The sequence below is a fragment of the Homalodisca vitripennis genome, chromosome X (genome assembly GCF_021130785.1).
Source record: "Homalodisca vitripennis isolate AUS2020 chromosome X, UT_GWSS_2.1, whole genome shotgun sequence".
NCBI lineage: Eukaryota > Metazoa > Arthropoda > Insecta > Hemiptera > Cicadellidae > Homalodisca > Homalodisca vitripennis.
The window spans coordinates 136,908,662-136,970,208 of NC_060215.1; the positions used below are offsets into that span (position 1 = coordinate 136,908,662).

The following is a 61,547-nucleotide window of genomic DNA, read 5'->3' on the forward strand; positions in this document are numbered from 1 at the left end:
TGCAGAGGAACTAGTACCCTGTAAGCTATTGTCAACCCAGTTTTTTGGACAATTTTACCAGGGCTCGTGGCCTGCCATATTTGTACGGGGGCAGGTGGCGGTACATGGCGGGAACCGGCTGAATATCTTTTCTGGGGCCTGCCAAAGGTGAGTTCGCCCGTGACAAATGTTGAAGTGTATTTTTGTTTTTTGCAAAACACTGGTTGGGAAAAACCTGCTAAAGAGGGTTCCCACTAGGGTTGCCGGATTTCCCCAGAGATTACCGGATTTTGAGGATAAAAATATAGCTCTTGAGAAGTTCCAAAAAAACTAAAAATACTCTCCATTGTAATTTTTCTATGAATATACTATATAAGCAAAATGTAGTGTTTGAAATCGTATTTGATAACGAAAATTATTTATGTTTGCAGCTTTATTACATGATGTAAAAGTTGCCAAAGCAAAATCTTCTCTACCTTTACACTTTAAAGTTTGTTATTATTACTCTTTGGCTCTGTTTTGAGAGGAAACATAAGTTTTCACCTATAAGAGATTATTGTGACGAGTAAAACAAACAGAATTGAGGGCCAAACAAACTGAACCGAGATATCTGTTTTGGTATTTTTCTGTCATCTGTACTGCAAGAATAAGAGGATGCGGCAGCCCCAAGTTGTTTATGATGGCAATTTAGGTTACATTTTATGGCTTAATGTTTGTAGAATAAATGTTTAATATGAATTAATTTTGACCGAGATGGAGGTTAAAATAAAAAAATGTAAAAAGAAAACAGAGTATTCAGTTGTATTAGTTCTTGAGGATAGCTTTTCTAATTTGCATCTGTAGAATGGGTGTTTTTTGTTGAAAGTAAAGATGTTCAATAAACTACAAGAAGCTTGTATGTACCATTAAGAATATTTAAATAAATGGCTTGAGGATAAAGCCTTTTGCTCTGTAAAAAGTCTTTTAGCCTGTAATACTAATATCTTAAGATTTTAAATTAGTGTAATACCTGTTTATTTATTGGTTATTGTTTTTATAATAATTCATTTATTAACATTTTAATCTAAAAAGATTGTTTTTATTGTTGTTAAATTTTTGTGCTTTTGTTGTTAATTTTTCATATTTTATAATGATGTAACGATTAATTTAAAGAGATATATGGAATGCATTTTTGAATATTGACTAATTTCCTATATAGATTTAACACACTAGGAAAACATGTATTTCACAATATAGGGTAAGCGATTCCTTCACTTAAAAGATGACTTTGTTGATTGCATTATTCATAGTTTAAATAAACTTTCTGAATTCTTGTCTGCTCAATGGGCAAAAGAAATAAATACACCAACAGTAGAGTCAATTAAAAGCAACACACATCTCAAATATAGCTCACATTATGTTGTTGCAGAGAGTTCTACAAATATCTTTAGTGAAATAGATTTATTTCAAAAAATAGTCTACAAATAAATTCACTTTGTATTAATCAATCATCTCAGGCTCTAGCAGAGGGCCAATCCTCTAATATGAGTGTTATGTACTGTAAGATCAAAGTAATAAATGTGATCTATCCTTATTAATACCATCAGTGAGCTAAATGGCAATGTTTATAAATAGAAAATTTTGTTTATAGATTTATAGTATGCTAATTTTAAAAATTAAAATATTTGCTGGTAGCTGATAAATTGATTGAACATAGTCGATAAACAATTATTTTTTTATTCAAAATCTTATTTCTACACTTGCTATTTACTGGCTTCTCCTCTTCTTTATCACAACCTATATTCAAAGTTTGGTATCTGTAGCTTTACTCATTCTTGAGATAATAATTATTTTGTTAAAAAGTAGAAAAAGTCAATGGTTAAATGACATATTCTTGACCTATGTTTATAGGATTTAAAAAATGATCAATACTAGCCACAGAAGATTTTTGACGCCCATTTCTGAACACAGACAAATAACCGTGCAGTTTATTGTTGATTGAATATTGCATTGTTGTTTAACTTTACTACTGTTACTTTTAGTATTATATTTTATATGTTTATATTTCATTTATTTCAGTGTGTTTATTTAGTTTTAGGCCAATTCAGTTTGAGTTTCACTAGTAATCTTAAATAAATGTTCAATTCTTGAACAACTTAAAAAATCAAGTTTTAAATATTCCACATTTAATTGATTACTGAGATAAATTAATGAAATTTGGTGCGGTTGCTTACTTTCAACTGCACATTTGTACAAAGTGATCATATTTCTTTGCAAATAGCTTTCATAAATAAAATTTCAAAAAATGATTGAACACAGATTTTGGGCATATCATTTTTAACATAAATATTGCAAGAATAAATATTAGTACTGTTTAATACATTCCATGCTGAATAAAAAAAGGTTTAAGCTTGTAAATTGGTTGAAAATTTATTTTTTCCATAAATATCTGCAAAATGGGCAAAATATTGCTGAGATTGTTAAGCAAATGCATTGTAGTAAATGACCTGGATTTTGAGGAGATGTTGCAAAAAATGGCCTGTAAAGGTAGTAGGACATTGCTATTATCTACTAATTTAACCATTTTGAACTTTTGATGTAGCCAACATACCTATTAAAACTTAGATCCTTTATTCATTTCCACCATTGATAAAATTCTTAAATTTAACACATCAAAACAGTTGAATTTGGGTCACTCTGTGCCATTTTATAGTAAGTCACAGTGTATGAAGTTAAACTTTCTTACATCCAATCAGTCCTTTCAACTATCACAACTTCAATCCAATTATCAAATCTACTACAAGGTTTGGGTGACATGGTAGTAATAAAGGCCGTAACGTTGACTATGTAATCAGTTGATTTCTACAGAGTCAGGGGCGACTTAGTGCATCGAATTGCAGACAGCGTGGGCAGCTCCAAGTGATGATCAACAATTACCAGTATATTACAAGACGAATTGAATTGAATTCAAATTGAATTTCCACAGGCTAAACAGGAACATAAGAAAGATCTGGTGTAAAATATAATTTCTCCTTTATTCCAATTAATGGTGGAAACATTGGATGGTAACTACATTATAATGAGAAAAATTATTGGTGTCAAAGTTATCATTGACAACTGGAAGGTAAAACTAAAAACTCAAACTAAAGGAGAATTACATCTATCAAGCTAACTGTGTTCAAAAATCTAGCATAATCAAAATTTCATTACCGCGTTCACATATATAAAACAACACCACTGTTAAAATATTTTCATTAGCTATCTCAATTTTTTTACAACATGGTCTAAATTACTTTTTTACATAATTTTATGAATATAACAAAAATTATACATTGTTATGCTACAAATAGTATCAATACTAAACATAATTAAGCAGGTATCAATGTATTTCAGTCCCAATAAAATAAACATGTTTATAATATTGTAGTTAGCACTTTGGACTTGATTTGGTATTTAAACGTCTGTAGTTTATTAAGTAAGGTCTAAACATGAAACTGTTATGTTATGAATATTTTTAATACATATGGTTAAATTTAATTAGCATAATGTTGTAATATTTGTTAAAAATTCAGTTCCTTTACAGCACAAACTCTGTAATGTGAGAAAAACAAAAGAACAAAAAAGGACAATAGACAACAAAACCAAGAATAGTAATATAATAATACTAGTAAAAAAAGTGCAAAACTCCCTGTGAAGTAATAACCCCATATTTATTTTATAAATGATACACCACTTGGACTATGGTAGAATTTATATTTTCAAAATACAACCCATCTCCTAAAATATCTTATACAAATATATTCTAGAATTCCACTTGGTTATAGCATTTCTCTTAAATCTATTAAGTGAAAAATAGTTAATTTAATGTATGACAAACAGTCTAGCTTAATTGGTTACTCAATACTACTGTGTACAGATGGTTGTTTCCACACTGAATATAATACTGATGGAGCTTTTTTGTAACAAATTATAATGATTTGCAAGTAGGAGATGGTGTTGATATAACTTATCTATTAACCTGCAATGCTTTATAATGGTATCATGGTAATCATGTTGTCAACAACTTAAAAATACAAAACATAAATCTGAATAGTGAAAACATACATTTAAAGGCTTTGCAGCATAGTCTATAATGTACTTAGATAACAAGGTCGCTGTTTAGCCCAAATCACAGAATTAAGTATCCAGAACAAAACAAAATAAAAACTCAAAACACATTTGTGTATTTAAATGATATCGGTTAAGTGCTTTTTGCTTAAACCATTGAAATTGTGACATTGATGCCGAGGTTTCCGGTATCAGCGAAGAGCTGGGCAATGGTGGTATCAAACACGAGACAGTCCGAGTTCAAAATGGCAGAGGACACACCTTCATGGATGCTTCTGGGAGTGGCCTCCCAAGTAAGTCGCCTGCGATGGCCGTTCAGTTCAAGCCTGCAACATCACCAAAGATGATAATGACAATTATACTATTACTATAACAATTATTGACCACATATATTTGTTTAACATATGGATTTAAATTATTGGAAATATGTTGCGTATAGGTGACATCAGTACTGTATGAGTCATTGAGGACAAAAAAGTTGGCTTCTATGACAAAGACACTTTGACAAATTTTTTATTTGTAGCTGGATGCAACAGTGAGTTGTAGTATTTCTTGTCACAATTCTGGAAGTTATTACACAACCGGTTTCTTCTAATACATTTTTTTAAATGGAAGTCTACTAATTGTACTAAAATGTCAAATTAGTACATTTCTAAAAGAAAATACCACATGTCCCAAAAGTTTCCCCCTTCATTAGTTTTTTAACATGTTGACGTGGTGCTCTGAAGTGGCCAGCTCGCTCACCTGATCTTACATTTTTTTATCTAGGGAATTTTTTAAATAGTGAAGTGTTCGAGACCAGACCATATAATGAGTTAAGAATGGGGATTGAAAACGCTTGCCAATTAATGTCTCAGAAATGATGGAAAACACAAGGCAAACCTTCAATTGCAAGCTTTATTTCTGTCAAGAAGTCAATGGAAGCATGAATTCAAAAAAGGGTAGGATAAGATTTTTATTTTAAACACTTCATTTATTTTAATGTTAATAAATAATCAACTTCACATTTTTTAACTAACGTATTAATGTTTAGCGTATGAACTTTGACAGGCTGCCATTTTGTACTGGATAGATAATAAAACTCTGGTCTACGGCATTGTTTTTCTAATATAAAGGCCTTTATGATGAGATGGTGTATTGCAGGTAAAATTTTTAACTTGCTCCAACAATCCCCTATGTAGGGTTGAAAATGTAAATACTCTTATATCTCATCATTGATCCCCACATGGATATTTGTTGATATATTTATTTTCAAAAGTTAATAGGGGTATGGGGTTGGACTTTTAGCCACGTAGAATGATGAATATTTTGTTTAAGTGATGTTATTAGTTAATTTGTGTTTTACAACATTTACAAAATCAGGTTCTGAAGTATCGTAGCACTGATAATTCTTATAAATATTATATTATTGTTCTTAAACATAGAGAAAACCCACATCTTTATATAAACTGGCATTTCATCTATAATTTACATTTGATAAAAACATGAGCAAGGACAAATAAAGTCCATCAATCTGCAAGACCACCCTGAGAGCAGGTAACATTTAAAGGTTCTAATCTTAATGTATTGAGATCTGTACAAGCTACTCAACCTATGCTGTGTCACCTCATAACATTAACCAACATAAAAGATAATTCAAAGAAATCTTTGAATTATCTTAAGTTTCACTTTGTTGCATAAACTCAAAAAGAGTTGTCTTATTTAATTTACTCCTTATGCACAGCCCATCTTGTTCTTTTATGAAACATTACACAGAAAATCTTGTACAATCTACATTGATACACAACTCTCTCATAGAAATGGACCATTTTTGTGAAAAAATAAACTAAAAATTGTTTATTCATATTTGATGAATACATAAAACACACAGCAGTCTGTTCTGATGACTGAAAACTACAGTTTTCTCTGAAAAGAAAAACAGTGTAGAATTAAATTGTCAGTGAAACTTGTAGACCAATAATACAATTGAACAAAATGGTACAATATTGAAAACGGATTTCACATTTGGATCTTAAAGGTAAGACCTCATCACAGGTCATTGGTTCCCACAGAAATGACAAACTGTGCTTCCATGATCCTAGAAATCTGCTGGAACAGAATGCGATGACTGACAAACAGACTTTAATTAAATTCTTTGAGTACGTAAGTTGGTAGAGATTTTTATGATATTAGAAAGCCAATGTAAGTTCCATACTTTGTTTACAGTTCATTATTGAACATGGATGATTTGATAGGGTAACAGGATTACTGAGATTTACCATTGCTATGTTTTACAACGAGTTTTTTGTGTAATGTTTACTTTTTTGTATTAACCTTATTTTATACGAGTTTTACACTTGAACAAGGGGGTAGACACCCGTTCTCGAAAAGTAGTGTTTCTGTTGTTATAACATATAAAAGGACCAAATGTCCTTGATATGCGTTCAATAATTCCTCCTCACGAAATATGGAAATGGATTGATTCAAAATACCCACTCCCACTTTCTAAAACTACATCAAAATGTGAGTTTGTTGCTGACTTTAAATAAGTCATTAATTGATAACATTTTAATATTGAAGAAACACAACTAGAAGTTCTGATTCTTACACCATTTTATTTTTTTATATAAAAATAATAAAACATTACAATTCATATTTGATCTAAAAACAAAAGCTCATACACACGCCACAATTTATGTAATATATTCATTACAAGATTATAAACTTTATCATATAAAACAACTTGAAATGGAATATTTTCACGGACACTGGATATAATTCTAACCACAAACCAGGTTTTTCAGTTAGTTCCAATAAAATTTTGTTGGTTCTAGCTACTTTTGATTAATGGTTTAAATTCTATAAATATTAGTATATATTAGTTTTTAGAGAACTGGCTACATCTATAATGGCCAGAAAAACAGAAAAGTGTGTAAATAAAATTTAGATCTTGCATAACAATATTAACTTGGTGTAGTTTGTAAAAAATATTGTTATTCGGTTTTTCATTTGATGGATCAAAATCAACATATATTATGCTTTTGTTTGTGTTTGATGCTATATAACGTGCTTTAGTTAATAGAGATATTCAGTTTCAGTAAGCAAAAAATAGTTATTACAGATTAATTTAATAACAACATAAGAAAACGTGTGTGACTAAAAAGCAGGAGTTCTTATCATTTGGTAACTTTCAATTAGCAAATTATTGTTGGCATAAAGTCAAATCAGCAATTTAGAACAGTATGATTAATTGAAACTGAGTCGATTTACGTGGATTTATAGCCATAACGTGCTCCTCAGCTTCCAGTTACTCAGTAAGCGTGTAAACAATGGGTATTGTGTAGGTACTAACCATATCAGTGACTCACAGCTTCATACTAGTTAATGTTCTATTTCGCTGGAAAGACCGGATATATGATTTTTCCACACTCAGGCACCATAATAGCAGAAAACGGGTTTTGATGTTTTTGTCAAACCACGATACTTAGCATTATGATGAGTCTTATCTAAATAAAACAAACCTACTTTGATGGGCTTTGAATTGTATTTGCTAAATTAAAGCAAAATCCTTTAAATTCTACTTTTAAGATTTTGATCCAAATATTTATAACTAAATTTATAAATAAAAAAAAAACAGACAGTATTTTTAAATACATCAAACATTTTATAAAATGTAGTACAGGAATCATGTTTAGTTAGAATAAGTATGAAAAATACAGGAATTAATGCCTTGGATGGAGGACCAGCGTTCCAAGTGAGGAAATGAAGAGACTCTGGCAGTAGCAGCTAGATTAGAAGTGACAAGTGAGAATGATATATATCCGTGACAGTGAGTGAAACAGATTTAGCCAATTAATTATAGTTGGAAGTGACAGTTAGTCTGAGGGCCTCCCATTTAACCAGACACATTCAGTCTACCCTACGTACAGTATGTCTGACACATAATGTTGGTACTCCCACTACCACATACGAATGTACAACATTTTAACAAAAAGGAAATCTCTACCGGGATCTAATGATAGCTTAGAATATGATTTTGGCATTATATATCTCCTTTACATTACACTATTTCCACTCTAAACTTTTAGAAAGTACAGTTTGGGGTGTCATCTGGGTTTCATTTGTCAAGAAATATTAATAGCACAAAAGAAAGCAGTAAGGGTAATAAATGGGTTACACAGGCTGGCCCATTGTGAGCAAATATTTATAGACTTAGAAATATTTACTTTTATTCATTGTGCATTTTTCAGTGCCTTATTTATTTAAGATCAAAAGTTGATAAAGTTTGTACAAAGAGTTTCATACATTCCCATAATACTAGGTCTGCATTCTTAATTAACTTACCACATAATAGACAAATACATTAAACAAACCCAATATTTACATCCCCTTAATGAATAAAATACCTGATAAAAGTAAAGAAACTAGAGCAAAATGGCTTTAGAGCTTGCTTAACAAAATTTTTATTGAAAAATCCTTTTTATAAAGTAGAGGAGTTTTTATCAAAGAGATTTTGTACATTAAAAAAGCTTACTTATAAGTGTATGTTTAACAAAATGTAGGCAAATGTCACAATGTTTAATTTGTAGTAGTTTCTAATTTTTGTTATTCATTGTTGTTTATTGATTATTCAAAATCTCTTGATTTATTGTTTGTTGTTTATTTATATTATAAATTATTTTTTGAATTATGTTGAATGTTGATTCTGTTGATTTTATAAATTTGACATGTTGTGAGCAATATTTATAAGCCTATATTCCATATATTTGATAAACTTATATTGATCTTGACTAGCCTATGTATTTCTGTGCAATATCTTGTGGCAAAATAAATATTCTATTCTATTCATAGTTTCAATTGCAATGTACGAATTCTAAACAGAAAATCCAAACTTCTGGAGAGAGTAAGTTTTTACACCCTCATATGCTAGGCTTTCATGATAATTTCTTGGCCTTGTCCGACCTCAGTCATCCCTGGTATGATAAGTAGAGACGCTACCCACTTAGTCACAAGAGACTGCAAGAGTTTTAAATGCATTTTAAAGAGTTTTTATGCACATATTGTCTAAGGGATATCATGAATTATAAATGGTAAAAGTTTATTAAAAATCTCCAGAGAACAGAGGTATTGTAACATTATTGCTTTTGGACTAAAGTAAGACTTTCTACATCCTAATTATTTATTACGTTTTAGAAAATCTTACAAATTAAGGGATATTAAAAACAGATATTTTAAAATATAAATCCATGAATTTTATTTACTGACAACCAGAGTTACTGTTTGGTTTTGGCACCATACAGACACATACAGACAGTCACATTCCAAAGTTTATCCTTTTGTTTGTTCTACCTCCCCTCAAACATACACATACTCATTTTCCTATAGAACTAATCTTTTTGTACGAAGTTGATCTTTTTATTTTCAAATAATAGTCCACTTGAATTTGTAACGTATATATTTGGTTTGAGTTTATTTCTAGGAATGAAAATCTTTAATGTCACAAACTGGTTGTTGCAAGATATTTGCTATAGTCCAGAAATATTGTGATTACGTTTTCCATTCTACACGAGATATTAATTTGTTATACAATACCAAAGTAAGCAATAATTTTAAAACACAAGAGTATTAATTATTTAGAAGATGACTGTAGGTAAGATAAAATTCATCAATGCGTTGAATGGATAAATATTAAATACTTAAGAAACTAAACCAGCAGTGAATGCAAATTAACAAGTGACAGAATGTGGGTATGCGTTGCCAGCAGAAAACAATGCAGAGTTGAATGCCATACTAAACAGGGTGCATATATCATGTGTCCACATTTGTATGCACTGGACTGTATGTGTTAACCATTACACATACTCCGACTACTTTTTACCAAAAATTGCAGTGCACATAACTATATTATATTTTTGAAACTAAAAATTTACTATTGTTTGGGACACAAACGTAGCTTAGGCGCTTTTATTTTAATGACAAGATTGTTATTATAAAAATTCATACAAAAGTCACCGAATAATTAGAAGATTTTTCATTTTAAGTTGAAATAGTTGAAGCTGTAACATGTCAATTGGTAAATCATATATATATATACCTGTATATACTTTAAAAACTGTTTAAATTGCACTACAACCACAAAATTACTTGCCCAAATTAATTTAGGACCTTAATTTTTGTATCAACTCATTCGATAATAGTTTGATATAATTTTATTCATTTTGTGTTAAATGAGTAGCAAAATGCATCACAATCAATATGTGCACACCATAACAATGAAATATACACCAAATAAATATGTACGTTTACTGGTGTCAAAACAAATACCGCAAAATTCAAGCAGCAATATATAAGACTGAAAGATTTCCTGAAGCAAAACACACATGTCAAGCAAAAACTTTTATTTTACTTATTTGTTAGTAAGAAATAGCCGCTAGACTAGGCAGTCTATACTAGAACATACATGTGTTTTCACAAATAACAAAGCCGGTCAAGCTAATCCTAGTTTCAGTAATTCCTCAAGTTTAAATTGCATGGTAAAATTTAATCGCATTTAGTCTTTTTAAAACGCACGCAGGAATCCAGAAACAATTTTGAGAACTCTGGCAAAATTCAGCAAAACTGTTATTGAAATCAATCTTCACTGTTATATTTTGTTATGTTATATTGAACATATTGATCCACAACACATTATATGTTTATCCACAATATCTCAAATTAACTGTAATGGCTCACTAACATTTTTTTAATGCAATCCATAACAATAAACGAGTACAAAAACTAGAATTTAATGTGCTTACTGCAAATTTTTAAAATTTATAACAATTACAATCAAAACCAAAATGTTGAAACTTGAGTTAAACATTTCTTGAAATTTAGTTTTAGTTCTTTTTACACTTACGTTTCTATAAGTATAGATAATAAAACAAAGAGATTTGTACAAATCACCAAACACTTATATTGTCAACCTGAACAAGTTTTCCAAAATAACCGCTAATGACCAGGGATAAGAAGACATTTCGGTGAGAAATCAACATAATACGCAACAGAATCTTTGCTGCTCAGATTCTAATAATATGAGCTTATTAGAGGACAATACCATACTACAAAGCTTCAGAAAATTAACATTTTAAAACAGAAATTATTTTCACTCTTAACCATTATATTAATGTAAACATATTTCATGAAAACTACATTTGTTTTTGACAAATTTTACAAACATTGACTTATGGATACTGTAAAAAGATATTCTTAAATCACTCCTTTCAAAATATCTCTATATTCTGAAAATGGACTTTATTAAAAAAATGAACATGTAAAATATGAACACTTAAACTATCCACCACATCAAAGAGGGAAAAGATTAAACTTGTTTATAACCAATATTATATTTTGAACAGTCTTTACTTTTGATTCGTTGTAATATATAAATTGTTATTTCAAACATATTGCTTCCTCCGTTTTTCAAAGAGGGGAAAATAAAAATATACTTACTAATAAATTTTACCTAGTCTGATTTGTGCTTGAATCAAACTTTCTTTCAGTGTGGCTATTATGTATCATAATATTTGTTTCACTCACAATTTTGTCTCCAACATATTAAAACGTTTGGTTGGATAATAAGTAATAAACATAATAGTTTAAGAGCTCGTTCACAAGCTCTTACCCTATAAGGCAAACGCATATGCCTGTATAGACAAAGTTTAAAAATTAAGCATAGAAATTGAAGTGATTTGCTGGAGTTGAATTACAAACTGTGGAGTTTTAACAGTCCGCTCATTGCCATGGGATAGTGTTTCTGCTGCCAAGGCTCACACATTCCAATCTCACAGGCCACACATACAAATAATGTTTACTGGTTCCATTGCACTCTTTAAACAAATTCCTTCTCCAATTTTTGAATATTTTAATTTTGTACAATCACAACCAGAAGTTTCTTGAAAATTTTTTATATTTAAGATTTTATTAACACACCGGTTTAATTCGATATGGGAAACAGAAAAAATACTGCCAACACTTCTTTGGCAAAAATAGCGATAGTACATACCATTACAAGATGTTTATTTTGGCCAGGTTGGTTTATAAAAGGCTAAAAGTTGTTTAATATTGACTTTTGTTAGATATTCTACAGCCTATAGCTGTTTTTGCCTGTAGCTTCTATAAGTTAGATGAAATTTTAGCAAATAGAAAAATTGAATTTTAGCTGCATAACTGTTTATATGGATTTTGTTGTTATAACGATTTTTTAGTAGTTACCTTTATAATTAATTAACTGTAAATGTAACAGTAAATGTTTACCTTATAGACTAATCTTGTTGTTAGATTGTGCCATTATTTATCCTCTCAGTTAATTGATTTGCTTGTATTATCAGTAAAGCCATGAAATTAATAGTTTAAATTACAGTTTAAAAATGCATTCTAAACAGTTTATTAAGTTGTTATTTATTTTATAATTTATATTCTTATGATTTCGCCTAATGGCTGCATTATGTCATTGTCAATGATTGTAAAAATCCATACGACAAATAAAGACTTGTTTATTTACACTCTGATTTGCTGTCTAGGTTTAGGATGAGATGGGAGTGTATGAGAATGAGAATTAGTCATGAGCGAGGTTGTTTCAGACTAGTCATTGGCTAGTTGTTTGTTGTAACTTGTTTTAAAGTTAATGTAACAATATAATTTTCGTATATAACTTCTTGACGTGTAATTTTGCATTCATTGGAGGCATACACAATATCTCTAACCGTATTCTTTAAATTACTTTTATTACAGGCGGAAGTTTCAAAGCACTCTTGATTACTACAGCAATCTTATGTCTAACCAACTATTTATAGTGGCTGCTTGTAACATACAATCAACGTAGAATCCTGATCAGTGTAAGTATTGTGGGATTTTATCGTTGTTTTTTTCCGTTTGTTTTTGGATAGTATTGCAGCAATTAGTACAAACAATGATGAAGACATGTTCTTGTTTTTAGATTTGTTTAGTTTTGAATTAGATTTTGAGCAGTGTAATTATTATGAATAAGTATTTTGAAGGGTATAATGATTGGATGCAGATCCAATTTATCGAGCTATCTCTAATTGTTAATTATAAGAAATTGGCATTAACGAAATTAGTAATAATTTTGCATTTTTATAAAAATAAACTTGGCAAACAGGTGTTACAGAATGCCCAAAAACCTGGCACTAAATACATTAATCCATGAATGTATAAGAGTACTCTGATTTCTGCCCTCATTCCGGTAACTATTCTCAATTTACAGAAATTTTCAATCATTGTGGTCCAAATAATGTTAATAGTTTTCCGGTTCTAGAATTAACCAGTTCACTGGCCATGCCAGTGTTAGTAAAAGATCCTGAAGTGCTTTACTTAAAGATTCAATTTATCTGGTTTTAAATCACTTTGGAGTATCCAAACTAGTAAGATTTCCTTTTGGTCTATGTGCTGTACTACTAAATGTATTTCAGATATACAACGTGTTCTAGATTGATGTTGAAAATTCGCTTTCATGGGAATGTTCGTTTTAAGGGGCAAAATAAGACATTACTTCTTTTCAACACAGGTTTGGAAATGCATACTTATAGATACTCAATACTTATAGATGATCAAAGTTACACTCAACAAATACTTGTCTCTCATTTCAAAGGTCAAAATAAAACTTATAAACTAAACATTACAAGATTGTAACGTAAAAAGCATTTTTGTGGGAAATTTGATTCTGACAATAAAACATTTGTTATATTACTTCTAGGCTGGTTGAAGAGATTCTTTGAGGGAGAAAGTATATCTACTTACAACAAACAAGATATGTAACAACAAACAAACCACAGTTGATGTGCCATGTTGACAAAATGGTGATAGACAATAGAAATATATTTGTGGATTCACTTTGAACATGTGTCTTGAAAAGAGTAATTTGTGGCCTCATATTTATAGCAAGGAATGTCTTGGTTGTATCTTCACAATAATTTATGTATGTGTTCATATATACATTTTTTTAAATAATACTAATAAAAGAATAAAACTGAAACATTTTTGTATTTATGTTTATGTCTTAACTTCATTTAAATTGATAAAAAATTAAGGATATTCCTGGAGAGTTATAGAAGTCTCTAGAGTACAAAATTCCAAGGGAAGAAAAATATTTTCCCAGTACGAGAAACTGAAAAGAAACAATAAACTGCTGTCAGAGGTCCACTTCCTGGAGCAACTATATCTGGGGAGTGAACACAACCATTGAAACCACTGGGTGGTCATGAAGGGAAAAGTTTTGGCCTGCATTGTGTTGGTCATGTGAACGACATTCTCTCCTACGGTTCACACAAGCTACTTTATCAACTTCTTATCTTTAATCTTGCATTCTCTGTACTCATGGCATTCCATACAGTGTGAACAGCTGGTCTTGGGTCTGTTGCAGTGTTTCACATGTCTGAATCTTTTAACACTTGTGACACCTCACTGGTGTACATAATATTTTATCCTGCAGCTTGGCAATTCAATATAAACTCTCCTTTCCTCAACAAAAAAAATCCTACAGACCTCAGGAAGCAAATTTTCTCACAGAATGGTGGGACCTCTGAAGAGGTCTGGAAGGTCATTGGGGATGTCCAGACACAAAGTTTGAGAACATTAACTTTTCTAATGTATGAAAAGTTCACAGTCACTCCAAAGTCTAGGAACTGGAGAATGTTCATTGGGACTGAGTAGGTTTGATGGATCATGGGAGCAAAGATTCTTCAGATTAGCTTTCTGAACAGTAAGGTGGTTTCAGCTGTGTTAAGCAGGAATTTGAAGTGACTGTGATTCGGGAACTCTGGGAATACAAGAGTAGGATATCAGGGCTGTTTATTTCAGTTGTTCAGGACAGAGGTTTAGTTAATTTGTACTTCTGTCCAGAATTTCAGGGAATACATGGTTGTTAGCAATATTATGACCTCTCCATTGTCAGACTACTTAGGGCTGCCAATGTCCAGCCCCTGATGTGTAATAGAATACCTCTCGTATGACAATGTGGATATTTCACTCTCTACCTCCAGGGAGATGGCTGCTTTAGTGAATCATGCCAGGGGAATCAGACAAGAAATTATTGTTGGTGGGATGCCATAGTCCTAACTTGCATCCTTCTTATGCAATAGCAAAAGGGATAAGAAGATAGTTCAAGATGAGAGTGTTGCAAAGTTTTGAGAATTAAACAATAACTACATAAATACAAAAACAATAACTAGTATAACTTTTAACTGGTTGTAAGTAGTATTTAATATGCCCAAAATGACTTTGTAAGCCATACTGATTTATTTAAGAGTTTAAATATAGTGTTTATTGGTTAACATGGTTCTTAATGTAAACCATTTGGGACTCACTGCCCAAATGCGGCTTCCCGTATAAGTAGTCCGAATCAGCCCACAGTTTATAACTAAGCAATACGTTAGTTCCTTGACAAGTGCTGCGCTCTAGATGTGATAGTGGTAATTATTTAGTAGTTGCAGAAAATTTTCCTATTAAAAAAAATGTTCTCTTGCTTGTCTATATTTCTGCACATGGTTATTTGTTGTTATATTTTAGTATCGTCCCGAACATGGAGAGTTCAAGTTGTAACATTAGTTGGAGTGAATTAGACATCTTCGACACAAGTCAATGTTTTAAGTATGCTGTTTAAAAATTATTTAACTTTGTATTTTTGCAACTTGAATGAAAAAATTAAACATATTTTATCTATCACCTTAATAAATACCTTTAAAACGCATTGTGGTACTTCAGTCATTGTTAGTTTTGAAGGCACATGTCTAACCATTAAAACAGTATTAAAAAACGAAACATATTTTATCTATCACCTTAATAAATACCTTTAAAACGCATTGTGGTACTTCAGTCATTGTTAGTTTTGAAGGCACGTGTCTAACCATTAAAACATTATTGAAAACACATTTTTAGCTTAAAAGACAACTTCTGTATAAAGTAAAGTTAACTACTAAATTTTTTCCTGGAGTGGCTGGATAAATAGGTTTTACTACATGTGCATCGCCACTACTTAAAGCGTATGGGAGAGGGTTAAGCACTGGTATAACTTAAAAAGTTCCAAAAAAATTCCCCTAGATGTCACAATACGAGGTCTGTCCAAAAAGTATCCGACCGCCGACCAGTAGGTGCCGCGGCGTAACCGACCGGCTCGAACCGGTTATTGGAGGGGAGGGGCGAGCCTACTCCTTCCCATATTAGGCATTGAATACAATCCGGTCACTCATTGAGTCACAGCGCTCTGTTCTGTACAGTACTGTTGTACTGTTGTGTACGTCGCATTTCAATATGACTGAACGCGTTGAGCAGCGCATTTGCACTAAATTTTGCCAAAAACTTGGCCATTCAGCATCAGAGACGATTACTATGATACAGAAAGTTTATGATGGCATGTCTATGGGCGATACACAATTAAAAGAGTGGTTTAAAAATGGCCGCATATCAGTGGAGAGTGATGACTGATCTGGCAGGCCTTCAACGGCCAGAAATGCTGAAAATGTTGAACGTGTTTGTGCAGCAATTAATAAAAACCGTTGTTTGTAACATTTTACACGAAGATTTAAAAATTAACCATGTTTCGGCAAAATTTGTTCCTCGGCTGCTGACAGAAGACCAAAAGAACAGTCGACTTGAAATCGCACAGGACAATCTGGATTTGATAAAAAGTGACCCAGGGCTATTTAAAAAAGTTATTACTGGTGATGAGTCATGGGTTTATGGCTACGACCCTGAAACAAAGGCTCAATCTTCACAGTGGAAAACTCACGAAGAGCAACGGCCAAAAAAAGCAAGACAAAGTCGAAGTAATGTCAAGACAATGCTGACAGTTTTTTTTTTACTAGGACGGCGTTGTTCATCAGGAATATGCTCCAAGAGGCCAGACAGTGAATAAGGAGTATTATCTTGAGGTCCTAAGGCGGCTACGAGATGCAGTGCGAAGGAAACGACCTGAACTGTGGACAAGCCGTGACTGGATCCTGCACCACGAAAACGCGCCAGCTCATTCCTCAAATCTTATTCAGCGTTTTTAGGTCAAACACGACATCAACCAACTACGACAGCCTCCCTACAGTCCTGACATAGCTCCTTGTGACTTCTGGCTATTTCCGAAATTAAAAATTCCTTTGAATTTAAGGAGTGTTTCCGGAAGTGGGAGGAGCGTTGGAATGAGGTAGTGGCTTGTGGAGGGGAGTACTTTGAAGGGGACCAGATTGCTGTTGCCGCCGAGTAACGTCAGTTCATGCCAGACGTCAAGGTTGGATACTTTTTTATACTCGTACCTATAACGATTCCCATACTCCCAAATGCTGGGTGAACTTGATTGGCTATCCTTTGGTGCACTCATTAAAGGGTTTAAACTATGAATGCCTATTCAATGAAACAGTTCCAGGAACAGACACACATGAAATCTACATCCCTTCCAATTATACAGGAAGAAAATGACTACTTTTTGGTTTTTTAAAATTATAGTATGAAATGGAACAATAATTTTGTTTTTATATTATGCTGACAAGAACTTCTCTCTAATGATCAGGGCGATAATAAATGGGGTGGATAACACATTCAACAGGAAATGCATTCCAAAGGAGCTAGTTATGACACTGTTTCACTTTCGAGAAGAACAAAAAAGCAGTATCCATAGAGGACCCATACTTCTATTGAGCTGGTGACAATTCTCATAGATATCTGAATCAATAGGTCTATGTTTTTGGTGGTGCTACTATAGATGAGTTTATGAGCATACAGACAGCTGGCTCTATTATACTTGTGCTGTTGTGTGTGCATTGGTTGTATTTGTTACTTTGAGTGTGTGCGCGTTCTTGATTTATGTGACACACAGCTTCACGTTGTTGTGGTTTCTTAACTCTTGCTTGTCAGAGCACTTTCTTAAAGTCTGTTCACTTCGCTTGTTGGTAATGTTGATTATTTATTCATGCGAAGAAGAGATCATAATGAAAACCTAGAAATATAGTGCAGCAAAGCAGTCCTATTCCTGTATCCTATCCTGGTTTACTACACCAAACCCAGAAACTCATGAAATCCATCAGACATAATCAAGCACACAACTCCTATCGGAGTGTCGATGGCTGAATGGTCTAAGACATCAGATTCTGGATCTGTACAAGCAATAGTACAGGTTCAAATTATATCTGTGACCACAGCACCATTGACTTTATACTGTATTGACTCTCCCTCTTACTATGTTTGACAAGATCCTTGCATAGGCCAGTGGTTCATACTCTCTTATCGGTATGACAATATGTCTCTAAGTTTCCCAAGTTAGTGATCGTCACTGTAAGAAATTCTTGCACCCTATCCTGTCTCAGTGATTTACAACCAGAAACGCTTGTACTTCAAAATAAAAGTTAGAAACCATTATTTTAACAATATTTGTATAAGTAGATAGAAACTAAGAGGCAAATCTCTTAGTATTGATATTGTCACAAGATTTACAATGGAAACTTACAGTGGGATTGAGCCCTAATTTGGAAAGCAAATCCATTTTTAACAAACAGATAGAGATGTATGAATATGCTAAATTGCATGGGTCTTCATGTAGTTCTTAAGAGCTATTGTGATGCTTCAGTTGCTTTTCAACTTGAAAGACTCACAAGCCTTTAGTGGGACAGAGCCTTGAGGCCAGAGAGCAAGATCATTTCATAGTGAGCAAGATCATTTCATAGTGAGCATTACATTTTAGTATTTGTGCAAACATTATGACATATTTTTTATTAATAGTTTCAAAGTTCACTTATTAGTCGGTTTGTGTTTTCCACGGATTTGGCACTTTCATAAATCTTAACAGTAAAGTAACACTTAACCTGGGGACCAACGGCTAAAAGGTGACTTCCGAACCACCACCAACGGCCGGGCAGGCGTGCTGCTTGCAAGGACAGGATCGCTCAGTGGTTACCCATCCGAGCAGCAGCCACGCTCGACGTTGCTTGATCCGGTTATCTTGTGATAACTGTAGTATCCGCTTACACTACCTCATTGGCACAAGATGTTTGGTTAAATCTTTTGTACAGATGGAACTCAAGGTTAACGGTACTTCAAAGTTCTAATTGTCAATTGCCAATAAGAGTTTTGTGATTGAATATAAGCATAAGTGAATATCCAAGAGTTAAGAAGAATCTGGGAACAACATTTTGTCTGAATCAGTTTTGTGTCATATGTCCAAAGACCTTTTTATGGCATATATTCGGTTCATAGATATTAAAATTAAGTAATGTACTATAGTAAATTACCTGTAGGCAAAATTCTCTGCTTGCTTTCTGGACCCAATGAGCTGGACTATGGCAAAGAACTGTTGGTGGCCATCGTACTTCTCCTGCTTCTCCAGAACCAACATGAAATTATGCCCGAAGCATGACTGCATCATAACCCAATCTACAGCTCCAGGCAAGTTGATGTCTGTAGCCAGAAACACGATGTCCTCTCCTGCAACCAAACAGAAACTCACTAATACCTGCAATTGTCTAAGTAATTATACCTGGAACTGGCAACACCTGATACTGCATTTTAGTTACGAGAAAGCCAATATTAGGCTTTTTAACATGACTTACAAGTTTTGTTATAACAGCTTTAAAATATAGTAAAAAAGTATCAGTTTTCAAACTAATTTTTAAAAAAATGTTCAATTTTCATACATATATAATATACTAAACTCATAATTTTTATGTTCCTTTACACGTCTTGTAATCATCTTGTTTGGTTTACATTCTTCCGCATACTGCACTATTTATTTCTGTGTGTTGGTATCCAATTAAATTTTGTATATTGTTTACAATAATAGTACACTTTCCTGCAACTCCACCAATTGCATATTTCTGCAATTGTTTAAGTGACCGGTGATCTATGTAAATTGAGGAAAATACTTCCGTAAATAAATATTTCAGTCTTTTAATAATTTTTATTTCTGAACTATAACAATTTAACAAGGCAATAAGATAGTCACACAATTGGACAATCAATGTAGAGTTTTTATGTGTATAACAAATTGCGATTTTGAACGTCTATTATATTATTTTCATTTAAAATTTGTAAAAAATGTGTACCTATATTATTTTGTTTTTATTGACATTTAAATCTGTTGTGTATTTTGGTTTTAAAACTCATTATTTATATACTTTGATTATTTAAATTTTTTAAGTTTGTATTACCACAGCAATACCTAAAAAGTAATCTTTATTATTAAAAAAAATATTCTTAAACAAAAACAAATAAAATGATATATCATATTTTTGAATTATTTTATATAATAAATTTGATAGTAATTAAATATAAAGCATGTACAAGGTACAAACAAATTTTGCAACTGAGAGAAATTTAACTGCCAGTTCCGGGGTTAAAACACTAAACATATTTACACAATCACACTATTTTCAACTGGAAAAAAATCCTCATGACACATGAATTATCTATTTCCTAGTAAGGCCCAATTATTTACTAAATAACAATGAACTTCACTTGTTCTTTACTTTCTCCACGTTCACTTGACAGCTAATTAGACAAATTTAACATGTCCCTTAAAAAGGTGTTGGGATTTGATGGTATTTTCTTGAGCCAGCAAGATACTCATAATTTTGAAAATACAATTTCATAGCTACGCCAGGTCAGAGGAGATATCCTACAACTTGATAGCCACACCAACGCCAGGTCAGAGGAGATATCCTACAACTTGATAGTCACGCCAACGCCAGGTCAGAGCAGATATTCTACAACTTTATAGCCACGCCAACGCCAGGTCAGAGGAGATATCCTTCAACTTGATAGCCACGCCAATGCCAGGCCAGAGGAGATATCCTACAACTTGATAGCCACGCCAACGCCAGGCCAGAGGAGATATCCTACAACTTGATAGCCACGCCAACGCCAGGCCAGAGGAGATATCCTACAACTTGATAGCCACGCCAACGCCAGGTCAGAGGAGATATCCTACAACTTGATAGCCACGCCAACGCCAGGTCAGAGGAGATATCCTACAACTTGATAGCCACGCCAATGCCAGGTCAGAGGAGATATCCTACAACTTGATAGCCACGCCAACGCCAGGCCAGAGGAGATATCCTACAACTTTATAGCCACGCCAACGCCAGGTCAGAGCAGATATTCTACAACTTTATAGCCACGCCAACGCCAGGCCAGAGGAGATATCCTACAACTTGATAGCCACGCCAATGCCAGGTCAGAGCAGATATTCTACAACGTTATAGCCACGCCAACGCCAGGTCAGAGCAGATATTCTACAACTTTATAGCCACGCCAACGCCAGGCCAGAGGAGATATCCTACAACTTGATAGCCATGCCAACGCCAGGTCAGAGCAGATATTCTACAATTTCCTCGCCATAGCAATTGTACCTGGTTCCCACTTTGTTGCGACAATCTGTTGTGTGGTGATCCTTTTTGTAGATTACTACTTTAACTTTGACCCACAACTCCGTGCATTAATTATTTAAGCCCACAAATTATCTATTCCGGACGAATATATATACTCCGGGCTAGCTCACAATCTGACCTTAACGAAATCTATTACATCTTTTGATTACTATGATTAAAGAAGATTTTGATTATCTTTTGTAAGAACAGCCTATATACTAGGTAATCTAATCACACAAATTTTACTGTGTAACTTAACTTGTTATCCTATGGTTAGAAGATGAATCTCATCGGATGTCGTCCCCTTTCTGGCGAGCTCATCCTCAAATTCAGCGTGTCTAAGTAATGGTGACAATTCGCGGTCCCGTAAACGCAGATGGATTTAGGTGTAAATGACTCAACAGAACTACTTAATTCATCCAGTCTGCTCTATCAAGTAAAGCTGATCCTTTAATGAATTGTTCATCCAATAAACAGCGTATTTCTAATTCCCCGGTATACACTATACTAGGACTAAAGCACTTGTTCATCTTGTGGGCGAAGAACCATGTACCACCTAGGACCAAAGCGCTTGTCTTTCTATTTGGTTTACCCCTCGACTTTCTTCCCCTCTTTCTCCTCCTTAATTTTGAAATTTTATCTCTTATTGGTCAACACTTATTAGGTCCCCACTTATTGGTTCGTTCTTGATCATGTGGGTTACAATAAGAAAGGGCGTGGGTTCTTGGAAAAAGTCTGGTTCTGGAGAAAATTTTCTACTGGATGTTTTGAAATTCCTGGTGTTTCTGTTCTCACAGGAAACTCTCACGGGACGTCCGTGCCCAGTTAATATTTATTTGTTGATTGAAAATATTATTTTCTTTTCTTGTAATTTGATTTAATTAGTGACAAATTCATTCGTCCTGCTTCACAATGCCAGGTCAAAGGAGATGTTCTTCAATTTTAGAAGATTATGGGGACCCAAAAATCAGTTTGAGAAGTGCCTGGATACTTGGGTGCTGAAATTGACTTGGCTATAAGAACAGATTTTTAAATCATAACACTGCTGTAACACAATACACAAATCAAGTGAATGGAGACAGTTCTAAGTATCAGGTGTATTTATCTTTCTTTACAAATAACATTTCTTATCTTGACATTGGTATGTCCACTGCCATAGTTTGTTGGTTAATCTTTTTGCCTGCTTAACTTAAGTTTTTGACACCCTAAGAAGAGTAGGTAAATCAGTACTGAAATATAGTGGAAAATGTCCAAAATCCTGACTTATTTTCAAATATTCACAATTCATCAAAAATTCAAAATTCATGAAGTTTTGGGCCCCGACATTGACTACGAAACCAAAACCATTTTGTATGCATAATATATTTTACACTTTGTAGGAGTTCTCTACTGTGATTAATTCCAATTGATTGATTATAGTAAAATTAACGTGTGATTTATAACACTATTTGTTGTAATTTTTTGGGTTAATATACAACTCAAACTATAATATTTAAATCTGTTTTACAAATAATTGAGTTTTAAATTATTAGAACCTTTAATATATAGTTAATGTAATGTCTCTTTACTGATGACCTACGGGACCGAAGCTTGGTAGGATAAGATAAATATCTGTTACACAAAAATCACCATTGTACAATTCCTAGCTATAAAATATATTAGGACATTACTTGTAGCCAATAATGCTTATTTCATAATCACTGCAACTTGGTTATGTTTTCATCTGCTTAATGTGTCAGTTAATTGTTCAGGATACAATACACTACAATCACTGTAGAAGATTAATAAAACTGTAAGTAATCTTATACACAACTGAACCGCACAAGTTATAACCAGAACAAAGACAGTAAACACGGTCATTGTTATTGCACTGAGGGTGGTTAAAAATAGACGTGACTCACTTGGAATGGCAACAGTTACCTGATGGGTGGTGGAGAGGATGCCTACTGCAGCAGGGCTAATGCACACTATGCAAGTAAAAATAGAACTACACCAATGACTGACATTATGAAAATGTGACTAATAATGACAGAAATGGCACTGGGTATCTATCTTCAGATGCCACCATTAACAGATTGAATGCAAAGAGCAGATTGTGTACAAGTGTCCAGCCACAATTTGGACGAGACTTTCAAAATTGTTCTGAGCTTTTTATTACAACAAACTGACGTACAGTTCTGTGAGTAAATTAGCTATACAAGGTTTTAGAGGAGAATAAAAACACATGTTATAATTTTTCGTGTACTGATGTGGTTGGCTCATTAAGGATTAAATGTCCCAATACATTGGGTCTGACTCTTTTCTTTATTAAAACCCTAACCATAACACACAATCTCAACCATAACCTCTACCATGGCTGTAGTAGCAACCACCAAATGCATTATAGTAAAAGGACTGTATCTATGTCCTCCCAGCATCTCCATCCCCAATACAGGACATATTCGGAATGTAAGTACCATACCGGCGTAGCGGGGTGGTCAGTGTTCCGTGCATGCAAGCAAACTAGTCTTCCTAGTTTATCGGCCCTTAACTGATGCCATTTCTGTTGTATAACGTGTATTTTCAGTTTCCTGAGCACATTAAAAATTTTTATGACCATTATTGGTCCTGTAATTTTGTTTTTTAACGTAAGAAATGTGAAACCGCTCTAAATTAATCGTCATGTTAAAGATGTTAACAGTGAAGATGCAATGATAGATAGAATGGCAAGAAAGCAGGTTAAAATGTTTAATGAAGGTCAAACAAATGTCCACGACGATGCTTGGAGTGGTCAGCAGCCTTCTGTTGTTAAAGATGATCTGGTAAAGGAAGTTTAAAAAATTCATGAGCACAGACGTTTCATATAGACGATGCCTTCAGACAAATTTCATGTACCGCTTTGTACAAAAATGCTACAGACCACTTAGGTAATCACAAGCTATGTTCCTGATTGGTTCAATAAATTAAATGCTCACTGATGTTCACAAAACCAAGCGACTTGGCAGAGCTTTAACATTTCTTCCATGGTACAGTGACGTCAGAGAGGACTTTTACACCAAATTGTGACAGGGGATGAAACTTGGGTTTGTCACCGTCACACCTGAATCTAAACAGCGGTCAATGGAGTGAACTCCAAAATCTCCAAAAATATCCAAAAGTTCAAAACAACAAAGTCAGTAAAAAGATCATGGATACTGTTTTCTGAGATGATAGGAAAGGGATTTTGCTAACTGCATCTCTTCCCAGAGGTAAAACCATTAAAGCGGCATGATATTGTGAGACTTTAAGAAACTACAGCACTCAATTCAAGACAAACAGAGAGGAATGCTCAGTAAAAGATTTGTGTTGCTCCATGACAATACTGCTGGTGAAACTCAAACAGTTCAATCACCCTCTATGCTGTACAGCCCGGACATGACAGTGTCAGACTACCACTTGTTCCTGGACATGAAACATAAGGCTTGAAAAATATTGTTTGAATAAATTCTTTTCAAAATGGTACTTACTTTCCGAATACGCCTTACTTTCCATATCACCTCAATTTTGTATAGCTGGAGAAACAAATGTTTGCCCATATTTGAACTACCATCGCAATTTAACTGATATGGTTAAGTCCTTAAATTATACGAGGATTTTGTTACATAAAGATTATGAAAAATGTTTGGAGGACAAACCATTGAGTAGAATTGTATTTTAAATCATTAATAAATACGAAGTGAGGAATATTTTATTGCAACAAAACTATGTATATACCTGCACATAATTTTTCACCTTGGAAAATAAAATAAAAAGACAAATATGTAGTTAAAAATATTGTTGTAGCTTTAATGCTGAAGGAGTTAGTAAAAAATATAAAATATTCACTGTTTTATTAGGATAATAGCTTTTACACATACATAATAATACTGTACACAAACTTGTATATTCCTCATAGCAAACAAGTTGAATTTTTATTTTGGACTCAGATGATAACCCATTTGGAATGTGATTACCTATCTGAAAGGGGCATGCTGCAGTTATCTGAAAGGGATATGCTTCAGTTAAGATACACTTACGATACCACTATAACTGGAATTGTCTATGTCAACAGGCAATTTATCATAATCATCATCAATAACTGACAAATGATCTGTCAAAGAATCACTGTCTTATTTTGTCACTGGTCATTCCGGATTACAATTTTGATCCGAACTATACATTTTTCATATAAGATATCTCTGTCTTATGAATGGTACATTAGCCAAATTAGAATATAATAACACTTAACATCAAAATAAGACTGTTTACAGTAATAATAGTAACACAAAACGTAGTAATCAGCTAAGTAGCAAAGCACCAGAAATTAGTTAAAGAATCAACTAGATTACGTATTACCAAAATATATTCAATAATTCAAGCTGCACAATGCCTTGACAAAATCTCTTTCTGACAGAAACTGGCATGGCTAAGTTCATTGAAATTCTCACTGATGCTTATGGAATACTATCGTATTCTGGACTTTTGAAATGATTACAAAGATTAATAATTCTGAAATATTTTTAAAAATTTATTTTAACATAAATGTATGCTATATTAATTTTCTTAGACCATTGTCCTTGTAAAAAATTGTTTTAACCAAAAATAAAAATTATAAGAAATGGTTATTTACTGGGTGCACCTTTTCCGATTCTAGTATATTTTTTTTACATTTAGTACATATATGATTTAGCATACAAAGCCATACGACCTTAAAGCACTAGCCCTTTTACCAGTTGCTCTTATTTACAAATTGTAATCCACTTTCAGATTTGTACTGCCATGTAATTGAATTATCACCAAAAATCTGAATGTGATCATACTTAACTACCAAAATACAGTTCGAGGACTTTAGCTGCGTGCATGACCTTGAGTGTGTGGTGATAGGCGGGAGGGGTGGCGGGGTAGCATTATGCGCTGCGTCCCGAAAACATTTCCTATGACTCATGGGTAAAACCCTCCTTTCAGGAATCGCATTGAGCCAAATAACTCATCACACTCACTACAATCAGTCCGTTTTGTGACAGTGCTGATTTTTTGTGGAATTAAATAATAAGAGAATACCAAATAATAGGACTTATCCTTGTTTTTCAGTTGTTAGAGTGTTGTTTAACGTGTTTTTAAAAATAACTTATTTGTCAATACTAATCTGCAAATCGAAATTGTGAGTTTAAAGTGATTGTTGCGCTTTCATCTCAGCGGCTAGCATGTAAACACAACCCGCCGCACAGATAGCGTTTATTTGTTGAAAGGGTAGTATTAGGACCCTACGAGCACAGCTAAATTCCTCCAACTGTACTTGGAGGATGGTGTTGGATTATTCTACAACATTAGATACAACACCACATGCTAACACCACATGCTACATCTTGTCACTTGGAGCTTGCATGAGGGCACAGGGAGGAGTAGAGTAGGTTCTACCAATCTTCTTCTGTTACACCTCGAAGGTAATTCACAAGGTTGCATGACTATACTAGGAACACTTACCACTGGTTACAGTCATTGCAGGCTGAACTCCCATTTCCCCCATGGGACCTATACCATCCACAAAGGTATACTAATTGAAATTCATAAATTCTACAATAAAAAAATAAAAATTAAAAAATATTTTAGCGTTTTAGAATTGTAAACAAAATTTAATGATTGGGTTTAATAATTGTAATTCCAGCTGCTGGCACATGCATTTGGTTTCCAATCAAAACAATTCAACTTTAATCACACTAAAAACCTGCATTATCAGAGTAAAAGCAATGATCAAGGCACAAGACGTGTTTAGTTCTGGGCATTGTGGACTATTATTCAGGATGTCTCCAATAGATTAAGCTGAGTGACTGACAGAGAACGGGAGGGGTCTTTTTTTATTTGCTGGGATAGCGTATCCAATTTACTTTGGGAGTTTCTTGTGTGTGAGTGTGTATTACGAGTAAAATTCTGGATTACAAGTTATACTCCTTAAATGGAAGTTGGATCAAATTTTATGGAGAGACATTTGTTTTAAAATTTACAATGCTCAGATTTGAACATGTCTAACACCTTTGTTTCACATCAGGATTTTTTTAAAGTTTGTTATTGATGATGTATGCTTTGAAAATATAATAGGAGTTTGGACAATTGGCATTGTTATTTTATAAAATGTATAACACAAAAAAATGTATATCAAGTTGTGGTATTATACATTTAAGAATGGCAAATTTCCAAAATCCTATTATACTTTCAAGGTAAATTTGAATTGAAGTGGACTTAAATATTTTTTTAGTAGTTCAATTCTATTTGCTGGTTATTTTATTTTAACAAGTTAACTGAAGTGCCAAGCAAAATGAAAGTGTATTTTAATAATTCTACTGTAGTTAATAAATTAAAATTTGTTTTGAAAATTCAAACTAAATCATTTAATACATTCCATTACATTACTTTAGTTTTTTAAAGTGGCTTTGATGTTTTGCCGAAAAAAGACATTCAACCAACGGAAACTTGATTTTATTAAAAATTGTGTAATCCGTTGTTGTGTTGTCACAATAATACCAAAATAAATTAATTGGAAATATTGCTTTTGACAGAGAGTAATCATTGAGAAACAAAGAAAAAAATAATTTCTTTTCAACCTCTGGTTTTAGCAATTAAAGCTAAACTACACAGCTAAAGCTTGCTTTGTGTTAATGGGCAGTGCAAAGTGGTACTCAAATCTTCCTGTGTTAAGCCGTGACATGGTGATAGTTTAAGAATAAACCTAGATGCCATACAGTGGAAGCCATTTTACCTTGCGAACTTCGACTGGTAGATATTGGAAGTACGTTAGCCTCCCTTGTTCCATTAGGAGAACTCTGCTATTCTTCCCATAATTGCTATTTCATGGTATCTCAGTTAGAGAAGTTTCCAAATTACCTGAATATTCTGTCACTCCAGAAGTTCAGAAGATCTTGTACTTTAAGCTCTCCAAATCGCACCCTGCTACTTGCAACTGATACTACAAAAGCGGGTAGGAGCTTGGTTGTTCCTAATCTTATCTCTTCGAATTCAGCATTGACATTGAATATTTAAGAAACAAAACCGTGGAGACCAGACAACACAAACGACACTCACCTTGGAGGGTAGTAATGGATTGTGACACCATGAGATGTGGCATATACTACCTGCTCTAGGATACCCTGTGACTGTGGAATTTTGTTAGGTGCAAATCTTCTTGTAATCAGCTTTTACATTGAAGAACCAACACCAAGGAAACCAGGAAACACAAGCAATACTCACTCACCTTGGGCAGTAGTTTTGGATCTGTGGCATTACTTGCTCTAGGGCACCCAGTCACTTGCAGGTACGGGCAGGGCAAGAGCGAGCAATACTCGCTAATGTGTCCAGCTTTAACATTGAATATTTAAGAAACGAAACCAAGCAAATCGGACGGACACAAAACCAAGCAAACCAGACTAACGGGGTGTGTCCAAAAACTATCGCGAAATTTGAATTTTCGTAGGATACGTATATTCGAATTTCTATTTTTTTGTGGCGTTATGTTGGTACATGTCTCTCACTTATGTTGAAAATTTCGGCCATTTTGAATGTTCAGTTAATTGTTGACAGCTGCTTTGCTTGCACGTGTTTTGGTTCGTCTTCAATTTTTACCTATTCAAAAAAGTGGAACAAAGAACCTGTATCAAATTTTGTGTGAAAAACAAAATTAAGTGGGCGGATGCATTCCGAATGTTGACTGTGGCATACGGAGAAGCTACTTTGGACAAAAGCAATGTTTATCGATGGTACAAAATGTTTTCAGAAGGCCGAGAAGATGTGAACGACGAAGAGCGTGCCGGACGCCCGAGCACTTCAACAACAGACGAAAAAATTGATGAAGTGAAGAAAATGGTATTGGCCAATTGTCGAATCACCGGTAGAGAAATTGCCGAGGTCCTAGGCATATCGATTGGCTCGTGCCATTCTATTTTAATCGATAATTTGGGCACGAGACGGGTCGCCACAAAATTCGTACCAAAATTGCTCAATTTCGATCCAAAACAGCATCGCATGAACATTGCTAATGAGATGTTGGAATCTGTCCGCAACGACCCGAATTTGCTCCAGAGAGTCATAACTGGTAACGAATCGTGGGTTTATGATTATGATGTGGAAACCAAAGCTCAATCATCTCAATGGAAGCTGCCGCACAAACCAAGACCGAAAAAAGCACGCCAAGTTCGGTCAAATGTGAAAGTTTTGCTTACAGTTTTCTTCGATTGCAGGGGCGTGGTGCATCATGAGTTCTTGCCACAAGGTAGAACGGTGAATAAGGAATATTACCTGCAAGTTATGCGCAATTTGCACGAAGCAATCCGCCAGAAACGCTTGAATTTGTGGAAAAACAGAAATTGGCTTTTGTACCACGATAACCCCCTGCTCACACATCGCTGCTTGTACGCAACTTCTTGGCCAAGAACAACACACTAATGATACCGCAGCCACCGTATTCCCCAGATCTGGCCCTGGATCACAGGATCTGTGACTTTTTCTTGTTCCCGAAACTGAAGAGGCCCATGAAAGGATGACACTATGCCACGATTGACGAGATAGAAACGGCATCAAAGGAGGAGCTGAACAAGATACAAAAAAAATGATTTTTTTAAGTGCTTCGAAGATTGGAAAAAACGTTGGCACAATTGTATAATATCCCAGGGGGATTACTTTGAAGGGGACAAAATATATATTCACGAATAAATAAATAATTTTTTGAAAATATACAAAATTCACGATAATTTTTGAACACATAGTAAGAAACAAAACCCAGGAAATCAGATAATACACCCCACATACCTTGGAGGGTCGTGATGGACTTATGTGACATCATGAGGTGGGGCATCACTTGCTCGAGGGCACCCTGCCACTTGCAACTAGCACCTGGGCAAGGGCACGAGTATGGTCTGTATTCGCAGATTTCCTCGTGTTCTGCTTTCAGAGTGTGCAACAACGACATGGTGCACCCTGATGTTGAATACTTGCAAGGGAACAGCACAGTGCTAGCTACCTTCTCCATTGCCAGATTCCTTATGTTACCTGCAACAGTAAAGTGTTAAAGGTAGTATAAAACAAACTTAAATTTATATCACTTATTCTTGTGTAAATTCAACTTGTGTTAGTTTGAGATTCATTCAATTTTCATTCTTAAATATAAACTAATCATTACAAAAAACATTACATTCTTATAAAACTTATCAGAGAGTTTATAAGTTATGGCATTTGAATAGGCAAATCAGTGTTTAGGCTTTAACAGCAGTAATTAAGCTGAAATACCATCAGTTCACGTACATTTTCATTCAACAAGACATGGTCAGGTGACAGTAGACAAGCGATGACCCGTGAAGAGAGTTTGTAAACACAGTTTTATTTGTACTTTCACACACTTTTTACAGGTAGCAAATTGTTAAATTAAAATATACAAACACATTATTGCCACAAACAATCTTGAACAAGGTGAAATTTGTATTATGCTATGATAGTAAAGATCTTAATTTAAAACAAAACTAAATACTGTATCTCTGTAGACACAACATGGGTTTTGATTATAAAATTTAACAACAAAAGACATTAACGCAAGAGGGATACGTAGGTTTTCAGAATTAAAGCAATACTGCTTTCAGAAATTGCTTTAAATGATGTACGACAGTGAGCGAAGATTCATTTACAACTAATACGCTTGACTTCATATGCATTGAAAGTGCTATAAAACGAGTAGCTGTTGCTTCAAGTGTCAAGACTATGAGAGAATAAATATAAAATGATAAACCAACATGTATAATTGTTTTAACATGTTCTGTACCAATATAGCTATAAAAGAAATGGTTACATTCTTATTATTGATAACAGAGGTTATCTGTTATGAGTATTGAGGTCAATTTTATACAAGAACGAAAATTAAGTTTACCTAAAAATAATTTAAAAAAATAAGACTAACCGAGAGGACCCCTGCAAGTTGGGCAACAAGTCAGCTTTGGTCGACAGTTGCTGCAAACCAAGTGCCCACTCTGGCATTGTAGAATTGGGGGCAACACGTAGTCAAAACAGACAGGGCACTCAAACAACGATGCCAAGTCAGCTGATACAGGGACAGATACGGAGCCAGTAGAGCTGGCGTTACTAGCTTGGGAAGACAAGCTGCTGGGACCACTCTGGTTGACCATAGATCCACCAGTTCCTCGGCGTTTGGTACTTGGTCCGTTCATACCCACACTCATAGTAGAAGCTGCTGCAAGTATCGCAAGTTATTTTAGTTTTATCCAATAATCACTATGTACATATATAATACACAGATTGCAATAAAATATATCAATTGACGGAAAAACTCAACATGGATTAATTACTACTGAATTATTACTCAGTTGCAACCAATGTGAATATTGAGTATAGCTCCACTTCACCTTCCCTTTAGCGCAGCGTCTGGAATCTGACGCTGTCACAGACTTCACTCCTGGAATATCTTTATATCGTTTCGACATCAGAGACACCTAGTTTTGATGACCATTATAGTTGCCACGTAACTAAAATGAACTAAAAATATATGGCCTACAGTCATGGTATTTTTTGTCGCTTTTATCCATATTTACTTTGATGTTTTGTTTGTATGTGTTATTTTTTATTTGTAAACTTTGACAACCCTATCTAAATCCTCTTTTACTTTATTAACCAGCTACTGTGGGCGTCCCACGTCCTGACCCCTGTGCGGGACCGTTAAACAGCCGTGTATTGAGGAGGTAGTAGTAAGATTATGAAGGCGTTCATTTTACCGCAATAACAAATACTATTGAAAAATATTGATAATACATTTTAACACAAATAAATGTGTTAAATATTTATTTTTCAATAAACAGCACAAAGAGAGCTGTTTTTTTTAAAAAGAATTATGGCATAATGACACTTATTGACGTAATATAACAAGTTTCATAGGTAGTTGTAAACATTTACGTTTATACGTAAAACGCTTGTCTGGTAACTTGTTCTTCATTAAATCTTTGTCTTACTCTAATTAAATATTTTATTTATATTAATCCTAGATTTTTAGTCTTTCTTTAACTAATAAATATATTTCATGCTGTCTAAGCCGGTAATTACTGTATTTTTTATCATTGAATAGTTCTGAAACATTTCGATGATAGTTTTTTAACAAGTTTATACATAAAATAGGCCTATGTATTTAAATTTGGTTATGTTCACATAATTGTATGCGCCTTGAGTCAGAAACTGTGACATGAGAGTATTTTTATGCGACAAAAATAATTTTGGCAACTCTGTTTGGGATGTCGCAACAATTTAAAATGTGGTGTTTTTTTATTTGTATCCCTCGTACACTAAGCGTCAAGCGATTGCATTGTAAAATGTTCAGTCTGTATGTAGAATTTTACAGTAAACATTGAAAGCAGCAGACTGAGTGTGTTGTTTGCGTGGCGTATAATTGTTGATGTCCATCTAACTGGCAAGCTATTTTTGAGCAATTTGCACTTTTTTATAAAACTCTTTAATTATAGTAAATATTTCTAATAGGTTTTATTTTGTTAAAAATCCACTAAAGAATACTGTGATCTACACAAAATAAGAAATGTCAAATTTCTTTTGTAAGTGAACATTATAAAAACCGGATATAAAACATTAAAAGGGTGCTGGAATGTACCTAGGAAATATAGTTATATAGTGTATTAAGGATCTTTTGTTGTTTCCAATTCATAAAACTACCTTATTAGAGAAAAGTCCTTTATATATGGGTATTCGTGTGTACAATAGTTTGCCAACACCATTAAAACATCTTGAAGAAGCTCAATTTCATAAATGTATTAAAAAAATATTATTGAAAAAAGCCTATTATAGTACAGATGAGATATTAAATGACAAGACAATTATATTTTAAATAAATAAATTTATTTAAACATCCCAGCACATGCACAAGCATAATAAGTGTGTATGTTGAATACTTCTGTCTTACTTTTAGGAAATTCCACTGTTTTACTTTTAAATTTAACATTGTTTATTAAATTATGACAATGCACCTGTTTGTATTACAAATTGTAATAATGTTCAAATGTAATGTGCAATAAAGACTTTGACTTTGACTTTGACTTTGACTTTGAAGTAGCGCCTTCAACTCCCAGGTAGGCCAAGGCTCAGGGGTCAGGACGTGGGACGCTAACAGTAATGATAGAACATTTTTCCATAACGTGTATTGGCCATCTACAACATTTGGAACTGTTTTGACAAGGAATATTTTAGATCAACTTATCATGGGTTTAGAAAATGGCAAGGTAAAAAAATTTATTTGAGGATAATCATTGGACCTTTTGGGATTTTGTAAACAAAAACATGTCCACTCCGTGTCTGGAATGAATTTATTTAGTCTAAGTTATTGCAAGCAGCTTTTTGCTTTAATAGAATTATATAATTCAATAGTAAAAACATTATATTAATGGTTAATATTAACATTGCCTTGGCAACTAATTCCTTGCTCACGTGCAACATTTTGAAAAATACTGCAGTTGGCCAACAGTCTACGGTCGGCTCTAACGGGATAATGTGACTAAACATATCGATCAATAAGTTATTATTGTTTCTCAAATGATAAATCATGTATTTAAAATGTTTTCTGATCAATATTTTAATCTGAGTAAGTTTTAAATTAGAGCAAATTACCAATGTTTTCTTTCCAATTTATGTATTTTGAAATGATCCAAGTGTTTGGTGTTGGATCAAAACATACACTTGTGGTTTTTGCAAATTACAGGTATAATTAATAAATTTATGCTGCAGTAACACATGAGTAAATAAGCCAACTAAGCTTGAGCAACAACGGTTTTGTTTTTAAATGACTGTTAAACCATCCTAGAATGTTCATTTTTATTTTATTGAAATAAAAACAAAAAGAAAAATATATGTAGTAAACTCGGGGACTTCAATTGATGTAACATTTTGTAATAAACCATCCAACTAATGTCTGAGAATATGTACAACGATAATTTTTCAAACAAGGTTAGTTCTGCGCTGTAGAAGTGTCGAAACTTTATACATGTTATAGTACACCTAGTGCTGTTTTTATTTAACTCCAGATCTGGCAGTTGATGTCCATCTAACTGGCAAGCTATTTTTGAGCAATTTGCACTTTTTTATAAAACTCTTTAATTATAGTAAATATTTCTAATAGGTTTTATTTTGTTAAAAATCCACTAAAGAATACTGTGATCTACACAAAATAAGAAATGTCAAATTTCTTTTGTAAGTGAACATTATAAAAACCGGATATAAAACATTAAAAGGGTGCTGGAATGTACCTAGGAAATATAGTTATATAGTGTATTAAAAATTCCCAGATAATAAAGAGTTCTAAACTTATTCCAGTTTAGTTTTCAAAAATGTATAGTTTTATACGGGTTTAAAAAAATACACCACTTAGGACAAAAACTAAAATAGTGCGTAAAACTCATAATTTGTTACCATGGAAACACAAATTTCACCAAATAAAATTATAGCACAAAACACATGACTTGTTATCATAAAATACTTTTGAGGAATTATCATAACTACATCAATAAACACAGTTTATGTACTTCAAAACATTGGTATAAACACGACTGACTGCTGCATAGCACTACTTACAACGCACGGACTGTCACTGCATCATAAACAATAAATAAATATACCACGTTATTCAGCTGTTCATCACTTTTCCAATGGTATACACATCATATAATTGTCCACTCCCATGATTACTGTAATACGTGACAACGAACAATGATCCATCAATTGGCACATTCCGAGAACAGTGAATTATCCGCACATCGTCGGTAGTAGAGTTAACTGAGAGGATAATGTCAACACCACACAGGGAAGTGAATCTTCCAGCTTACTTCAATCAGATACTGTATCAAAACAATCTAATCCCTTTAAACGAGCAATTCTTGTATATATAATCTGAATCTCGGAAACGGCTCCAACGATTTTCATGAAATTTAGTATGCAAGGGTTTTCGGGGGCGATAAATTGATCTAGCTAGGTTTATTTTAAGAAAACTTTGTTTTAACTGTGTTTTCAAGCAATGAAAAACTGCTACAAAGTCAATATTTACTGTTTACATTCTATAGTAAATGACATCTGATGTATCATAACAAGAGAAGTAAGCAAATCCTTACAGCTGTTGTTTCATCAGAAATGCCAAAGAGTAAAAATAAAAATTTGTGTATAAATTAATTAAGGTTTAAATCGAAAGGAAATTTTGATTGTAATATAAGTTGATAAATAATTTTACTCCTTTTAAAATTAAATCTATTTACCTATTTCATATACTTCGTTCCACACTTACTGCTAAAGTCAATTGCCTGCAAACCTTAACTAACATTATACGAGCTGAAAGGTCTCATGATTTAGCTGTTTTGACGTCTACAAGATTTGTGGCAGCGCGCGGCACGTTTAGCTACAAAAAAATTATGAGCAACAAGAATAACGATTAGAAGAACAAAGGCATTGAGACGGAAGACATCGTAGGGTTTTAGAACTTAATAATTATATACCGACATATAAATGTGCCGTTACTGCAGCTGTGCAATATCACACCTTAAGACCATTTGAAATTTTGTGTATCCATTGCGCGGTACATTGCATTACCCTTAGGACGGGTTTCTAATCGCATAAATAGAAATTCTTTTGGTGACTGTTGTTTGCATAGATAAATTTAATGGAGCAACAAAGATTTTCAAATAAATTAGTGCGTCTTTTTTTTAAACAGTCATCCATATTCGGAAGAGTTCCATAAAAAAATAAGAAACATGAAAGCATCTTTTGCTCTAGCATCCTTTAATGCAGAAGATGACAGAACAATAAGTAACCATGGCATTTATAGTTTTATCGTTTGCGAACAAATATATCATCAAACGAATCCCAAAACACGATTTACCAGAAAAAATACCGAGCGAAGCTCGGTTTCCTAATATTATAAACTTAACTCAAACATTTAACTATTGGAGAAATAATGGTAACAGAATCAAGAGGAGAATGTGAATATGTAGTATACTACAGTTACTGAAAATTATTAACACTAAGTTGTAAAACTCAGGCTACTTCCCAACGTTGGGAAAAAATACTGATAGAACATTAGCAATATGAGATTTTACCACTTAAATTAAACATTCTATTCGAGGAATAAGAATATAACATGACATGCCTACATATTAACATTTAAAATTTTAATTTTTACGTTTTAGTTTATTAAGTTTTAATAATCTATTACAATATTAAGTTAAGTAGTCACCATAGACTAATTTTGACTTGGCATGTTTCTGCACAAAGATATTATTATTATTGTATTAAGTCTTATGATCATATGTTTACAATAGTAAAACAGTTTAGTTTGTTTTATGTTTGTAAAATATATTGATTTTTCATTTTATAAGTTTAATTGATACTGCAAGATGATTTGAGCAGCACCATGGATAACAGCTAATATGTATGTAGATGAAAGAAGATCCGAAAATTCAATATTTTACACTAATGAATATAAGTCTATATGCACTTATTAATCATATATAATATTCAAAACTGCTAAAATGTTGTCAACTTAATAGCACTGTACAAACTGGTAACCAATAAAGGTGAAATAAACCAACTTTCATCAAAGGAATAAACCTGAAAAGATTATTCAAAATTTAGAAAAATATAACTAACCATTTCTTTTCTCCTGAAGAGCCTCCGAAACCCAGTGTACATTTATTACAAAATCATTTACTTGATTTACCTTGCTCATCTTCATGGTGATCATGGTTCACAGATCTAGCACTAAGCACAATGGGTCAGATACACACAGAGTCCACACAGTGACTGAACGGGCTCTACCACACTGCTGAGTGGACTAGCAGCCCGGCTCACCTGTGTGATGATTTCATAAATCTAATGGCTGTCCCCTCCCATTGTTTTATACACACTTCTGATAACGTTGTAACTACCAACAAACCGGTTAAAGCATTTGATAATTCAGCTCAATATGAAACAATGCATAACAAGCGATTTAAGACATTGGGAATGTGATAAGGCGTACCTCATTCTTTTATCGTCTGTTAAAGTTAAATCTAACTCACCAGAGTTATAAACCGAGTGAATAAAATGTAACAGATGATCAAAATGAATGTTTGAAACTCCCTTTTAAATTAATCCCTTTAGTTCGTTAAAACTATTACTATATATTTTCTTTACATATTTCACAATATTTCTGATCAATAATCAACTATATTCTATACTGACCATTATTATTTAGATACTTTCTACTTGATAACTGAAAAGCTTTCTCGTGATAACTATATATTCTTATGTAATATATATATTCATTACATTAAACTACATATTAAATTAAAGATATAACTTACAGAACGTGTGATATAATTTTAACTTTTAGTGATGTGGGCTAGGTAGGGGAAAGAAAATATAAATTGGGTATTTATACAATGGTAATACGCAAAACAATGGTATGTGTAGTTTTCAATTTATACAACACTTTTTGATAATTTCATAAAGTTGTTGAGCATAAAAGGGTTGAAACACACCCATTTGATGCCTTAAATTGAAATTACCTTCAACACTAAATTGACTAAAAAATATGTCCGGGCATTTACAACTTTTTCCACTGATATTGTCTTTCAATTCCTTTTAATGTTTTTTTTTTTTTTTTTTACCAAGATAAAAGTTGAAAAATCCTTTTTATTGTTTTAATGTATGTTGAAACATTGTTTAAAGGTTGGTAGCATTTCATTAGTGTATTGTACTGTACATAGAAAAACCAAAAAGATTAAATTAGAACTAATTATTTATATGTAGCTTTATGATAGTAAAAAGTTTAAATACTGTAACAAAAGCTTCAGTTTTATTACTGGAATATATTAACAAAGATTTGGGAGGGGGGGATCGATTCCGACTTTCATAATAAGAATAGACCTAATAATAATTTAAGCACATGTGTTGTGTAAATCAAAAGACACCTAAATATTTATAAAGCCCAGGTATTTATGAACATTGAATTTTTAGCCTGATTCGTATATACATGGGTACTTTACATCTTTATTTATACTAATTTTTATTTTTTCCAATTTGCCATTCTTGGTGGCTAAGTGGTTAGCACCCCAGAAGCCCAGGTTCAAATCCCAGTTTGGACAAACCATTTCCCACTAATCTCCCATCAATTTATTTACAATACTCTTTTTGTTAAATGTGTTAGGAGATATGATTTCATAATACACTATAATTATTATGTACAGATTTGATAAGTATTTGAGGAGATCAGAAATACAATCTGGAATATATTGTCACACGGTGTATCTTGAGGCCCAATCTAGGGACCAATTTTGCCTATAAAATATATAATCAGTTCTCTCCGCAATACCAAAAATATAATTTTGTTTACTCCTGATGTAAGTGCTAAACCAAAAAAAATCTATTCCAGAACTTACAGCTTTTACTTCCAACACAAAGAGAACAAGATTGGTTCCAATTAAACTCCTCTATTCCAAGCCGAACCAAGATGGAGACTAGTAAAATTGTGATTTATGTGATTTATGAGAGGTATACATGAGGTGGGCGAACCATTCGTCTTGCCTTTAAGTGTCGCCAACCGCAATACCCACAGGTATTTTTAGCATGTTTAACCTTACCCGGTTTAAGAGTCGACCAGTACTCCCGAAATACCGTCTTTATGTTTTTGAATCCCATAACATATCCTGTAATGCAAATTCCTAACAATAATGATATACTTTCAAACCGTACACCGGGAAATTAAATTTCCAACAAAATCATGAATAAATCTATACAATTTTCTATATTACCTTTTCTTCATTAGCATTTTTTAACATTTTACTTAGGAGGGAAACTAGAAAACATTAACTAAAGCAGCTGGTTTAAGTTAGTATATTGCAATGTTTATAGTAATAGATGACCGATAGTTAAGTAGGAAAGTAATGTGTCAAACTTTGGGGGACAGAAGGTTACAGAACTCTGCAAGTATATATCCCTACCATATCAAGAAACAAATAATAATATCACTCTTATCTTCACAACAATCTTTAGAAATAAGGGTGCTGATAAGAATATTTGTCAGAAATACTGTCTTTCCAATAGAAATTAAACCCAAATTCCCAACAGGAAGCAATTTAAGCAAACTGACTGAGTAACCAGGGTAGGTTTGGCAAAAAGAGTTTCTTGCCAGCAGGGGATACCATGATAATGCATAAATGTATTAGAAAATAAACATTTTATAAAAAATAATGTTTATGACAAATTTTATAAAAATGTAAAATAAAATCTATTTCTAAATATCTATGAATTATATGCATACATTCAGAAGATTGGTAAATCATTTTGAGAAGATTAGTTGTTCAAATTAGTAGTCACAAGCCTACAACCAGCAAAATTGGAATGTGCGTGCAAATTTCAAAATAATGATAAGAACAAATGAAAGAAGAGTAGTGTTCAAAAAACTTGGAAACTGAAAATGAGTTTTCCTAATATTATTATTCTCAATTATAACTAACTGTGTTCAAAATGAACAGTCTATGTTTCTGGCTATTTATAAAATTGCAAGTCAAAATTATTTGTTGCTATGTTATCTAGATGTCATTACTGAAGTGGTGAATAATCAAAATCAATGATGAACAAAAATTGCATTTATTCTACAAATGTTATTTAAATTAATTAACTTCATTATTTATTTACATATGTTGTTGTGTTCATTTATTTGATGAGAACTTTATAATTAAAAACTGTAAAAGCCTAATATTCTTGTTCGAAAGTTGGAAGGTAAATTTATACAGCAAGGTGAAAACAAACTAAAATTAATGTTAGAACTCTTAAAACTATGTTGTAAATGCATCTGAGTCATTCTTTGAGTAAATTCCTTACAATGATATTTGTACTGCATTAAGTTGCATTGCTGGGAAATTTCACAATTTTTTCTTAAGGAAGAGGCCAACCTCTTTTTAGCTTTACTTTGCCCATCCTCATGGGCCACTGGCCTATGCGAGGTTCTTATCAAACAGAACATGGAGGAGAGTCGCCAGAGCACAAGGTCGACAGTACTAATAAAAAGTACATTTGAACTTGCGCTATCTCTAATTCAGACCCAAAGTCAGACACCCTTGGCCGCTAGGCCACTGGCTCTCCAAAACATCTAACACACACATCAATTGTATTTATTTTAAGGACTTTATTCAATTTATAGCTTGTAATTCCTTGTTTAATTGCTTACACGAATACTGATCCTGTAACGTTTTTGGATACCATATATAATGATTTCTAAAAAGTGATCAACAGAATCAGTTAACACTCACAAAATCTATAGTGTCAGAATATGTTTCTATACTTGTGCTGTTTGATTTCACACAAACAAAATACTCATGATAAAAGAATGAAACCAATGGAAAATAAATTTATAGAATACCTACATCAAATTTGTATAAAAATATAGGTCATATGGACAAAATATATAGACTAAATATCAGGCCATGCTAGGACCACCCACCATTAAGTTTGCAACAGGGTTTTAGTTGGGTTTATTTTCATACAGTTTCATATTCACAGCCCTTTAAAACAACTTTCCTGAAGACAGAAAAACAGAAATTTTATTATTATTCCACAAATAGTAGTATGCGTTTAAAGCAACAAGTTGCGCTACCCATCTTGAAATCAGGACCACGGAAAATGGCAACAGATATGAAATTTTTACAGTATGTATATGAAATTAGACTGAAGAAAATGACTATATGAATATATACAGAGCCCATATATTTTACGATTCAATTATATTGCACTTGGCCGTTTCTGTCACATATGCGTTTAAATAACTAAACATAAGAATTGAATACCAAGTACCTGTCAAACGACTTTTATTTACATTCATTAAATTTGTATAAATTTATATATATATAATGTATTTGTTTAAGTAATATTTAATTCTAATAATTTATAATTCATTTTCCTTGGGTCTGACTACAAAATTGCCCCAAATTACCCCTGTAAATGCTTATAATAACTATTGGAAAGAGTGATCATATTTTAAAAATTTATCCCGTCCGCTGTTCTCAGAGAAATATTTTAAAGGGTTATAATTCTGAAATTTAAAAAATAAACCGAACCATAAATCTGGTTGCACCATAATCTTTTACAAATTGTATTGATTTTTAATATTTATTTTTATTTGGTAAAATAACTATACCACATCCAAATGTTTTAAAAAGATTATGGTTATTATTAATTATGTGTTGTAATAGTTACTTACTCGTATGTAACACACTGGTATAAAAATATTCAAGAAATTTAAGTTTTTCAGTTATAAAGACAAAATTTAAACCAATAACTCTGGACTAAACAAGACCAAATTTAATGTTATTCAGGAGAAGCTGATTAACTACGATCTATCTATTAGTAAGTCTCAGGAGTCAGCTGTAAAATTGTGATTCCTAAAAATGCAGGTAGATTCTTTAAAATGTGATGGGACGCGATAGAATTTGTCCCATTAAAGTCTTTAAATGAGAACATAGCAAATGAAGCAGAGTATTTGCAAATGTTTAACTTATCCCAACAAATACCCATCTTTAGGGAAAGGGTAAAAACTCTGTATCAGTAACCGACTATTTTTTCATGTTTGACTCAAGTAAAATCTTGGTGACTTTTCTCTTAGAAATGACATTCATCAATATCCTATTAGAGGCAGCTTACATTTAGATCAGCCGTACTGCAGATTAAACAAATCACAATCTATGTATTCTTTTATCCGTATCCGTTTCTTTAATAAACTACCTCTTATCAGTCATAACATTAGGCTTAGTAATTCAAATCAGTGGTGTATAGATGGCTGTTAACTAGACCTTTTTATAGTATAGATGAATACCTGGCACTGTCTGAGGTAGATGTTTCTTTTTAATTTTAAACCTATCTGTATTGGCCCACACAAATGTTTAACTGTTTTAATTGTATGTTATTGTACTATTTATTTATTTATTTATTATTCAATCTTTTACCAATTTTATTAATTTATATTCTCTAGAATCTATTAATACATGTATTTATAGTTGATTGTTCATGCTTAGTTAAACATAGGATACTGTTATTTCATCTCGGCCAGTCAGGTTTTCACTTGAATTAACATTTAATTTAATATACTGCGATCTAATATTCTATTGAAACTTTAGTGATGATGTAAATGCATTTTAATGATGTTATGATGACTAATAAAGTTTCTTGAGTAACCCCATCATGTAACATCTCATTTTAAATATCATGATTAGTGGTTAAAATTAGAGCTCTCCAAGTTGACTCTGTCAACTGAAGAGTATCCATGATGTATAACTGAAGTTAGATTTTGTCTTTGTTCAAACAGCACAAATTCATAAGAAAAGAATAAAAAACTTTCTTTGGTGTTAGTTTTGTCTCATCAAGTCTCTTTATTTGAGATATTACTTGATGGATCACCTAATTTAACCCTCAATTTGGTGATCAGCTGATATTCCGTTGATTTGTATAATTTGCTGGTTGATGTATTACAGTATACATGTATACAGGTGAATAACCAAATAATTAAAATACCATTGAAAACATAATGAACATTCGAATCACATGATGTGTTTGTTTCTCTATTTTAATTTTGACCTGAGTATTAGGTGCCGAAAAACAGGGAAAATTAATTTGTTCGTTTGTGTGTTGTTATTAACATGCAATTATTCACAGCACATCTTGTTCATATAGTTACTTCCAGTAAAAACATTGTGTTTAGAAATTTATTTTTATTGATGTAGTTATAAGTGCTCAAGAGTGCATTATGATAACAAGTGATGTTATTTGCTATAGTTTAATATGCTAAGATTTGTTTCCATAGTAATGAATCATACGTTTCATGTACTACTTACAGTTTATGTACTAAATGTCACATATTTCTCAGAAGAGCCATATAATAGATTTTTTTATAACCATAAATTTAGAGCATTTTGGATTTTGGAATTTTTAACTTATTAAGTTACATATAACTATACATTTTCTAAAACTAGAAACATTCTGGATGTTTTCTCATCATCGATTTTTCAGTTTATTCATATAACTATCTTTCCTAAATACAACCCACTCTTTCCTTATTTTGTACAACCGGTTTTTATGATTTTGAATTTCAAACAACTTTTATATATCTACATTATGGATAGTACTATACATCATAGCATTCTCTTTAGTTCATGTGAGCTAAAGTATTGCAAAGTCATCAAATTGCTCAAAAACATCCTGCCAGTTAGAAAAAAGACAAAAACTTATTCAAGGACTAATATTTTTGGACTTTAGGGACACCCAGTGTAAGTGGTGGTACCACGTTCATTGCTGAAAATTGATCACAGAACATTTCATGAAGAGGACATTAACAATGTGGTAGAATTTAGACCAACATTTTTTTGGCTAATTGAGACTCTTTTCACACTAGATGATGAGTTGCAGAGAAGTCAATGGTCCATGCTCACTGTAAATGACAACAAGTACATCACTAGCCATATAATTGCACATTGCAATATGACATCCACCATACTTTCTGTATTCATCCTAAAATACTTATTGTAGCCACTGTATACATATCCCATATAATATACACACATTGCCTTAACCGATTTACTTGACATTATATAACAGCATTATTTATGTAGTATTGTAATTAATATTTAATATTTAACATAATTATATAACACATCAACCATTTTAGAATATCAGTTTTCAAGCAATAACTTATACAAAACTTACATTTTATGACTTCTAAATTCTTTTATTCTGGAATTTAAATAATTTTTTAACGCGCTTTAGTTGTAACATTATTCATTACAAATATCTGAGGGTTTGTTGTTTGTGTTTACCTTTGTCCACTTGCACATACGTTGTACAAACCGTGTGTATCGTTACATCTGTATGTTGCTAAATTTCAAAGAACTTAATGTTGCTGGGTTTGACTCTAATGAAGAGGGCAAAGATATATACACTTAAAGCAGGAAAAATGAACTAAACACTGTGAGAAATTTCCAGTTTTAGTTCTACATCCGAACACAGGATCTAATAATTTCACCTAACTGAAACTGATAATGTATAAAAAAACTAATAAAATAATGTATAAATAAACTAATATAAAAAAGATTACATGGAAACATTTACAATATAAACAGTAAATTTTAGTTTAGGGTAACAGGAACCTAATATATCACCTATGAAGTGTGAGTACTTAACCACAAAAAAGAAAAGATAAGGAAAAACAACAACACAGCTTTCCTGGAGGGGTCGTTAGGACTATGAAGTCCTCCCCTTCAATTGACCTCAACACAATAATTGTTACAACAACACAACACACAACAATACAACAAAACAATTTATAATTATTATAAATCAAAATATATAAAAAGTGTCTTACGGGTAACCTGACAAACTTCTCAGTTTCCTCACATCAAAATAATGAAAAAAATTCATATAAACATATGTCTGGAAACGCTTTGTTATCAAGCTACAGCTAGCAAAAGATTTCGCTCAATTTTCTAGGAAAGGACGGAAATAAAGCGAAACTGATGTTTTTATGGTGTAAAGATAGTTTTAAATTAATTGAATTTTCTGTATAATAAACTGAAAAATTGAATAAAATACGTCCCAGACCTGTAAGACCACCCATTTTTGAGGTATCAGACAAAATATACAAAAGATAGTCTCGAAAAACATTCTTTGTTTAGATTTGAAGTACATTAACTTTTTAAAAGGGTATTAAACACACAAACTTTATAACCAAAACTTATAGATAATGTAATATATAGAATGATGTAAAATAGGCCTATAATAAAGAAACACAAAGTTAAAAAATTTAATGTTTGATTAAATTAACACATGTGAAAAAATAAGACAGAAAATGAAATATCTGTTTATTTAATTAACGCTCTTCATAAAAATAAAACATTTAAGGAATTTTTCAGTCATGTACTACAATAGTTACAAAAAGTTTAAAGTATAAAACATTGTAGGTTGAGAAACAAGATTTTAAAAATACAGCATCATTTGAAATGCTTCTAGATTATTGAAAATGGAGAGTTGGCAACACTGCTGCAAAACTTCATGAATACAAGTTATTATTGTACAGCTATCCAACAATTTAGATATTGAAATAACTCGTCTATCATCTTTGGTTTATGCAGTGTATGTGTATGATTATATTATTTTTACTTTATTCATGTTTTTTTATGACAAGATGCCATTTACATTTCCAAATCAAGAGTACACAGATATTGTTTTTGTCTATGGCTTTGCCAATGGAAATAGTCATGCAGCTAAACGTGAATATGAAAGACGATTTCCGAATAGAAGAACACCTACTCATGTAACATTTGCATCGGTTTTCAATAACTTACAAACAAATGGATCTTTTCCAACTGTTAATTGTTCGAGAGAACGTCCTGTAATACAGCCTGTACATGAACAAGATAATATCATTGACATGATACAACACAATCCTCAACGTAGCACTCACCGACTTTCAAATAGATTAAACATATCTCATAGTACAGTATGGAGAACACTGAAAGAAAACAACTTTTATCCATATCATTTACAAACATAATGTAAGTTGTATTTTATTCATGGACGAATTGATGTTTACAAGAAACGGAATTATAAATTTGAAAAATAGTCACTGGTGGTCAACTGAAAATTCAAAAGCATTTGTAGAGTCGAACTTTCAAAATCAATTTTCGATAAATGTATGGTGTGGCCTATTTGTTTTTGAAAGCCGCCTTACTGGTCTTGTGCACAAAGACTTTTTAGAGAATCAATTGCCAGTTCTACTTGAAGATGTACCACTTGAAAGAAGACATCACATGATATTCCAACATGATGGCGCACAGGCACATTATTTACAAATGTTAAAGAGCACTTGCAGATAAGTTTTCCAGGCAGATGGATCGGTCGAGGTGGATCATAATGGGCCTCCTAGGTTCTCTAATTTAAATCCCATGGATTATTACCTTTAGAGACATTTAAAGCAACTTATATAAGCAGAACCAGTTAATTTCAAAGAAGAATTATTAAACCGAATTTTTAACACTTATGAACTACTTAAGAACGACCGAGATGCTATCACAAAAGCTACACGTGTTTTCGTTAAAAACACTAGATTGTGCATAAATTATCATTTTGAGTACCATTTATAAGGTATGCAAATTGGAATAAAAGATTAGCAAAATCACCAATTTTGTTTTTACAAAAAATGTTTATTTAATGAAAATATATTGCATTTTCTGTCTTATTTATCGTAAATATTAAGCATTAATTTTGTAAACTTTGTGTTTGTTTATTATTGGCCTATTTCACATCATTCTCTTCAGAATTATATTATCTATAAGTTTTGGTTATCTGGTGACACAGATCGCATCACACCTGCCACCCAAGCAAAGATTCTCAGTATTTTGGTACTATCCAGAGCCCACTATTTTTGGAACAGTTTTTCTTACCGGGGACTTAAAAAAATTACATTAATAGGAAGAACAGACAGTATTTAACTTACTGTGAAAATTACGTCATGACAATTGGATCTTATCTTCTACCTCCCAAAAGGAAGCGACGTCGGAGAGAAAGATGCCATTCTGTCACTATGTACTACTTGTTATCTAGGGTAAATAAGTTGGTAAATATATAGCCTATAGCAAGCCTACGTGCGTATTATAAATATAAAATTTTAACGAGTGCTCACATGATGTCAGCTTGAATTTAGGTACTATCTCGAGTGTAGTTTTTCTTTTTTCACCAGAAGTACAGGGCCACGGAAGTCCGCACTGATGTCCAGGGGAATTACCAGTCGGTACTTTCTCGACCTCAGATCGCATGCCAGATCGTCCAACGTAATAATAAGTAGTACTTAGGGACTTCATTTCCTTTTGGGAGGAAGAAAACAAGAACCGACCGTCATAATGACATGGAATTTTCAGATTAAGTCAATTAAAGTCTGTTCTTTCGAATAATGTAGTTTTATTAGTTCAGCAGTAAGAAAAGCTCTCCCAGAAATAGTGGCAAAATCAAACTTAAAAAGCAACCACTGGTGATCTGTTACTACCACTTTAAACAGAACAACTCATGTAGTGCTCAACTTACTTTGGTTTGGTAAATCAATGTTCTGAAAATGACATTATTGTTATCATATTCTGTCGACCAGAAATAGCTGACTTTGGATGAATGTTTCAGCGTGTAAGCTACTTGGTAATGAAGCAGGTTGTCCTTGAAATTGATAGAATCAAGGTAAATATATTGTTCTCATTCACTCTTTCTCTTTGTAAGAGCGACCAGAACAAACAGAAGAACTATGGGATAGGCCGAAGTGAACATCTACCGAGTTGTAATGTCAAACAAACTTAAATCACTTAAAAACCTAACTACAGCATGAAATTCCCACTAATCACAATGTTTGTAATGTTTAACAGTACCATAAGCCAAGAGAAGCAATCATATGAAAATAAAACTGTACTTTGTTATTATTTGGAGTCCACTATTTGTTTTACAGTGTTTCTTACCGGGGACCAAAAAAATTGCATTATTAGAGAGGACAGACTTTATTTCTGGTCAACAGAATATGATAACAATAAGGCCATTTTCTAAACACTGATTTACCAAAGCACAGTAAATTGAGCACCACAGAGGTTGTTCTATTTAAAGTTGTCAAGAATCAAGAAATTTATTGCAACATAACATCCACAGTTATACAACTATATATGTTGTGTGAACAGGTTGCTTGTCAATAATAAAGGGTTTTAGAAGGGGATTATCACTTTTATCCATTCCTACCCGCCGTTCCACTGTCTTTATTAAATCTGCACTGACACTGCATACTAATTTTGCATTGAACTGGTCAAAATCTTGGGATATGTTCTCACTTCAGAGCTATGGTGAGACTATTTTTGAAAGAGTTTTTCTAACTGGGAATCTAATAAAATTACATTATTTGAAAGAATAGACTTTATTTAACTTATTGTGAAAATTCCATGTCATTATGACAATCGGTTCTTGTTTTATACCTCCCGAAAGGAAGCGATGTCAGCAAAAAGGATGCCACTCTATCACTATCTACTATTTGTTATAGGCTATATAAGTCGGTAAATATATAGCCTACGTACGTATTATAAATATACAATTTTAATGAGCGCTCACATAATTTCACCTTGAATAAAGGTTCTATCTTGAGGGTAGAGACTTTATTTAACTAATTGTGAAAATTCCATGCCATTATGACAATCGGTTCTTGTTTTATACCTCCCAAAAGGAAGCGATGTCGGCAAGAAGCATGTCACTATCTACTACTTGTTATAGGCTATATAAGTAGGTAAATATATAGCCTACGTACGTATTATAAATATACCATTTTAATGAGCGCTCACATGATGTCACCTTGAATAAAGGTTCTATCTTGAGGGTAGAGACTTTATTTAACTAATTGTGAAAATTCCATGCCATTATGACAATCGGTTCTTGTTTTATACCTCTCAAAAGGAAGCGATGTCAGCAAGAAGGATGACACTCTATCACTATCTACTATTTGTTATAGGCTATATAAGTCGGTAAATATATAGCCTACGTACGTATTATAAATATACAATTTTAATGAGTGCTCACATGATGTCACCTTGAATAAAGGTTCTATCTTGAGGGTAGAGACTTTATTTAACTAATTGTGAAAATTCCATGCCATTATGACAATCGGTTCTTGTTTTATACCTCCCGAAAGGAAGCGATGTCAGCAAAAAGGATGCCACTCTATCACTATCTACTATTTGTTATAGGCTATATAAGTCGGTAAATATATAGCCTACGTACGTATTATAAATATACAATTTTAATGAGCGCTCACATGATGTCACCTTGAATAAAGGTTCTATCTCGAGGGTAGAGACTTTATTTAACTAATTGTGAAAATTCCATGTCGTTATGACGATCAGTACTCGTTTACTGAACCATAGTTATCATACAAGAAATAGAAATAATATGGCAGTAGCCCAACATAACTTATATTTTTTGTGTAAAAAACCAATATACATAAGAGCTAAATTTTTTTATTTGCTGCTAAGCAATATACAAATAATAGAAAATAATTAATTATTTTTTAAAAAAACTTAAAAGCTACCTAACTGACCTGCCGTTGTACTCTTTTTCTGAATTTTATACAATTCACAATAGTTTTTAATATCATTAAAATTATATTGTGTTAGATTTAGTTAGATACTAATGTAAAGCATATTTAGTAAGCCTAACCGTTTACTTTCTCGATCATGTGACGCCATTCATATTCACCATGTGTAACAATGAATAAAGATTTTTTCTGATTTGATTACTTCCTCCCAAATGGAAGTGATGTCCCTGAGTACTACTTATTATTATCCAATGTAAGTAGGTTTAGATTAGGTTTTCATAAATATATTACTAGTACTGCTAAAGTTAAGGATAACCTTTAATAGCACTCACATGATCTGAGCTTGCATTTGGGTACTAGGCTAACCCCAGGAAGAAATGTGGGCTGGTGCCAAAGGCGACAGGGAAGTCCATGCTGATGGCAAGGGAATTTTCCGATCAGTACTTTCTCGACCTCAGATCATGCCCCAGATCATCAAAATTTTCCAACGTCAGATCACGTTGGACAAACTGGCACATGATCTGAGGTCTGAAAAGTACCAACTGGAATTTCCCGTTGACATCAGTGTGGAAATTTAGTGACTGCGTACTTCTGGTGGAAAAAGAAAAACTACCCTCGAGATAGTACCTACATTCAAGATGATATCATGTGAGCACTCGTTAAAATTTTATATTTATAATACGTACGTAGGCTATATATTTACCTACTTATATACCTATAACAAGTAGATAGTGACATCCTTCTCGCCGACATCGCTTCCATACGGGAGGTAGAAAACAAGAACCGATTGTCACAGTGACATGTGATAATACGTACCTATCAACTAATACAAACCGTTAAAGATATTTACGAGCGCTCACGTGACTATCGCAAGGTATGTTTTACTTTACCGAAGGTGCCTGCAAAGCTTGCACTGATGATCAGTACTTTCCCGACTTCGGTTCACGTCCCAGATTGTTCACTGTGATCTTACGTCAGAATAGTTCTGACATTACCCTGCACTTTTAGCGAAAAAAGAAAAACATTCCTAGAGATAGGATCCAAATTCAAGCTCAGATCATGTCCCAGATCATCCAAATTTTCCAACATCAGATCACGTTGGATAATCTGCCACGTGATCTGAGGTTGGAAAAGTACCAACTGGAAGTTCCTGTGGACATCAATCAGTGCGGAAATTTAGTGACCCCATACTTCTGGTGAAAAAAGAAAAACTACCCTCGAGATAATACCTAATTCAAGCTGACATCATGTGAGCGCTCATTAAAATTGTATATTTATAATACGTACGTAGGCTATATATTTACCTACTTATATAGCCTAAAACAAGTAGTAGATAGTGACATGCTTCTTGCAGACATCGCTTCCTTACGGGAGGTAGAAAACAAGAACCGATTGTCATAGTGACATGTGATAATACGTACCTATCAACTAATACAAACCGTTAAAGATATTTACGAGCGCTCACGTAACTATCGCGATTGATGTTTTACTTTTCCGAAGGCGCCTGCAAAGCTCGCACTGATGATCGGTACTTTCCCGACTTCAGTTCACATCGCAGATTTCCACCGTAATCTCACGTCGGAATAATTCTGGCATTACCCCCCGCACTTCTAGCGAAAAAAGAAAAACATCCCTTGAGATATGATACACATTCACGCTCAGATCACATGAGTCAAGTAAATGTTACTTTTAACTGTTTTATTTATTACGTATGTATGTATAGTCTAATAAAAAATAGTAGATAAGGACCGAGTAGGCTCCTTCTCGCCAACATCGCTTTCTTTTGGGAGGCAGGAAACAAAACCGACTGTCAAAATGACATGTAATTTTCAGAGTAAGTCAAATAAAGTCTATTCTCTCTAATAATGTAATTTTTTGGTCCCCAGTAAGAAACAATGTTAAAAAAATAGTGGCCTCTGAATAATACTAAAGTACCAGCATCTTCAGATCTAATACACACTACATGAACGTTTAATGTAATTACCAGCAGGTCTATGAAACCTCGTTCAGAGACCTAATGGCCAAAGTAAAGCCGTACTTTTCCACAAATAGTAATTTTTAAAACATATTTTACGCACTAAAATTAAAACAGCAGATCTTTTATCAGATAGTTACTCAAAATATTATACTTATAAACTTTAATCCAACATAAGTTTCTAGTAATTGAACAATTAAAACTTAATTAAGATGTGTAGAAAGTATTATGCTTTATCCTTATTTTGACATATTCTAATATACCAAAACCAAATAATATAATGATATTATCCAAAACCTACTTATAAACTTCATTGGATTTGATAAGTATTTTAAACATGACATGAAAACGGTAAAATCAATGCAAGCCTAGCCTAGCTTTCAAAACTGACAAACGTCAAATATTTAACCACATGAGACTGTCAACCATTATTTTAATAAGATCATAAAACATAATTCACTCAATGTTTATGCTTACGTTTAAATACCTAAATATAGTTTAATTAGGAAATGATTAGTGGCATAGTATGATAATATGACAATATAAACAACAGTGATATTGACTTACGTGTGTTCGGAGTAACTTGGAAGCAATTAATTTTAGACGAATAACTAAAGTTGAGACATCTGCATTAAAAATAGCGGGAACTGACATTACAAATACTCAAAACCTCCTCAAATTAAATAGTTTATTTCCTTTATAAGAGTCACAAAACAAAACAAAACCTACAACCAATCAAACTGGTTAGTATTTAGAAGTGGAATGAGTAGAATTTCAGTATAGGGTTTGCTTGCTTATACGGTTGCATGGAGAAACAAATCGGTTTTTTTTCTTTTCTCTATGATGTAATTAAACATTTTGTGTCAAACCCTTATAAAGAAAACAGAATGAAAAGATACCATTTCGCCTTTTAATACACAAAATGTATGTTCGTTATTATTAGCATAACAACCATTAATTGGGCTGTAGCGAAGCCCGTCACTAAAAAGACTGGAAAGCATAACTTTTTTTGTCTATCAATCTAGATATGCGAAATAAACTGTTTGTAATTCATTATAATTTAGAATTAATAAAACGTAAATCATTTTTCTAAGTTTAGGTTTAAAACAATTACTGTGCGGGTCCCATCTAAGTTTTCTGTCAATAATAATTAATTATACCTAAGTACTTGTACAGCTACGAACACGCTCTGGGCCTGCTCATTTATATGTCTTAAGACGCGATATAGCTTTAGATCATGCTAATCTATTCGCTGTTTCATTTTCCACGAACCCTTCATATGCCCAGGAACAGTTCAGAACAGTTCTGTTGAAGACACCCAGAGCCTTGAGTCTGATACAAATTCTAAGGTACTTCTAGAAGTGTTAGAAACACGAAACCTAGCACGTAGTTGGATTTTGCCGTGAAACCACAGGGAAAAGTCTGAAAAACCGGATTTTTTAAAATTTTAAACAGAGAGGTTTTTGCAAGCTTTATATAAATGCAAATTGTAACATAGTTCTAGAAGTGCTAGACACCTGAAATTTGGCTCAAAGGTAGCTTTTAACATATAATACACAGCAAAAGCCTAAAAATCGGGAATGTTTACTTTTTAACCCCTCAAAACATTTGTGAAATTTTACACTTTTCATCCTTCCAGACTTTCCTTTGAAGCCCGATAGCGAGCGAACCGTTAGAGCTAGCTCGAAGTTGGGGAAAAATCGTTAGTCAGGAATGAAGTGAACTACAAAAAAGGTCCAATGACTTTTCTCTACATCTTTATGTATTAACCCCCGGTAAAATTAACCTCCCACCCCGGAATTTCCTGGTATGACCAAATAATCTCCTGAGTAAATTAAACCCTCTGATGTCTAAACCCTCGGTAACATTAAACCTCCCCACAGGGAATTTCCTGCGATGAATAATTAAACTCCTGAGCAAATTGTACTCCCTTAACCACTTAAAATTCTAACATAGGATCGGGTTTTATTATATTTACACTTAACAATTCACAATAGCTGACCAGTGCAGACTTTTCTCCCATGCTGTGTATTGGCTAAACCGAAACTCGTAGCTAAAATCCGATATCAGAATCAAAAGATTAAATTAAATTTCCAACAAGAAAGGTCCAGTCACTTTTTCTCGTATCTCTAACGGTTAAGCTACAAAACGCCCTCAAAGACCAAAGTTTGGTTGAATCCGGAAAGAATCAATAAAATAGGTCTACTTTAAACTTCCAGATCCCTAATCTAATGCTCGGACTTAACCTGTCTCCGAATTCCGCTTATCCCCGCATTTAGCCAACACCCCATTTAGGGGCCTGGGGGCGTAGCCCCCAGCGAGCCGAAGGCGAGTAGTAATATACATTCTCATGCCAGCTTGAACACAAAGGTACAGCTGCTGATAGACAACAGTGCATTTTTAATATTCAATAGTAAGTATATTGTGACCTCTACTGTTTTATTGATAGGAACAGAGTTTATTCTTTGAAGCAGTCTTTCAACACTATGTTCCACCCTGCTTTTTATGTGGAAATGAATGAGGAAACAGCCCATAAGTTCAACATATGAGGTCTTAAGTAGCTCAACAATAGCCGTCAAATGGTTAATCGGAAAATAAACCACAAGGTCAGGTCAAAGCGCAGTAACAGCTGAGACGGATGGAAACTCATAAGTTCCATCTTCTAAGATTAGAGAAAATAAATATGTTCGCTAGTTCATGTTATCTATATGACATAGCTTAATGCTCTTTATTAAGTAGGCGATGAGAACATATAATGGTAGAAGAAACTGTTTGCTTCTATAGTTTCTGGACACTAAAACCTTGTTACACTTTTCTACGAAGGCAAATCCCAAATGTGGGTTTGTTCCACATTTTCCAATCAAAATGTACCTTATAAAATTCATAATATTAACAAATATTGGGGCCCTCTAACCCTAACACACCATGTAGTTGATGAGTTCTGGGTTGATTTAGGAGTCTCCAATACACCATAACTGGCATGGTATTGCCTAAAATCTGAAATGTATTGCTCGATATAATAACAATTATTTTCAGATAAGACTCCTAGTTGAATATTTTGTTCCCATTCTTGTTTGCTGTCGATTTCTCGCCGATCGTCAGATTTCATTTCATTACCTTGATGTTAGTTTTAAGAATGGCCATTGGACCCTGATTCGGTATCCAGAGAGGGAAGATCATTTCAGTCAATCAAAAGTTCATTAAAGATTATTAAAAGGCTTCCGACATTGGATGGGATATTTTAAGTTCATCAAGAAAGTTAACTTCGTGATAAAAAATCTTTGACTTCAATATATAATTATTGTTACAAGCAATTGTTGTGGGAAAACAATGAGTTGTCATTATTCTCATCCAGTGTGCCGTTTATATATTCGAGTAACTCGCCCTACAGGTTAAAATACTTCAAATGAGGAAAATACACGATTTAACTATATAAACATACAATCGTATACACAGAAATTTAATTAACGCTTACACATTACGATTATAACTTATTACTTCCTATTATTTCAGTATGAAGCATACAAACAGATCCGTATTGATACTATTTGTATACATTTAAAACGGCCAATATGAAGAGGCAATTAAAATACTACAATATGTATTAAATTTTTAATCTTTTCAACTATCGCACATTCTTGAAAACTAACTATATAAATCATAATTGTATAAAGATGGTGAGTTTGGGCATTGATTTATATGTAACATAGTTTCTGATTAAATAATAAAATGATTTGCTTATGTTCAAAAATTTTGCTGAAATAAAATAAAAAAAGTAAATTTATCACTAACCGTAAAGCTGTATTCTGAAATTCTCACTCCAAACAAGTACTGATGCAGGAATTTATGGAGTAGAATTAAGTAATAGAATAAATATCAATCCTAAATTGTACTGGTGTTTCTAATATAGTAAAATAAATTGATGAAAACATTATACACAATAAAGGATAACTAATTAAATAAACACAGGATTTTATACATGAGATATGCTTATATACAATTAATGGGTGTCATTTTCATAATACATTTAATCAATCGGAAAAATAAACTTAAAGTAATTACTTTTCACATATCGCCAGCCTGCAAATGGTTTAAAATTAAATTAGAATTTTATTTTTTAATAAAGTTCAACAAAAGTGTTTGTATTTTTTTACTACATCATTGTGCAATGCGTTGGTCGTGAAATCAACACATTATTGTAATGGGTACTCATTAAAATTATTCTAGTTATATGTTTTTTTTTAACAGACAATATTAATATGAAAATTACAAAAAGCAATCATACTGTGTATTTATGCAACGGTGAAAGTGACACATCAGTCCTATGTTTTGGACCATATATATAAATTAATAATATGGATTATTTTGTAACATTGTTATGGAACATGGTTAACAGCCTCAGCAGACTCAAGGTAAAACAGGACTTTAGGATCGGCCTACGCCCCTCGTTATCTCTTAGGCGTCAGCTGCGTCCTCTTAGGCGTCAGCCGCGTTCGATAAGAACCTAGACTGCTGACGTGTTCTGCGAAATACTCAGATTCTCGTCGCCTTATCTCAAAGTCGCCACTGTGTTTCCATACTCAACGATAACATTTTTCCTTCGTGAACAACACGTGTTCTATGTAAGATCTTTCACAATCCACGGTAACCACACCCGTACTTCAATCACTATAAAATATGACAAAATTTTCTACTCCTATGGCCGTCTTGCGTTGTTTCTTCTCCCTTCTTCGATGGTTCTTAATGCCTCTAAATGTTCAAAATTTAGCTTTTAACCAACTTTAATAATTACTTCTTAAACTGAATACTCTTATTCAATAACAAATAGCATGTCTGATTTTGTTTCTTTAGTAGGGTTTGATATAAATATAAAGTATTTGTGGCATAATTTAGGAAGTGTATGGCCAAGAAATTACAGTTGTTTATTTTTATTTTAGTTTCTAGATACGATAATTATTTTTATACATAATTGTTTATTATGACCAATATGATATTTGTTATAATACAACGTATGAACATTGCCAAGAAATAGTTGTCGCCACACACTAGCCTCTGAGGCGTTTAACTTCATGTATGTGTACTACGTGTGTTTGTAAGATTCAGAAATAAATCTGATCTTAATTTGATTTAAAACCAGGTTTAGTTATTTTTTATGTGTAAATAATACTAAATTGGTAGTTCTTGTCTCATCACATAAATAATTTGACTCTATTAAAAAGTTAATTATTTTAGTCTACACTATGTCCCATTAACTTTTTTGTATCCTTTCAGTCTGCAATAACTGTAGGAATATTTTGTACAGCTCCGTAGTCACATCTTTTGGCATTGTCCAAACCTAAGTCTATTTCCAAATGTACAAAAAATATTTTTGGTACCCCATTTGAGTATTTTGAACATGTTTCAGCAGTAGCTAAATATTAAGTGTCAACTCTTTCTTAAATTATGCTACACAAAATGTCACCTCTTTCTTAATTTGAACTACACGCATTATAAGAAATAAAAATGAAATTTCCAACAGGGAATTGAGCTTTGCTTTTAATGCATAAATTAAATTGGTTCTCACGTGTAAAAGTATAATATGGTTGATGGGTGAAAAAGTCAAATTAGATAAAGACTGACACAGTCTGTTGTAATAAGTCATATAAGTCTGGGCTCCTATTCGAGTCACATGTTTGAGGAAATTACTTTCACTGTGACAAATTCACAACTCAAACTATAGCAAACTCATACAATACTAATTATTTTATTTCTCTAAAAGGGTTACCATACAGTTGTACTTACATAAAAAAAACCATCATAAAGCTGTTTATGGAAATTTGTGTAAAATTTTAAGTCTTGGTAAACTTTACAATGTTTTACACTTTTTAAACTTTTATAATTGAACTTGATTGTAGGAATACGTAATAAAGACGTTATGTATTCCTGACATTAAAACTGGCCTAGTTATAAACATTTGACCCAAATTGGGTTGGAATTAATTTATAAGTTTTTCAGATATTACTTTTTATAAGAAACACATACAGGCAGACGGTTGGGAAAAGTAAGCACCGAGACCCATGTTCATATAGTGAAATGTGTTTGTCTTGACCTGAGGAATAATGTGATATACTTTTGTCCAGAGAGTTACGGGACACCCTGTAAACTATATCACAGTAATAAATAATCCTATCCTAGATCCTAAACCACGAAAAATGCACAGGATAATGTTGAGGATAATAAAACTTAATTTATTAAATAATATACATTTATAACAATACTAATTTTATTTGTAACGATCGTTAATATATTATTATATCGAATGAAAATAGATTTCATTAGAGTTAGTCATTATGGCTTATGTTCATGGGGTTTTTATAGTAATTAACATCACTTTTAAATACTAAACTGATCTAAAAAGTTGAAAAAATCCAACAAATTATGTCATAACAAAAACATATTGGTCGGATTATAAAAAACTAAATATTGACTCCTCCATGTAGGTTTTGAAGCGTATACAGAGTGTTCCGTAACTCTCTGGACAAAGGTATATCACATCTCAGGTAAAGAAAAACGCATTTCACCATATGAACATGGGTGTCTGGTGCTTCTTGGAGCTGCTGTGTATTCAGTTTTTGTATTGTTGGCTATTCGCTGAGAACCTCAATCTTACACAGTAAATCTGCTCTAAATCAGTTATTTATAATTCAAGTTTAATTATTTTGGCGTCATTAGATTTGTGATAAAAACCTATAAAGAATGTTATTGCTGTCCTTCTTGAGTCAAATTGCTGTTTTTTTAAGATATTCGAAATTTAAAAGTTTTAATGGCCACCATGTTGAAAAACTTTAGGATAACATCATAATATTTTTGCATCAATTGGCCTCGTTACCATTTGACCCAAATTTGGTTGGATTTAATTTATTAGTTTTTCAGATATTACTTTTTATAAAAAATACATACAGACTGACAGATGGGAAAGTAAACATTGGAGGGAGACCCATATTCATACCATATAATGTAATGTCTTGACCTGAGAAATTGTGATATATCTTTGTCCAGAGAGTTACGGGACACCCTGTATATAACATTACCTATATATATGAACAATTAAAATTATTCTTATAAATCAATATTTTATTAAAATTAATAGCCTTATATTCAAATAGTATTTATAAATCTTTAGAAAATTGTGAAGAGAGGTGTTTTTAAGACCAAGACTCGCGCATAATAGTTTACCTCTAAATATTTTTCATATTCTATATCAGATAAAGAATTTCTCCAAAGGTTTTCCAATATTCATCCTAATATATATTTTAAAATTTCAATATCTAAATTAATATTAATTTTGGATATAAATTTTGAACTATGTTTCTCGTTGGTTTCCAAATAAACCAAATCTTTAACTTATCAATACACTAAGATGATAGTTTTCGAGCCTGTGGTACAAATTTTATTTTAGAATCAGTCATATCCGTTCAAATAAAAAAGTAAGAATAAATCAGTATTCGACGAAATAAAAAACTGACAAGCGACTATACAACTGCGCATTTTGTGTAGTTATAAATTATTCCCCCACTCCTCCTACCCACTATTTTAGGTTTTAGTTTAGGAAAATATTTGTTGTAATACAGGGGAAAAATTAATGACTTTTTCCTTCAAGACGAATGCACTAATGCAATAATGGGATCAGGCTTTACAATGCACTACCGGGGGAGCTCAAGTCAGAGAATAATTTCAATTCTTTCGGAAACGGGGTAAAGAAAATTCTATTACAGCGGTGTTGTTACAGCATCGGGGATTTCTTGTCCTGATGACGAATTGAATGTAAATAGGTATGGGAACGAGCTAGTTGTAGATACCTCTTTCTTATTGTAACCCATAGAAATGTGCAATGTGATAATCATATGTAATTACTGTTGTACTGGATTACTTCGTTTATTTTTGGTTGACACTATTGTATGGTTGAAAAACTGTAAAAATAAAGATTTTTGAGTTTGAGTTTGAGTTTGAGTTTGAGCACTCTCTGTGACCATGTAAAATTATTTTGCGTAAGCTAATACAAAGGTTCCCTCCATTGATTAAAATAAAAGTAAGCAAATTTAAATATTTAGTAAGTACTTATGTACTTCGTGTATTATTGAAACTATACCATATCAAATAAATGTAATAATTCACTTCTGTATTTTCTATCGAACCTTACGGTGATGGGATGTGCTCACGTGTGATTTTACTTCAGCTATTGCTTTTTATAACAAATATATACAGACAGACAGATGGGAAAGTAAGCACTGGAGGGAGTAATGTGTTTGTCTTGACCTGAGGAATTATGTGATATATCTTTGTCTAAAGAGTTACGGGACACTCTGTATATAACATTACCTTTATATATACAGGGTGAGTCAGAAATATGGTAAAATATTTTAAGACGTGATTGTAGAGCTAAAAATAAGAAAAAAATGTTATATAAAGGTAGGTTCGGAAATGCTCCATTAGTGAGTAATGGCTGGCGAAAGATTCTGTTTTGTTTTCAGTTCACCTGGTGAAATTAAGTGATTCTGAAATGTTTTTTTCTTACTTTTTAACTCAAATAAGGTGGATTTGTAAGGAAAATCACCTGAAAAATCTAATAAAACCACTCTAGAGGTTGTAGTGTGAACAGTTTTGAGAAAAGTATAAAATTTGCCAAAAATCTAATAACAAAAATACCGTCTTAAATGTTTGATGACCAATAACTTTGTTAAATGACCAACAAACAAATTGTTTTTCCTAATACATATTGTAGAGAATTTAATTCTGAAAACAACCATAATAAGCAGAGTTAAGTAAATGTGTAAAAAAGTTATGAAATTGATTCCTCACGTATTACACTACACAGCAAACTTTTGCTGTTTTATAATAAGGAATGAGTATCTGGTTGGTAACAGCTGGTAATAATTAATCATTTAAACAACAGCTGTTTAAACATTTTTAAATAATAAATAATCAGCTGGGCATTTATTATTAGATGACATATGTCACCTCATTGTTGAACAAAGCTACAAACTGTAAAGATACTGTGTGTTTGTGTTAAGTATTTGAACCAGTTATTTTCATCCACTTTATTAGTGATTTTGTGTTGTGTGCTTCATTTATTAAAAATGGAAGGTAATATTTATGTGTATTCAAACTCTGAATTTGCAGACATGCATTTAATGTATGGTTTGGGACGTTGCAATAGTACTGCAGCAAGACGTCTGTATCAAGAGAACTTTCCTAACCGTAGGTGTCCAAGCGCAAGACGTTTTGCTACTATTCATCAACGCCTATCTGAAACAGGTTCTTTGACGTCTTCGGAGCATAGTAGTGCAGGCATCGCCCGATCATGTAGGACTGTTGAATTAGAAGAGTTGGTTCTTAATGAAATTTCTGATTATCCTGAAAAGAGCACTAGAGAATTGTCACTACAGTTCAATGTCAGCCTATCTAGTATTCGGAGAATACTACACGAGTACCAGTTACATCCATACCTCTTCCAGTATGTCCAAACTCTTTTGTCCCAAAACTACGCTCCCCGTGTTGCTTTTTGTCGATGGCTTCTGGGAAAATGTGGTAATCCAAACTTTTTAAATACAATTTTGTTTACCGATGACGCTCACTTTACAAGAACAGCTATCATTAACTTCCATAACAACCACACTTGGGCAGATAGAAATCCTCATGCTATCAAACCTAATTGCCCACAACATCAGTTTTCAGTAAATGTTTGGGCTGGAATCTTAGCAGATCATTTAGTCGTATTTGTGCTTCCTCCCAGGCTTAACGGCGGGGTTTACTTGAACTTTTTAAGAGACGAGCTACCTAACCTGCTTGATGATGTACCTCTGCATTTGCGCAAAAAACATGTGGTTTATGCATGACGGGGCACCTGCGCACTACTCTCTGGCTGTTCGTGGACACCTAAATGAGAGTTTCACAAATCAATGGACAGGCCGAGGTGAACCAGTTTCATAGCCAGCAA

At 32.9% G+C, this 61,547-nt stretch overlaps 1 protein-coding gene across 3 annotated transcripts; it reads right to left on the reverse strand.

Annotated features, from left to right (window-relative positions):
• Nucleotides 1–2,974: 2,974 nt before the first annotated feature.
• Nucleotides 2,975–52,384, reverse strand: LOC124369887 (E3 ubiquitin-protein ligase SIAH1B-like). Of its 3 annotated transcripts, none has more exons than XM_046828028.1 (6): nt 52,139–52,384; nt 31,375–31,662; nt 30,237–30,476; nt 26,925–26,972; nt 19,311–19,503; nt 2,975–4,391 (listed from the first exon to the last, which is right to left on the reverse strand). In XM_046828028.1, exons 2-6 carry the CDS (start codon nt 31,652–31,654, stop codon nt 4,214–4,216), a joined length of 939 nt encoding a protein of 312 aa, XP_046683984.1. In that variant the 5' UTR covers nt 31,655–31,662; nt 52,139–52,384; the 3' UTR covers nt 2,975–4,213. The 3 variants fall into 3 exon arrangements, with proteins under 3 accessions (XP_046683984.1, XP_046683983.1, XP_046683985.1); XM_046828027.1 differs by having other exon boundaries at nt 31,375–31,665; XM_046828029.1 differs by lacking the exon at nt 26,925–26,972 and having other exon boundaries at nt 31,375–31,665; nt 52,139–52,382.
• Nucleotides 52,385–61,547: the final 9,163 nt, after the last annotated feature.

Excerpts from the sequence above, each read along its gene's own strand:
- LOC124369887 (XM_046828028.1), bottom strand. The coding sequence starts at position 31,654 with ATGAGTGTGGGTATGAACGGACCAAGTACCAAACGCCGAGGAACTGGT. Across the intron at positions 19,504-26,924 it reads TGCAATGACTGTAACCAGTG|GAGAGGACATCGTGTTTCTG; the intron begins GTAAGTGTTCCT and ends GTTTGGTTGCAG. Across the intron at positions 4,392-19,310 it reads GCAGAGAATTTTGCCTACAG|GCTTGAACTGAACGGCCATC; the intron begins GTAATTTACTAT and ends GTGATGTTGCAG.